At 33.9% G+C, this 61,341-nt stretch overlaps 11 protein-coding genes and 2 long non-coding RNA genes across 15 annotated transcripts; 5 read left to right on the top strand and 8 right to left on the bottom strand.

Annotated features, from left to right (window-relative positions):
• The first annotated feature begins 870 nt into the window (after positions 1-870).
• LOC105314105 (lens fiber membrane intrinsic protein-like) lies at positions 871-3,227 on the top strand. The gene is made up of 7 exons (XM_011408055.2): positions 871-909; positions 967-1,017; positions 1,149-1,500; positions 1,653-1,823; positions 1,893-1,965; positions 2,345-2,482; positions 2,753-3,227. The coding sequence occupies exons 4-7, from the start codon at positions 1,683-1,685 to the stop codon at positions 3,001-3,003; spliced, it is 603 nt and encodes a 200-aa protein (XP_011406357.1). The 5' UTR covers positions 871-909; positions 967-1,017; positions 1,149-1,500; positions 1,653-1,682; the 3' UTR covers positions 3,004-3,227.
• LOC100636547 (protein SCO1 homolog, mitochondrial-like) lies at positions 3,151-8,538 on the bottom strand. The gene is made up of 7 exons (XM_003389274.3): positions 8,443-8,538; positions 8,310-8,393; positions 8,160-8,250; positions 7,778-7,975; positions 7,369-7,461; positions 4,307-4,422; positions 3,151-3,383 (listed from the first exon to the last, which is right to left on the bottom strand). The coding sequence occupies exons 1-7, from the start codon at positions 8,497-8,499 to the stop codon at positions 3,249-3,251; spliced, it is 774 nt and encodes a 257-aa protein (XP_003389322.1). The 5' UTR covers positions 8,500-8,538; the 3' UTR covers positions 3,151-3,248.
• Positions 8,539-8,595: 57 nt separating this feature from the next.
• Positions 8,596-10,371, bottom strand: LOC105314104 (solute carrier family 15 member 4-like). Its single transcript, XM_011408054.1, has one exon. It carries the CDS (start codon positions 10,369-10,371, stop codon positions 8,596-8,598), a length of 1,776 nt encoding a protein of 591 aa, XP_011406356.1.
• A 248-nt stretch (positions 10,372-10,619) lies between these two features.
• On the bottom strand, positions 10,620-13,709 carry LOC109585194 (NACHT, LRR and PYD domains-containing protein 14-like). The gene is made up of 3 exons (XM_020001175.1): positions 13,484-13,709; positions 13,381-13,440; positions 10,620-13,331 (listed from the first exon to the last, which is right to left on the bottom strand). The coding sequence occupies exons 1-3, from the start codon at positions 13,623-13,625 to the stop codon at positions 10,864-10,866; spliced, it is 2,670 nt and encodes an 889-aa protein (XP_019856734.1). The 5' UTR covers positions 13,626-13,709; the 3' UTR covers positions 10,620-10,863.
• A 1,287-nt stretch (positions 13,710-14,996) lies between these two features.
• LOC109585192 (NACHT, LRR and PYD domains-containing protein 3-like) lies at positions 14,997-18,712 on the bottom strand. The gene is made up of 5 exons (XM_020001173.1): positions 18,448-18,712; positions 18,361-18,396; positions 17,940-18,302; positions 17,819-17,890; positions 14,997-17,771 (listed from the first exon to the last, which is right to left on the bottom strand). Exons 1-5 carry the CDS (start codon positions 18,452-18,454, stop codon positions 15,220-15,222), a joined length of 3,030 nt encoding a protein of 1,009 aa, XP_019856732.1. The 5' UTR covers positions 18,455-18,712; the 3' UTR covers positions 14,997-15,219.
• Positions 18,713-19,927: 1,215 nt separating this feature from the next.
• LOC109585193 (NACHT, LRR and PYD domains-containing protein 4C-like) lies at positions 19,928-23,413 on the bottom strand. The gene is made up of 5 exons (XM_020001174.1): positions 23,342-23,413; positions 23,246-23,290; positions 22,839-23,195; positions 22,724-22,789; positions 19,928-22,673 (listed from the first exon to the last, which is right to left on the bottom strand). The coding sequence occupies exons 1-5, from the start codon at positions 23,346-23,348 to the stop codon at positions 20,074-20,076; spliced, it is 3,075 nt and encodes a 1,024-aa protein (XP_019856733.1). The 5' UTR covers positions 23,349-23,413; the 3' UTR covers positions 19,928-20,073.
• A 1,067-nt stretch (positions 23,414-24,480) lies between these two features.
• On the bottom strand, positions 24,481-30,832 carry LOC109585190 (uncharacterized). The gene is made up of 12 exons (XM_020001171.1): positions 30,537-30,832; positions 30,444-30,488; positions 30,350-30,397; positions 29,615-30,279; positions 29,509-29,562; positions 29,402-29,464; positions 28,772-28,831; positions 27,976-28,048; positions 27,889-27,924; positions 27,492-27,839; positions 27,379-27,444; positions 24,481-27,329 (listed from the first exon to the last, which is right to left on the bottom strand). Exons 1-12 carry the CDS (start codon positions 30,829-30,831, stop codon positions 24,862-24,864), a joined length of 4,221 nt encoding a protein of 1,406 aa, XP_019856730.1. The 5' UTR covers position 30,832; the 3' UTR covers positions 24,481-24,861.
• Positions 30,833-34,242: 3,410 nt separating this feature from the next.
• Positions 34,243-34,672, top strand: LOC109585189 (uncharacterized). The gene is made up of 2 exons (XR_002186374.1): positions 34,243-34,425; positions 34,471-34,672. It is a non-coding gene; the product is annotated as an uncharacterized LOC109585189 (long non-coding RNA).
• Positions 34,673-36,241: 1,569 nt separating this feature from the next.
• Positions 36,242-38,045, top strand: LOC109585187 (sushi, nidogen and EGF-like domain-containing protein 1). The gene is made up of 5 exons (XM_020001168.1): positions 36,242-36,866; positions 36,911-37,090; positions 37,239-37,484; positions 37,560-37,800; positions 37,847-38,045. The coding sequence occupies exons 1-5, from the start codon at positions 36,834-36,836 to the stop codon at positions 37,921-37,923; spliced, it is 777 nt and encodes a 258-aa protein (XP_019856727.1). The 5' UTR covers positions 36,242-36,833; the 3' UTR covers positions 37,924-38,045.
• Positions 38,046-38,680: 635 nt separating this feature from the next.
• Positions 38,681-42,288, top strand: LOC109585188 (eukaryotic translation initiation factor 3 subunit E-like). 3 transcript variants are annotated; one of them, XR_002186373.1, is made up of 6 exons: positions 38,681-38,777; positions 38,821-38,893; positions 39,312-39,413; positions 41,168-41,234; positions 41,891-42,034; positions 42,088-42,288. XR_002186373.1 is itself a non-coding variant. In XM_020001169.1 (6 exons), the coding sequence occupies exons 2-5, from the start codon at positions 38,892-38,894 to the stop codon at positions 42,016-42,018; spliced, it is 324 nt and encodes a 107-aa protein (XP_019856728.1). In that variant the 5' UTR covers positions 38,682-38,777; positions 38,821-38,891; the 3' UTR covers positions 42,019-42,034; positions 42,088-42,288. The 3 variants fall into 3 exon arrangements, 1 of the variants encoding a protein (XP_019856728.1); XR_002186372.1 differs by having other exon boundaries at positions 38,821-38,964; XM_020001169.1 differs by having other exon boundaries at positions 38,682-38,777; positions 38,821-38,918.
• Positions 42,289-44,160: 1,872 nt separating this feature from the next.
• Positions 44,161-46,693, top strand: LOC109585191 (uncharacterized). Its single transcript, XM_020001172.1, has 3 exons — positions 44,161-44,339; positions 44,401-46,476; positions 46,528-46,693. The coding sequence occupies exons 1-3, from the start codon at positions 44,219-44,221 to the stop codon at positions 46,629-46,631; spliced, it is 2,301 nt and encodes a 766-aa protein (XP_019856731.1). The 5' UTR covers positions 44,161-44,218; the 3' UTR covers positions 46,632-46,693.
• An 822-nt stretch (positions 46,694-47,515) lies between these two features.
• On the bottom strand, positions 47,516-49,683 carry LOC109585186 (uncharacterized). Its single transcript, XR_002186371.1, has 10 exons — positions 49,577-49,683; positions 49,474-49,532; positions 49,307-49,420; positions 49,012-49,247; positions 48,791-48,873; positions 48,661-48,744; positions 48,434-48,613; positions 48,099-48,264; positions 47,812-48,051; positions 47,516-47,761 (listed from the first exon to the last, which is right to left on the bottom strand). It is a non-coding gene; the product is annotated as an uncharacterized LOC109585186 (long non-coding RNA).
• Positions 49,684-50,552: 869 nt separating this feature from the next.
• LOC105314103 (plexin A3-like) lies at positions 50,553-56,305 on the bottom strand. The gene is made up of 18 exons (XM_020001167.1): positions 55,370-56,305; positions 55,132-55,323; positions 54,967-55,083; positions 54,210-54,446; positions 54,001-54,157; positions 53,853-53,946; positions 53,706-53,805; positions 53,532-53,654; positions 53,355-53,453; positions 53,199-53,307; positions 52,535-53,147; positions 52,313-52,486; positions 52,168-52,267; positions 51,848-52,111; positions 51,180-51,266; positions 51,083-51,136; positions 50,795-51,036; positions 50,553-50,740 (listed from the first exon to the last, which is right to left on the bottom strand). Exons 1-18 carry the CDS (start codon positions 56,288-56,290, stop codon positions 50,680-50,682), a joined length of 3,744 nt encoding a protein of 1,247 aa, XP_019856726.1. The 5' UTR covers positions 56,291-56,305; the 3' UTR covers positions 50,553-50,679.
• Between the last annotated feature and the right edge of the window lie 5,036 nt (positions 56,306-61,341).

The raw sequence follows: 61,341 nt of genomic DNA, 5'->3' as shown, positions 1-61,341 counted from the left end.
GTTTTGAGCTTATCTTATTGTCAAGAGCTTGGCCAACAATTAAAAGTTAATTTGTCACCTGAAGAATCGTTAAGTGCTATTAAGTTTCTCAGTTTTCTCAATAAATTGCTCTTTTATCCTGATTCACCTGCCGGAGATCTCGTTTTTGTTAATATAGAGAGTCTCATTAACATTCTTAGAGATTTACTGGTTTTTGTTTGTGACGCTCATTCTGAAGCAAAACTTCTACTTCCTGATCAAAAAGCACTCGTGTGTAAAGGTCATCTCTCCATTGAAATTCTTAAAAAGGCGTCAAAAAGTTGTAATAAGATATCCGAGGCATTTTCTGATTTTGATGCAAAGTTACTTGGTCTTTTTGAATATCTTCTGATTGCTACAAAGTTACCCGAGAAAGAATCTTTCTTCATGCCAGCTCTTCTACCAATAAAGGATGTATCTGACATCAATCCCTACCCTAACACAACACCTCTTTTGTTTTATTTTGAAAATGCTAGTCCAATGGGTCTCTTTTGTGCAGTCATTGTTCATCTTCTCTCTGAGAAGAAAGCTTCGTGGAAAGTCATTGAAGAATCAAACTTTTCAAACTATTTTACTTTACAATGCCGAGACCTTCTTGAAAGTATCATTGTTCTTGTGGAACAAGTCAACTGTATTGCACTTTATTGTGAATCAGAAGATGATTATATTCCAGCAAGGGAGGCTGTAGAAGAAGCAGTTGATGCAGCAATGTTAGCACATAAACTTAGTGAGAAGCCAAAAAAGCATTTTACTGTCCCTGTGGTAAAGGAAGGCATGCAGCTGTAGTATCATGGTTAAAAAAACAACAGCGCCTTGTTTTTCATTGCACTATTAACCATAAACCTCAAAAAATACCTGAATGCTTGAATTGGCTAGATCAGACAAGTAAAAGTAAGGGTATAGAGTTGAGTATTTAATGCATACTGTAATTTATTTATGATATTGTAGGAAAACGACGGCATGATGAGTTACAACATTTACCTGATGTTCTGGAGTCAAGTGAGTTCAGCATTATAGGCTTATGCACTTTGCTTAGAATATGTGGTGCTATAGCTTTGAATTTATCCTGTTGAATACACATATAGAATTTTATCATGAAAATTAATATACTGCATATACTTTTATTTTAGATATTGCATATCAAGTTCTTGTGGAAAGCACAGAAGAGATTAAGGAATATTTTTCTGATGATTTTTCAGAAATCGCAAGCAAGCTGCTTCAGATGAATCTGATCACTGAAAGAGAGAGAAGTGTTATAACTGATACAAATATTGGGCAAAATAAGTATCAACGGATGGAAAAATTAATGGAACATGTTAAAGTTGCAGTTAAAATTAAGGAGTCTGTTTTCTTCCTCTTCTTAAATATTTTTAATGAAAAAGGCACTCAACCTGCTATGGAATTTGCTCGAACACTCATGGAAAGATATAAAGATAAACTCTCTGATGCTCATCTGGAGTCATTGTCAAAAAGAGCCAAACAGTATGAAAGGGATTAGTTGTTTTGATTTTTTTTTTTTAATTTTGTAAATCCCTCATGTTTCTTATCATTATTTTATACTTCTTGCAAGAAGTTATTGTCTGCAGACAAACCGCCTACGCGTTCACGTCAGTTATTTAGTTAACTTAGTTTAGTTGATAAAGGGTTAAAATTAACAAGTTACAATGGCAGTTTGTCCAGAGCCAGCAGGAAAGTGGTGGCAGGAGCACTCACAGAGTCTGAGACGAATATTGGAGGTTCTCTTATCCTTCGGTTGTGGTGTATTGAATATTATTAGCTTTGGTAGCCCTTATTGGCTAGACCTGGTGAGTTGCTAAGATCTGTTTTCTAGGATTTCAATTTGAAACGACTATACATATTATTTTTGTTATTAGGGGGAGAATGGTCATATGGGTCTGTGGCAGAATTGTAGTAATACGAAGTGTCAGGGTCTATCAAACCCATCAGGTTAGTGTACGTGTGTTGGGGTTGGTCTACTGCTTTAGTAACTCTGATGATCCTTTAATCTAAATCATAGCAATTAATAGAGACCTAAAATGATACTTTGAATGCATTTAATATTTAGCTAATATTATTGCTGATTACTGTGTAGTTTCAAATTTTCATGGTCCAAAAATTTCGTGATTTTTGTGGAATAATCATGACAAACTAACAGCCACCAAAATACAGAACATTAAAAATAAAACGCTGCCGATAATTTGTAACTTTTATTTAGTAAACCAACTCACTCACTACTACATGTAGTCACTACTAGTGTTGATTGTAATGGTCACTTTATGTACATGTATATTCTTTTATTTGTTGTATGTACTTCACTGACTCACAGGTGCTGTTATTGGTGTAAGAGCAATGCTGTGTATGTCATTAATGTCAGGATTGATTGGCTGGGCTGTTGGTATGGTAGCACTGATAGCTCATAAACCTCGTTTCTTATTCACAGTTGCACTGGCCTTTGGAATACAAGGTAGCCATTTATAACACTTATAGTGTCATTGAATGCTTGGTATGTCATCTTGTTATGACGAGATTTTAGCAATAAAATTTCTTCCACTCTCTCTCTCTCTCCTTCTCTCAATCCTTTCTCCTTCATCCATCTCTCTCCGTCTTAATGGACTCCTTTTAGTGTACCAATACCTTCCCTTATTTCCTTGATATAGCTACCCTACATGTAACTTATTCTAGTCAATTGTACTTACTTTCCTTTACCTATACACTACATTATGTATTTTTATAGCTTTCCTGTGGTTCATTGGTCTATTGGTGTACACAAAAGAATTGAAGTCCAACAAAGGAGCCAGTCAAGGATGGTCATACTCTATAGGATGGCTCGGGTTCTTCCTTGTTGTCTTCAGTGTCATTTATTATGTTTTTGCTGGTGTGTATCGACTCAAGAAACCTCAAAGTAGTGTCATCCAACAAATATATGCTCCATTGACACAGTGGGATGATGTGTCCAGCAGTGACTCTGAAGATGATAGACTTTAGAGAGAAAGAGAGCACCCAATGCACACTGTACTGTAACTCACATCAACTGTCATAATATTTCCCTTCTCTTGCTTGTTTTATGTTCTGCTTGGTTCCTTCATTCTTCTGACATTTGTGCTGCTTTTACTGTTATACTACCGCATTCTCTTTATGTGTGTGAAATGAATTCCTCTTACATTAACATTAACTTTTATTATTACATGGTATTATTATATGAAAGTCAATTGATGTTTGTATGCTTCTCATCACTTCCTGTGTTTGTACTTAAGCATTTGATTGCTAATGCCAGCGTGTACTTGATCTGCTGTCTTGTTTTGACCGTAATAGTCTACAAAGTCTCCCTCTGGATTGATGAGGTACATTATAATAGTGTGATCAACCTGTAGCAGGAGAGAATAATTATTATTGATGAGATGTTTTGGTATGCTAATTATAATAACACTTAATTAACTTTCTCAAGATACTACCCCACAATTTTGTTAATACATTGTATGTAGCATTGATTGGCAGTTTTAATAATACGCTACTCCATAGTTTCCTATCACACTTCATAGGCAGGCCTGGTGTGTGGGCGGTGGTTATTCATTGTCATAATAAATTGTGTGTACAATAAATGGAAAAACCACAATAATTGATACTGACGTGACATTATCAAGGTGGAAAAAGAAAAATAAATTGAATGGCCAATTACCAAAAAACTGCTAAAATAATTTATGATAATTTACTAAAACGTATTTTCTTCTTACATGTAATTACATGTATTTGGAATAAAAGGTCATCAAAAAGTCACTAAATTAATTTTGTAAACTACTAGTTTAATCCTCACCTTCTCATACTCTCCTCCCTCTCTCTATCAAATAGCATTTTTTTTTCGAGGATAATAATTTTCACAAATGACCCATATCCGGAAGTTCGCCGGATTAATTTTTGCGAAATTCCACTATTCAGCCATTTTGTACTGTATTAAAGTGATTTTCAAGGAATTTAATTTTGCAAAATTTTTGTATACATGTGGTGTAGGCAGCATTTTGTACAGCATACATGTACATGTACACAAAATTAGAGCACTGCAGAATAACTAATTGTAGCCTTTTTATGGTTTGTACATGTACATATATCTACATGTATGTACTTGTTCTCTGGCGGATGATTCAATTGCTAGTAGTGCTATTGCCTCAAGACTCATCTGCTGTACTCTTGTATCAACATGAGGCATACAAGAGACTAGTCTTACATGTAATGTATGAAATTTGTTATCCTCGAAAAAAACCACTATAAGGTACATGTATCTCTCATTCCTTACTAAATAATCATTATCATCATCAACAGGTGCTGGACTGTAATAGACTCGATAAGCTTTAGCTGCTGTATGTACCTCTTCATTTGTTCCTGTTAGTCCTAACAGCTGAGGATGAAACTCTATAAGAGATAAAATAAATTAATAATAATATTGCTACATGAAGAACTACATATATTACATACTGGCATATTGTTATGGTTACACTGTGACATATACACATGTACATGTACATAAAAAGATTAGATTTGGTGGACTGGGTTCCATGCCATATAGCGGGAAAATTTTGGAGGGAGTTAAATTTGGCAAATTGCTAAATTTTGGTGATTAGCAAATTTTAATTTGGCGAATTAGTGGCCACGTGCCATTGAGCATGTGCATAATGGCTCAAATTGGCGAATTTTATTTTCGTGAATGGCTGTCAAAATCAGGGTTGGGGCGAAGTACTTTGTAAAGTACTTAAGTAAAATCCAAGTACATTTACAAAATACTTAAGTATAAGTACAAGTACATGATCGCTTTTGACAAAAGTACTTAAGTATAAGTACAAATACTTGGATATGTACTTAAGTATAAGTGTAAGTACTTTTTAGAGTCGATTTAATTATATTACTATCAATTACTATTACATGTAATGAACATTAATCTTCAAAACATGAGCTCCTGTTCAGTTACAGTTAGAAATAAGTGAAGAGACTGGCCAACTACCCAGCTAAAGACAAAGTAGTGAACTAGAATTTGCACTTGCTTTCTATGATACACTGATATAGTATTGAAAGTACATGTAATCACACTAGCTGTGGTAATAATATACACATTATACAATCTGTGCTTAAAAAGACTTAAAAGTACTTAAAAGACTTATAAGTACATCAAGTACATCAAGTACATAGACTAATACTTAAGTATAAGTACAAGTACATTGGTAAAATTTAAAAAAGACTTAAGTATAAGTACAAGTACCAAAAAATATGTACTTAAGTGCACTTAAGTACAAGTACCAATGTACTTCGCCCCAACCCTGGTCAAAATGCCAAATTCCCTCCAAAATTTCCCACTATATGGTACTTCAATAAAAAACAAATTATTCGGCAACTAATATATAATTCAAAATTTTAAAAACTCATAAATATTTAATTTGTGAAACAGCTCAAAGTTGAAAATGTAATAAAACTGAACAATTCTCTCTGAACCATTTTTAACAAAATACTCTTTGGTGTCCAATTTTTGAGCAAGTGTAAAATTACACATACATGTAGTTCCAATCTGATAAACAACTTAAGAATGGACAATTTTTATTGTATATAGCCTTAATTTGTTCCAGTTCTTTTTTGTCTAATTTTGTAAAATTTGGCCGATAACCATTTACAACCAATTTTGGGGTAACTTAAAAATTCATAAAAAATTCAGTTTTGATCAGAATCAGCTCAAACTTCATACACAACATACAAACATGGATACATATCAGAGAAAAATATAAAAATGAAGAATTTTCTCCTTTTCATTTTTGGCAAAATTTACCCAAAATCACTGTGCTTGGTCTGATTTGGAGCAACTTTAAAGATTCATAAAAAATTCAGTTTTGATCAAAATCAGCTCAAACTTTCTACACAACATACAAATATGTATACATATCAGAGAAAATTATAAAAATGAACTTTTTATTTTTCGTGAAATTTGCCCTTAGTACAGGGACTTTGGTTTGATTTTGAAGCAAATTAAAAAATTCATTAAAAATTCAGTTTTGATCGGAATCAGCTCAAACTTTATACACAACGTACAAACACGTATACATATCAGAGAAAAATATAAAAATGAAGAATTCTCTTCTTTTCATTTTTGGTGAAATTTGCCCAAAATCCCTGTGCTATAGTACAGTGTAGAAGGGAACTGAGCCCTTAAATAAACAATTTTTTTTACAAAATAGATATAACACAGGGATAAATAGCAAGTTAATAAATGAGATAATAATAACGGAAATAAGCTATAGTACAGGGACTTTGGTCTGATTTTGGAGCAAATTTAAAAATTCATAAAAAATTCAGTTTTGTTCAGAATCAGTTCAAATTTCTACACAACATACAAATATGTATATGTATCGGGAAAAATTATTAAAATGGAAAAATCTTTCCTTTTTATTTTTGAAAAAATTTACAGTACAGAAACATGTACTTTGGCAGAAAAAAATTTTGACCGGCATCAGTTAAACACAACATAAAATGCAACAGAAAGTGCAATACATGTGTAGACCTTTTGTCAATTATAGTCAAATTGTCATTATTGTCATTATTATCATTATTATCATTATTGCTATTATTAGGATCAGCATGCATATTGTCAGTCACATTACATGGTACATATCAAATGGTAGCTTTTACTAGTACATGTACATGTACATTGTACATGTACATTCTACATAATTGTAACACTTAATGGGACTGAAGAGCATTAAATACTAACTTATTATGCATGTACATTCATGTATGTTGGGGTTGCAATCTTATTCGCTTACCAAATATGGAGATCTTATTTTACATAAATATTGAGCCATGTAGCAAATAGTGATTGGAATCAGCTCATGATTCGAATCATACATGTAAATGTAGCAGGTATACAGTACATGTATTTCATAATATTTACCGTATAGCGGGGAAAATCTCATCTGGAAGAATTTTTGTTCTAAGGAGGATTAGAAATTTTTCGTTTGTTTCATTTTCGTTCTGAGCAGCCATTTTACAAACGTGGCATTGAGGAAACGCCTTTTTTGTTTGGAAAATATTTGTTCCACAAGGAATGAGAACAAAAAAACAAAATTAAATACACATGTACGTGTAACTGACGGAATATACCCGCTATACGGTAATAATGTATACAGGATACACACATACACACACACAGAAACTAAGAGACAAAAATATAATAACAAGGCACACAAAACAGAGTAGAGTAGTCATAAAGGAAGGCCAAAACTGGTTTGGCCCCCAGTAAACAAACAAACAAACATACATACATAAAGAAAGATAAACATTGCATAGTATAGTCAAATATTAACTATTAAGATGGCAAACCTTTTAAGTATTTCTTAAGTACTTCTGGTGTGTCACGTTCTGGATCAACAGTAATAAATAATGGTTGAATAGAAGGCAGTCCTTCCATTTTATCTATAAAAACACATAAAAATAGTATCAGCCTATTAGGTCATTAATTCGTTGAGTAATTTTTTTGCTACAGACTACAGTATAAGTACTAGCCAATGTTAGATCAAGAAATAAATTTTGGGAGAAAAATGGGGACACCTACACTTTTGTAGGCTAAATATGAGACTAAACACTAAAAATGGGAGATAACAGAATACCTAGACCAAATATGAGAGATCAAGAGTCTTTGAAACTCCCTCTAGATCTAAGAGTGCATGTAGCATTCTTTATTAGTTGAAAATTACTGACATTTTTAATGATAATCATTACTTTACTTTACCTATAAGATTAACAACTGTCGCCATTTTTTCCAACTCATCAGGACATATGTCAGGACAGAAGGTAAAGCCAAAATAAAGGAGGACCCATCTTCCGTGGAAATCTTTATCAGTCTTACGCTCTCCATTGTGATCAGTGAGGGAAAATGGACCACCCAGAGACGCTTTACCCAACGACTTTGTTCTTTCCCTCTCTGCAGCTATATATAAATATAAATATAAATATAAAACACACAATATCAACTTTGACACAATTCCACCAAATCCCATTCTATTTACAAAAGATACAAATCACAAATTGTGATATAATTATTAGCTTTAATTTATGCTACTAATAATAAATTAATAACGACTAACAATGTCGTAAATAACAACATAATATACCTTCCTCTTTTTGTCTTTTCAAATTGTTCACATAAAGTACAGCTGCCCCTCCTGCTAGCCCCATAACAACCAATGAAGTCCATGAGATTGGCTAGTATACACAACATTTCATAAGGCACTTTATTTATGATAATACAGTAGAGTACTCACAGCTTTACTCCTGTTTGAGGTGCTGGTCTTGCAATACTGCCTCACACACGGAGGGAACTGCCTTTCTATTGATCTGCATGCAAGCTACAATATTATTAAAACAAATAAAGTCAGTGAATCAAACCAACATTACCTTATCATGCCTCAGCACTGCCCTAAAAGAGATGCAACTTAAGAGACGTTTTGACATTGTAGGTGTGGCTTGTGTTTAATTATTTTTACAGCAAGTCAGCAAAAATTATTATTGCTATACAATGTATTCACACAAAAATATAAAAATCTGTGATCAATAAAGTGTGCTTAGATACTCATTAATGTCAAGGGTAGCTACATCTCTTTCTATTATTCCATTCATCCTCCTCCTTCTCTCTTCATATTGGTACTCCTTCCTCCTTTCGAATTCCTTTTCATAAAAATCCTCAACGGTAGCATGCGAGTTATACACCAATTCTCTCTGTCTCGGTCTATACCACTTTGCCAGTGCAATGAAAAGGATAAGAGATAGGGCAACTAATACAGTTTTAGTGAGGTAGTAATAGAACGAGCAGTTTGGCTTCACATGCTCAAGGAGCTTGAAAGGATAGTGCATGTTGAATCCGATCATTTTGAGTGAGCCGGTTGACATGAACCAAACACCAATAACAAGACCTTTCATGGAATGAGGAGCTTGAGCAAATACAAACTCGAGACTGGTTGGTATAGCTATAGCGAAAGCAATACCCATGACTACTTTAGGCAACAATATCCACAACCTACTAACGTCCCAATGGACGTGGACACTGGTACTGTAGAAGTCGAATTGTGGTACGTTAAACAAACAAGTGCTATTAATGTTATCGGACTTGAAGTGACCGGCCATGTCTATTCCCAACCAAATGGATTCCGTGACAAGGATTAGGAATATACCTAGGCCAATTCGTCTCAGCATGGTGGGTAATAAACAGTCAAAGCTCGGCTTGAATATTTGATATAGAAACATCACTAGTAGCGTGACTCCATTATTTATGAAATAAACCGAAGAGAATAGACAATCTTCGAATGTCATGTCGTTGTGTTCAACCTCGGCCATGAAGAAGTACGGATTGAACTGATCCATAACAATGACAAAGAAAGTCATACAAACAACAAGAGGCAACATCTTTAGAAACGTCTTTACATCCTCTACCTCATCCTCTGTGAAAGGGCCGCCGTATTTCTCCTTTCCCAAGTCCAGTCTCGATGGTGAATTCTCTTCCCAGTAAGTGAGAGCACTGCGGTTTTTAGGATACTTGTATTTTTTGGCATAACTGAATACTTTAATCATCTGTTTGACTGGATTAAGATTTGAATGCATTTCCAAGACTCCCAACTTTTTAGAGAAGAAAGACAAAATCAGGACAATCAGTAGAGTTATTATGTGTAAGCTGTACACAACTAAGGCACCGTATTTAATATTGACGGAGCATATCACGGGAACAGTTAGAAACCAGCCAAATATACGGCACCAGTAATACCAGTGTGCATAAGCAGCGAGTTCCTCACTTGATGCGCCTAAAAGCTGCTCAAACCCGTAACTAGCCATGACGATGATAAACGCTGTCTGAGAAAGGTTGCCCACTATAAAACCAATGCTAAATGGTATGATGTCATACAACTCTGTCCCATTTTCGGCTAGTCCTGAGCCAAGTCCAATTAGAAAGGTGGCAGCGAGGCATATGAGGACTAATAGCTGGCCAACACGCAAGTGGCCAAATTTGATATCAGCATAAAGCCCAATGACTGGGAAGAAGAGATAAAAGAGGAAAGAGCAGCAAGTATATATTAGAAAGACTGTATCTAGACTAGAATCCCCGAGGCCAGCTTGAGATATGGCTACCACCGGGTCGAAAGACTGGATCAAGGCGAGCCATACCAACACGAGTAGCGTGCCTTTTGATTTTATGAGCCACTTACAAGTGTAGCAGTGTCTCCTCTTCTTCTTTAGTCTTGGGGATAAGAGAGAGGTCCGCTCGCCTTTGACTTGACTGGAAATAGAAGGAGAATACGTCGAACCCCTAGAAGACTTCACACTCTTTTCTGCCATTTGGCACAATTTAGAAGGAGGAGCTAATTAATTAAAACAATTCTATTATTGTCTGAGACAAAAGTTAGTTATTTTTACTACATCACCATTATTATTTGTCTATAATGTAGATCTAGATCTAATCTGGATAAATTTAATACTCTACGATCCATTTTATGTGAGTTTCATTGTAATAGATCATTATTGTTGTTGTTATGAAAATTAAAATCAAAGCTAAAACACCAGCAAAAAACATGTGAATAGTAAAAAGAATGCAAAAATTAAATAATGATAATATGCACACTAGTATTTTAATAAAGAAAAGGAAAAGACATTATTGGAATGCTATTAGAAAATTGTAATTATACCAAAACTATATAATTAAGAAATAAAACCACAAAAATAAAATAGATCATGCACACTGAAGAGTAAAAAGTAATAAAAGTTAATAAAGTGTACTACATGTATATAATTATCGGGGAGCTATTAAGACTGTTCATTTATGGGAGCTACTTAACATTGAACTGTAGTCCACTCTGTATTGGGTTTTATGTTGTTGTTGCCACGTAGAATTAAATCATTTTCATTATCATCTGATGATTCCTCTACATTTGTTGCTGGACTAGATCTACATTCCGTTTCAATGAAATCCTTCCATTGCAATGAGAGGTGAATAGCAAAATTGTACGGTAACTGTACTAACTCTTCAGTAAGCCTTGTAATGGACTCTTCAGTGAAGCAATTATGCTGCAAAAATAGCTGGGTAATATTTTCTGCTGGATTTTGCAGCAACTTTTGATAAAGTGCACACAATTTGCTGGCAATGTAACAACCCCCTTCATCATCAATGACATTGTCACTTAGATCAATAACTTGAAGTGTTGGACTATGCATAGCTGCATCAATGATTGAGATGGCAGTATGGGAATCAATTTCGCAATTGATCAGTTTCAATTCATTGAGTGTGCAGTCAGGCAAAGAATATCGAAGACTTCTCTCTACAATTCCCTCAGTTATTGGACTTTGATATAGTTCAATACATTCGAGTGTCATGCATCGAGTTAATGAGGCCAACAATGCTTCAACTGATTCAAGAGAAAGTTCATATAGCTCAAGGTGAGTTAAATGAGATTGTGATAAAAGAGTGAAACATTCATGAGGGCTGAGGCTGGAAAAGGAAACTTTCTTAAGATTTTTCAATTTACCATGGCAGAGAACATCAATTAGCTGTTGCTGCTCACCTTCTTTAAACTCATTGTCATGAAACAGAAAAGTTTTTAATGCATCAAAATGCTCAAATTTTGTTATGCAATCTTTAAAACAGTCATTATTTTTCAATGATGCAGCTCGTAAAAAAAATTCAGAGATGGTACGTAAAACTAATGATGGTAAACTAAGGAAGGTAGCTAGTCCTTCAGCACCAATAGGGTTAAGAGATAAAACAATATGCTCAAGACTTGGATGCTGTTGTGATTGAGGCATTACATCATCAAAACCGGATACAAACATCTTAATGTGCTCACATGTTAAACCACGTAATGTAAAACCAAACTTCCAAGAACATGAAGAAAGAGAGAAACATCTCCCTAATACATAGAAATCTTGCAGTGTAAGAGTTCTTGATAGACGTGACACCTCTATTGTTCTATTTTTCAATACTTCAGAAACTAGAGCCTCATCATTTATTTCCATTAATTGATGAAGGAGATTAAGTTGAAAATAATTATTTTCATTTAACTGTATATTTTCATGACTGGTAATAAGCCCAGTCATGAAACACATGGTTGTTGGAAGCTCACAATTAATATTCTCAAGAAATTCCATTTTTTCCTCAATGGGCTTGTTTTGTATATGCACATGATAAGCAGCCAAAAATTCTTGAATTGTAAAGTGAAGTAAAGGAATTTCCACTGCGCTTCTAGATTTTTTCTGCGTCAGCCCAATTATACTTGAATCCCTGGGATCAAAAAATATTTTGTGTTTCTTATTTTTAAATACATTATCATATGCTGATTTGCAGTGATTTCGAAGGCTAATCTTTTCCAAAGGCAGACATTTGAAATTTTGGTGTAATGTCTGATCATTTGAAGATCTGCAAATTAAATTCATCACAAATGACTCATACAATTCTGTTATTGTTTGTGGCAGCAGCTTTTTTGTACCACTAGAAAATATTTCGATCATTATGGCTAAGTGCAGGGGAACATTGAGATAATGTGCAACAATAGGACAGCTCACTATGCTTTTTGTAAACTTTTTAATTTTATCTGTGTTATTTTTAAGAGCAATTTCAATGTATCGATCTTGGTTAGACTTACTAAATCCAAGTATTTCGATTGTTTTTGTGAACAAAATATTTCCTGTGAGTTGGTAGGAAAGTGAAGGCTGAGTTGTTATAATGACAACAGCATTATCAAAATGACTTTTTAACTTTTGAAAGACATTGACTTGAAACTCGAACTTTTCCTTTGGAAGTTCATCATAGCCTTCTAAAATTAGGAGCAAATTGTGGCCCTTGTTATCTAATATGCTTTTTATTTCTGGCGGCTCAATATATTGCTCATTTAAGCACTCTTCAATTAATTGTGCTACATCAGGTGACTGTGACCATTGTTGATGCACATTTTCATTACGAAGACGTAACAATAAAACATATGAATATCTCCGCAATGCAGTGCCATCCTTCCACTGCTTAAGCATTTCATAGGCTAATGTAGATTTTCCAATGCCAGATACACCTTCTATTAGTATCCAGGAAGAAGATGGCACGTTGCAGAGCTCATCAATAGACAATGGTGACGTCTCACCTATTGGACTTTCACCTTTCAGTGAGAATCTATCCAATGGTATGAAATCTGAAACTATAGCTAAAAAAAGTTTTGGGTCAGGAGGTAATCGGAAAGAGCTTCGTAACTTCACATTAGTTTGATCTTTAGTTAGTGTTAGCACTGATGGCAGTGGCTGTATCCTGGCCTCATTATCTACAAAGTATTCACAAAAATGAAATTACTTCATTGTTCATCAACTAACCCTGAACTTCAAGTAATGGTAACTGAACATTGCATATTTTTGTATGAAGTTTAATTTCAGCTACTAGTTTATAAATATTACTTAATTATTACCATTTAAATACCTCTTTCTTTGATTTTGTGCACTAGTGGTTTCAATTTTTTGTAATTTTCAAATATATGCAAAAGATTACTTATTGAGTGATCAGGATGTCTTGCTCTATTAAGATAAGTTAAAACAGCATTTGTAAGCATTTTGCATCCCATGGAATGTGAACTTTGCAGGATTTTTTCTTTGTCAACCAGATGTCTCAGTAAGTTGTAAGTAAGAGAATCAATGAGACAAATTAAAAGATCACGATCTTTGTTTAGAATAGAAACCAGGTCATCATAGATATAAGCAAATAACTGTGTAATATTTTTGGATTGAGATTCTGGGATTTTTGCTAATGACATAAATTAATAAGTAATCATACCATTGTATCACAAACTTACCAGACATTATAGATTGTAGGAAAACTAAGAGTCTAAAGCAAATTGACTTAGATTAGCTGATCACAAAATCTAAAATGTATCATCAGCAGAGTAGATGCACTGTCATGGTGATGCATTGTTAGTGTCACATATTCACATTCTCTCTTGTAATAACTTTCTGCTATTACAGACAATGGTTTAACTTAATATGATATTAATATTAGTCCTAAAATTGTTTTAAACTTTATTTTAATCATTTTTTCCTATAGTGAACACATTATTAACTTGTCACTAAAAGAGAAAGGCACCTTTTCTTTCCATTGACTGGAAATAGGAGAAAAATGATGCTGGACGTTTTATGTAAAACTACAAAATTTATGCCAGATAATAAATAAAAAAAGGTTAGTTGCTATTGATACTATCACAGCATCATTATAACGCTATCATTAAAGATTATACAAGTAAATCAAATTTTACATTGATCATGCATGGCAGAATTGCCGAGCACATCTATATATGAACTAGAAGAATCAGAGACAGCCACATTAACTACGCCTAAAATTTATGCACCCTGATGTACATGTACTTGTATGTTAGCGCCAGTAAAGATTTTGTCTAACTACCCACTAATGTGTCTGCATGAGTCTTTTATTTATTATAAAAACCCAATATGTACACATACATGTACAAAGAACACTATACTTTAAAAATACTATTAAGAAAATTATTACTGGTATATATGGGGTTTGAAAAATGGTGGGAGAAAATAGTGCATATTATAATATCAAGTAGGTCCTTGATAATAGATGAGTCTAGGACTTAAAAAGCAATGGGACATACTTTCTCAGCACAACATCTCTATGACAGCTGGAACAACCATACCCTAGCACTGTATAATAAATCATAACTGCTAATAATGCACAAAATAATAAGCTATATGTCCGCATACACATAAAGTGGATTAAACCCAAAGACAAAAACAAGAGAAACAGAAAGGTATAACAAAGTGAAGGAAGGAGAGATAAACAAGAGAGAAATTGAAAAGTGCAAGAGGAACCTTCTACAAAAGAGGTAGTATAGCAAAGAGGCACGTATAGTGAGACTAAGGAGGATGTGAGAGAGAGAGGTTGTCCTATAGTGATCAGGGAGTGTGGAAGCATTGGATTGCCAGAGAAAAACAGAGATTTTTGATGAGGTGGTTAAGCAAACTAGACCCAATATGTTATTACTTACGAAATTTTTATAGTGTTAAAAGTTTTTTTATAACAGTCATAACTAAAACTACTAAACACAAATAACAATCACATAAACAAAATTGTCAAAATGAAGCACTTCATAAAAGGAAACAAACAAAGGAAGGCAGTGTTATTAAACCAGTAATTATTGTTCATTTATGGGGACGACCTCTTCTAGGATTTTTGACTTCAATCCAACCAGACCCTGTATCATCCTTATCAGTACCATTGGTGGCACTAGGTGCTTGGGTGCTATATGTATGCTGTGGCTGCTGTCTAGTTTGTAGAACTAAATTATCATTTTGAACATTTATTAGTAGCAATTCTTCAACATGTCTCAATTTGGTTTCAACGTAATCCTTCCATTGCAGTGAGAGGTGTATGGTAAAGGCATAAGGTAACTGGGTTAGCTTGCCTGTGAACTCTTCAATAGACTTCTTGGCAAAGAAGTTATGCTGCAAGAATAGCTGTAAAATATTTTCTGCTGAATTATGAAGCTCTCTAGTTTCGCCAGCTAATTGTAGCCTGGGGGATGGTCTTGGTCTTGAGACTAGAAGCTCTTCCAATTTGCTGGCAATGTAACAACCTCCTTTATCATCAATGACATTGTCACTTAGATCAATAACTTGGAGAGTTGGACTATGCGTAGCTGCATCAATAATTAAGTTGGCGGTTTTAGAATCAATTTCACAATTGATCAGTTTCAATTCCTTGAGTGTACAGTGAGGCAAAGAATGTTGAAGACTTCTCTCTACAGTTTCTTTTGTTATTGGGCTTTGATATAACTCAATGCATTCAAGTGTCATGCATTGAGTTAATGAGATTAACAACTCTTCGACTGATTCGAGAGAAAGTTCATATAGCTCCAGTTCAGTTAAATGAGATTGTGATAAAAGCGTGAAGCATTCTTGAGGACTGAGGTTGGAAAAAGAAACTTTTTCGAGGTGTTTCAATGTACAGAGAACATCAATTAGCTGTTGCTGCTCACCTTTATTAAACTCATTGTCATGAAACAGAAAAATTTTTAATGCATCTAATTGCTCAAATTTTTTTAAGCAATTACTTTTGAAGCAACCATTTTTCATTAATGCAGCTCGTAAAAAAAATTCAGAGATTGTACATAAAATTGATGGTGGTAAACTAAGGAAGGTAGCTAGTCCTTCATTACCAATTGGATTAAGAGAAAAAACAACATGCTCAAGACTTGGATGCTGTTGCTGTTGTGATTGTGGCATTACATCATTAAAACCAGATACAAACATCTTTATATGCTCACTTGATAAGCCACGTATTGTAAAACCAAGCTTCCAGGAACATGAAGAAAGACCAAAGCATCTTCCCAATACATAGAAATCCTGCAGTGTAATAGCTCTTGAAATACGTGACACTTCAATCATTTTATTTTTATTCAACACTTTAGAAACTGAAGCATCATTCTTCAACTCCATTAAATGATGAAATTGATCAAGGTGAAATATATGTTCACCCAAGAACTTGATAGTGTCAAAGCTTTCTTGAAGCTCTGTCAGCCCAGCCAAGAAGTGCATGGTGGTTGAAAATTGTCGATTATTTCGGTAACTTTTAAAAACCTTCTTCTCTTCCGTTTGCATTTGATAAGCAGCTAAAAATTTTTTTATGGTTGAATGAAGAAAAGAGGAACTTTTCATACAGACATCCTTGCCTTCAATTTTGAATTCTCTCTTCATTAAGCCAAGAGTGTTTGAATCATCGCAGTCGAAAACTATTTGATCCTCAAGTGCTAATTCACAGATTTTTTGAAAGATACTTTTCTCACTTAGAGGTAGGCTATCTAAATCATCCAGTATATCAATTTTTGATTGTCGGCAAATTAAAATCATCACAAATGACTTGTATAATTCTGTTATTGTTTGTGGCAGTGGTTTTTGTGAACTGCTAGAAGCTATTTCGATCATTATGGCTAAGTGTAGGGGAACATTGAGGTATTGTTTAATAATAGGACAGCTTTTTATGCTTTCTGTAAACTCTTCAATTTTATTTTTGTCATTTTTAAAAGCTATTTCAATATATCGATTCTGGCTAGACTTATTGAAACCCAGTATTTCAATTTCTTTTGTAAATAATATGTTTTCGGAGAGCTGGTACAAAAATGAAGGATGAATCGTAATAGCAACTACAGCATTATGAAAATCACTTTTTAACTGACGAAATACTTCCATTTGAAACTTAAACTTTCCTTTTGGAAGTTCGTCATAGCCTTCCAAAATTAAGAGCAAATTGTGGCCCTTGTTATCTAATATGCTTTTTATTTCTGGTGGCTCAATATATTGCTCATTTAAGCAATCTTCAATTAATTGTGGCACATCAGGTGATGGTGACCATTGTTGATGCACATTTTCATTACGAAGACGTAACAATAAAACATACGAATATTGCTGCAAAGCAGTGCCATCCTTCCACTGCTTAAGCATTTCATAGGCTAATGTAGATTTTCCAATGCCAGATACACCTTCTATTAGTATCCAGGAGGAAGGTGGCACATTGCAGAGCTCATTGATATACAGTCGTGACGTCTGACCTATTGGACTTTCACCTTTAAGTGAGGCTTTATCTAATGGTATGAACTCTTGCACACCCTGAGATACCATTAAAGAGCATTTTGGGTCAGGAGGCAACTGGAAACTGCTTTGAAACTTTTGAATACATTTGGCAGCTGGCTGGCTTTCTGAAATCAGATGGATTATTATTTTTATTTCAAAATTATCAACTGACCACGAGCTTCTGATAACAATAGATCTAACTGAACATCACATATTTCTTTAAGCTCAATATCAAATTGTGTAGCTATTATCATTTTGCAAATTTTATCACTCATTCAACGTAAATTGCTTACCTTTTTTTCTCATGTTGCCCACTAAAGGCATCAATTTTTCATTGCTTTCAAATATAAACAAAAGATTACATAAGACATGATCAGGGTATCTTGATTTGTGAAGATACATCAAAACTGCACTTGCAAGCATTTTGCATCCAATAATGGAACGTGAATGTCGCCTTATCTTTTCTTTGTCAACTGGGTGCCTCAGTATGTTGTCAGTAACAGAATCAGTAAGAGAAACTAAAAGATCACAATCTTTGATGAGAGTAGAAACCAGTTCACTGTAGAAATAAGCAAATAACTGTGATGGATATTTCAGTTTCAAATGTCCATGTAGATCATTATGTTGTCCTTTCTCTGTGACCCCACCAGGCTTTTCTAATTGTAAGAATCCATAAATGTGACCATTAAATTTTTAGTATTACATTAAGTTTACTTTGAATTTGTTTTTCTCTTCCGACTTGAGAATTTTCTAAATGAATGAAATGAATATCATCTACATTAGGCATTATGCAATACTTACTGGACATATTGATTCAAGTGAAGTCTACAGAAGCAAGTAACCAGAATAGATTAGCCAATGCAGGGAACACTGAAAGTGTATTGTCAGCACATGCACTGTCATTGTGATTCATTGTTACTATAGTGTCACATAAATAGCTATCACTCCCACTTGTAATAACTGATGTCATTGTTCAAATATTTGCAGATATGAATAGCTAATGTTAATGCTTCTTTACTATATTAATTTTAGTAAATGCATCCTTAATAATTGGTCACTATACTATGTCCCAATTGATTTTGACCCAAGAAAAACTGGAATAACTTTTTATAGGAATGTGGGATAAGGATATGACTTTCACAGGTTTTTAGTTGCCCAATGCCACTTCAGGATCTCAGGTCTTGGGTTTCTCGGCCCTTGGGAACCCTGAGAACCGGGTTCTCCCTATAAACCCAATGGCATACCAAAGCTAATTTAACTGCAATGACATATACATGTGTATGGTGTGTTGTTACCATTCAAATAAATGGTAAAGTGCTCTTCTGTGATCTCACTATCTGCTGATACCCATTAATAGCTGTTATACAACAATGAACTATAGGACCAGTAGATAATATTTACCCAAGTCAAAGCACATTATGCCATGGGGTGCACAGCTCAAGTTTTAATTGCTGAATTTGCCTTTCATCTCACTAATTGTTCCCTGTACCATATAATTGACCAATAATAAGTATCATAGCATTGTATCACAAAGTTACCTGACATTATGGAAAGTCCAAAGCAAATTGACTTAAAATTTATTGATCACAAAATCTAAAATGCATCATTAGTAGAGTAGATGCACTATCATGGTGGAGCATTGTTAGGCTCATTCTCTCTTATAATAACTTTATACTATTACAGACAATAGTTTAACCAATAACATAATATTAAATAATGCTCAAGGAATAATAATGTACATTGTAATAATCATACTGTTAATTATGTATAATATAATTAAGCTACTCCCACACACATGTTCTAATTTTGGTTGATGGTCTTTTGTTGAACCTTGAAGTAACTGATTTTTGTCCATCACTATGATACTCAAAGTAGCCGTTACTACACTAGCCATATAAAAATTGTTTATAGGAGTGTTCAAATGTTATTTTAATTATTTTCTATATTGTGAATAATTTGTCGCTAAAAGGAGAGGTCACTTTCTCTTTGCATTCACTGGAAATAGGAGAAAAATGATGCTGGACAGAAGTAATGCAACAATTCAGAGCTATAAAAAATTCATGCTTGTGAATAATTTTAAAAAGGTTGGTTACTATTGATACTATCACAGCATTATTATATATGTACTATTGTTAAAATTATATGAGTAGATCAAAATTTACATTGATCCTGGCCCAATATCTATTAAGACCCAATACTTTATCTCTGACAGGCTCTTATAGAATAATGTTATTATAATAAATTATTATCATAAATAATTACTATAATAATTGTTAACTAATAATAATGTGTATTGTTATACAGTTTTATAACAGTTATATCTAAAACTACTAAACACAAATAACAATCACATAAACAAAATAATCAATATGAAGCACTCCATAAAAGGAGACAAGAAAAGGAAGGCAATGTCAAAAAACCAATTGTTCATTTATGGCGACGGCCTCTTCTTTTCTTTTTGACTTTATTCCAGCCAGACTCTGTATCATCCTCATCAGTGTCATCGGTGGCACTGGGAACTAGGTCTGGCCTTTCGTCATGCCGTGCTGGTATATCATTGCACGTTAGAGAAGCAATACTAGGTTGGGTGCTATGATGTTGCTGTTTTCTTTTTAGAGCTAAATTATCATTTTGAACATCGATTACTAGCAATTTCTCAACTTGTGGACTAAGACTCAATTTGGTTTCAACATAATCTTTCCATTGCAGTGAGAGGTGTATGGTAAAGGAATAAGGTAACTGGGTTAGCTTGTCTGTAAACTCTTCAATAGACTTCTTGGTGAAGAAGTTATGCTGCAAGAATAGCTGTAAAATATTTTCTGCTGAATTATGAAGCTCTCTAGTTTCGCCAGCTAATTGTAGCCTGGGGGATGGTCTGGGTCTTGAGACTAGAAGCTCTTCCAATTTGCTGGCAATGTAATGACCTCCTTCATTATCAATGATATTGTCACTTAGATCAATAACTTGGAGAGTCGGACTATGCGTAGCTGCATTAATAATTAAATTGGCAGTTTTAGAATCAATCTCACAATTGATCAGTTTCAATTCCTTGAGTATACAGTCAGGCAAAGAATCTTGAAGACTTCTCTCTACAATTGCTTTTGTTATTGGAGATTGATATAACTCAATGGATATGAGTTTAGAACATTTGGTTTTTAATGACGTGAACAACTCTTTAACAGATTCATGAGAAAGCTCATATAGCTCCAGTTGAGTTAAATGAGATTTTGATAAAAGTGTAGAGCATTCTCGAGGGCTGAGGCTGGAAAAGGAAACTTTTTTAAGATTTTTCAATTTACCGTGGCAGAGGACATCAATTAGCTGTTGCTGCTCACCTTCTTTGAACTCATTGTCATGAAACAGAAAAGTTTTCAATGCATGGAAATGCTCAAATTTTGTTACGCAATCTTTAAAACAGTCATTACTCTTCAATGATGCAGCTCGTAAAAAAAATTCAGTGATTGTACCTAAAACTGATGGTGGTAAACTAAGGAAGATAGCAAGTCCTTCATTACCAATTGGGTTAAGGGATAAAACAATACGCTCGAGATTCGGAGACTGTTGTGATTGCATATGTGGTAATACATCAGTAAAGCCAGATACAAACATCTTAATGTGCTCACTTGTTAAGCCACGAATTGTAAAACCAAACTTCCAAGAACATGATGAAAGGCCAAAGCATCTCCCCAATATGTAGAAATCTTGCACTGTAATAGCTCTTGATACACATGACACATCAATCATTTCATTTTCATTCAGCATTTCAGAAACCAGAGCATTATTTTTTATCTCCATTAGATGATAAAACTGATCAAGGGGAAATGTATATGCACCTGTCAGTTCGATAATTTTGCAAAGGCCTTTTTGAAGCTTTGTGAGCCCTGAAAAAAAGTGCATTGTAGGAAAAAGTTGTTGATGACTATTGTACTTTTCAAAAAGTTTCTTTTGTTCCTTTAACAAAAATTCAGCTTGCATGTGATAAGCAGCCAGGAATTCTTGCATTTTGAAATGAAGAAAAGAAACTGCTCTTATTCCCCCTTCCTTGCCTGGTATTTTGGATTCTCTCTGCATTAAGCCAAGAGTGTTTAACTCATCACAATCAAAAACTATTTGTTGCTCAAGTAAACCTTCATATGCTATTTCACAACATTTTTGAAAGATACTTTCCTCATTTTGGGGTGAATTTTTGCAAATTAAGATCATTGCAAACGACTCATACAATTCTGTTATTGTTTGAGGCAGTGGCTTTTGTGTACTACTTGAAAATATCTTGATCATTATGGCTAAGTGTAGGGGGACGCTAAGGTGTTGTGCAATTATAGGACAGCTTTTTATGCTTTCTTTGAACTCATCATGTTTAGCTTTATCGTTTTTAAAAGCTACTTTGATGTATTGATCTTGGTTAGATTTATTAAATCCAATTATTTCAATTTTTTTCGTGAACAAAATTTTATTGGAGAGCTGGTATGAAAATGAAGGACGAGTTGTAATAATGACCACAGCATTGTGAAAATTTCTGTTCAATTGATAAAAAACTTGTGCGTTACATTTTAACTTTTTCTTTGGAAGTTCATCATAGCCTTCCAAAATCAAAAGCAAATTTTGGCCACTGTTGCTCAATATATCTGGCGGCTCATTATATTGCTCATTTAAGCAATCTTCAATTAATCGTACTACATTAGGTGACGAGGACCAATATTGATGCACATTTTCATTACGAAGACGTAACAATAGAACATACGAATATTTCTGCAATGCAGTGCCATCCTTCCATTGCTTAAGCATTTCATAGGCTAATGTAGATTTTCCAATGCCAGATATGCCTTCTATTAGTATCCAGGAGGAAGGTGGCACGTCGCAGAGCTCATTAATAGAAAGTGGTGACGTTTGACCTATTGGACTCACGCCTTTCAGTGAGACTTTATCTAAAGGTATGAACTCTAAAGCTACCATTAGAGAACATTTTGGATCAAGAGGCAACTGGAAACTGCTTCGAAAATTTTCAATGCACTTGGATGATTGGCTTACTAATAAAAAGAAATATTCAAACAAATAAAACTTAGCATAGGTAACTAACCATGAACTAGTGATAAAAATATCTGGACATTGCACTTAGGCTGAATATTATATGAGTTTTTTTCAGCTACATATAAATTTGGGAATTTAGGTTACATCTGATAAAATTGACATACCTTGTTCTCTGATTTTGTTCACTAAGGAAGTTAATTCTACATTGCCTTCACCTTCGAGTATGAGCAAAAGATCACATATGGCATAATCAGGACGTCTTGCTTTACTAAGGTACTCCAAGATAGCATTTGCAAGCATTTTGCATCCAATAATGGAAATTGAATTTCGCTGTATTTTTTCCATGTCAACAGGATGCTTCAGTAGATTGATGGTAACAGAATTGGTGAGATGAAGTAAAAGATCACAATCTTTAATAAGAATAGAGACCAGTTCATCATAGAAATGAGCAAATAACCATGATGGATAATGTGGTTTATGTGGCCCTTTCGCTGTGGGTAGCTCTGCCACATCAGACTTTTCTAATTGTTAAAATGCATATAATGTGACAATTTTATTAGAATAAACCTACTTTGACTTTGTTGTTTTTTCCTAACTTGAGATTTTGAGGATTTTGCTAAATGAATGAAAAGAATGTCATCCATAGTAGGGATTATACAATACTTACAGGACATAATGAAGCCTACAGAAGCAAGTAGCCAGAATAGATTAGCCAATGCTGGGAACACTGTCTATAAAGTATTGTCAGCACATGCACTATCATTGTGATGCATTAACAATGCATCACAATGACAGTGCATGTGCTGACAGTGTCATATAATATCACTCCCACTTGTAATAACTAACCGTCATTGTTCAAATAATAGCAGATATGAGTTATAATGTTACTGCTTCTTTACTACTATAATTTTAGTGAATGCATTTGCAATTGGTCGCTAAAAGAGGTTTTTCATCAGTGTCTGTTCATACTCATCAATAGTTTATTAGTTGTTAATTAATAATGCACTAGAGGACCACGATAAACTGAGATATGATTTACTCAAATCTAAGCACATTATGCTATGGGGTACACAGCACAAGTTTAGATTGCTGAATTTGCCTCTCATCTCACCTAATATTATGTACTCTTGATCTCACTAATAATATATTTTAATTTTGTTCCCTGTACTATATAATTGACCAATAATAAGTATCATAGAATGGTATCACAAAGTTACCTGAAATTATAAATTGTATAAAAGTTCAAAGCAAATTGACTTAAGATTAGTTGATCACAAAATCTGAAATGTATTATCAGCAAAGTAGGTGCACTGTCATGGTGGAGCATTGTTAGGCTCATTCTCTCTTATAATAACTTTATACTATTACAGACAATTGTTTAACTTAACATGATATTAATATTAGTCATGAAAAAATTGTTTGTAGGAGTGTTCAGACTTTATTTTAATCATTTTTCTATAGAAAGAGAGAGGTCACTTTCTTTTTGTATTGACTGGAAATAGGAGAAAAATGATGCTGGACATTTATTTAGAACTAAAATGCATGCAGCAATTCAGACCTAAAAATTTATGCCTGAGAATAATTAAGAAAAAGTTAGTTGCTATTGATCACAGCATTATACTATTGTTAAAAATTATATGAGTAGATCAAATTTTACATTGATCTTGACCCCATATTTATGGACAGGACAGCTCCATTAAGGGGCTTTGTAATGTTATTATAATAATAAATAAGTATTACAAATAATTACTATAATAATTGTTGTATACTAATGTGTTAACAAACCACGATAGTGACTGATAGCAATTCTCAGTTTTAAAAAGAATTATCTTTGTAGCAATAAAAACAGTACACAACCAGAACTAAAATAGCATGTGCAAGGATAGACAATGGATACACACACAGACGAATAAAGAACAAAACAACCGGCTGCTCAGGCCCAGGTAATAACTACAATAGTCAGTTACTACTACAAAACAGTAATTAATTACACAAATTAATAAAATATAAGACATTATTATTATTGTTAATAACAATAATAATAATGTGTATTGTTACAGTTTTATAACAGCTAGCCATAACTAAAGCTACTAAAAACAGATATCAATCACATAAACAAAATAATCAAAATGAAGCACTCCATAAAAGGAGACAAACAAAGGAAAGGCAATGTTTAAAACCAATTGTTTATTTAGAGGGACGACCTCTTCTTTTCTTTTTGACTTTATTCCAGCCAGACTCTGTATCATCCTCATTAGTACTATCGGTAGCACTGGGAGCTTGGGTGCCATGTTGTGGCTCGTGTCTAGCTTGTAGAACTAAATTATCATTTTGAACATTTATTAGTAGCAATTCTTCAACATGTCTCAATTTGGTTTCAATGTAATCCTTCCATTGCAGTGAGAGGTGTATGGTAAAGGTATAAGGTAGCTGAATTAACTTGCATGTAAACTCTTTAATGGATGTCTCAGTGAAGCAATTATGCTGTAAAAATAGCTGTGTAATTTTTTTTGCTGGACTTGGCAGCAACTTTTGATAAAGTGCACACAATTTGCTGGCAATGTAACAACCCCCTTCATCATCAATGACATTGTCACTTAGATCAATAACTTGAAGTGTTGGACTATACATAGCTGCATCAATAATTAAATTGGCCATTTTAGAATCAATTTTGCAATTGATCAGTTTCAATTCCTTGAATGTACAGTGAGGCAAAGAATGTCGAAGACTTCTCTCTACAATTTCTTTTGTTATTGGAGACTGATATAACTCAATGCATTTAAGTGTCATGCATTGAGTTAATGAGATCAACAACTCTTCAACTGATTCAAAAGAAAGTTCATAAAGCTCCAGCTCAGTTAAATGAGATTGTGATAAAAGAGTGAAGCATTCCTGAGGGCTGAGGCTGGAAAAGGAAACTTTCTCAAGGTGTTTCAATGTACAGAGGACATCAATTAGCTGTTGCTGCTCACCTTCTTTAAACTCATTGTCATGAAACAGAAAAGTTTCTAATGCATGAAAATGCTCAAATTTTGTTATGCAATCTTTAAAACAGTCATTATTCATCAACGATGCAGCTCGTAAAAAAAATTCGGTGATTGTACGTAAAACTGATCGTGGTAAACTAAGGAAGGTAGCTAGTCCTTCATTACCAATTGGGTTAAGGGATAAAACAATACGCTCGAGATTCGGAGACTGTCGTGATTGCACATAAGGTAATACATCAGTAAAGCCAGATACAAACATCTTCATATGCTCACTTGTTAAGCCACGAATTGTAAAACCAAACTTCCAAGAACATGAAGAAAGGCCAAAGCATCTCCCCAATATGTAGAAATCTTGCACTGTAATAGCTCTTGATACACGTGACACATCAATCATTCCATTTTCATTCAGCATTTCAGAAACCAGAGCATCATTTTTTATCTCCATTAGATGATAAAACTGATCAAGGGGAAATGTATATGCACCTGTCAGTTTGACAATTTTGTGAAGGTCTTTTTGAAGCTTTGTGAGCCCTGAAAAGAAGTGCATTGTAGGAAAAAGTTGTTGATGACTATTGTACTTTTCAAAAAGTTTCTTTTGTTCCTTTAACAAAAATTCAGCTTGCATGTGATAAGCAGCCAGGAATTCTTGCATTTTGAAATGAAGAAAAGAAACTGCTTTTATTCCCCCATCCTTGCCTGGTATTTTGGATTCTCTCTGCATTAAGCCAAGAGTGTTTGTCTCATCACAATCAAATACTATTTGTTGCTTGAGTAAACCTTCATATGCTATTTCACAACATTTTTTAAAGATACTTTCTTCGTTTTGGGGTGAATTTTTGCAAATTAAGATCATTGCAAAAGACTCGTACAATTCTGTTATTGTTTGAGGTAGTAGCTTTTGTGTACTACTTGAAAATACCTTGATCATTATGGCTAAGTGTAGGGGGACGCTAAGGTGTTGTGCAATAATAGGACAGCTTTTTATGCTTTCTTTAAACTGATCCTGTTTAGCTTTATCATTTTTAAAAGCTACTTTAATGTATTGATCTTGGTTAGGTTTATCAAATCCAATAATTTCAATTTTCTTTGCAAACAAAATTTTATCAGAGAGTTGGTATGAAAATGAAGGATGAGTTGTAATAACGACCACAGCATTGTGAAAATTTCTGTTCAATTGATAAAAAACTTGTGCGTGACATTCTAACTCTTTCTTTGGAAGTTCATCATAGCCTTCCAAAATTAAAAGCAAATCTTGGCCACTGTTGCTCAATATATCTGGTTGCTCATGATATTGCTCATTTAAGCACTCTTGAATTAATTGTGTTACTTTTGATGGGGACCAATATTGATGCACATTTTCATTACGAAAACGTAACAATAAAACATAAGAATAATTCTGCAAAGCAGTGCCATCCTTCCACTGCTTAAGCATTTCATAGGCTAATGTAGATTTTCCAATGCCAGATACACCTTCTATTAGTATCCAGGAGGAAGGTGGCACATTGCAGAGTTCATCAATAGACAATTGTGACATCTGACCTATTGTATTCTCGCCTTTCAGTGTGACTTTATTTAATGGTATGAACTCTGAAACTACCATTAGAGAGCATTTTGGATCAAGAGGCAACTGGAAACTGGTTCGAAAATTTTGAATACATTTGGGGCTTGCTAATAAAAGAAATTATTCAAACAAACAAAAACTTAATGGTCAACTAACCATGAGCTACTGATAAAAAAACCTGGATATTGGTCTTAGGCTTAATATTATATGAGTGCTTTTCAGCTATGTAGAAAATAAATTTAGGAGTTTAGTTGATAAAATTTACATACCTTGTTTTCTGATTTCATTTACTAAGGATGTTAGTTCTACATTACCTTCACTTTCGAGTATAAGCAAAAGATCACATATGGCATAATCAGGACATTTTGCTTTACTAAGGTACTCCAAGACAGCATTTGCAAGCATTTTGCATCCAATAATGGAATGTGAATTTCGCTGTATTTTTTTCATGTCAACTGGGTGCTTCAGTAGATTGATCGTAACAGAATCAGTGAGATGAAGTAAAAGATCACGATCTTTAATGAGAATTGAGACCAGTTCATCACAAAAATGAGCAAATAACCATGATGGATAATGTGGCCCTTTCTTTTTGGGTAGTTTTACAACATCAGACTTTTCTAATTGTAAAAATGCATATACATGACAATTTTATTAAAATATGTCTACTTTGACTTTGTTGCTTCGTTCCCACTTGAGATTTTGCTAAATGAATGAAATGAATGTCATCTTTATTAGGCATTATGCAATACTTACTGGACATAGCAATTTGAGAGAAGTCTACAGAAGCTAGTAACCAGAATAGATTAGCCGATGCAGGGAACACTGTCTATAAAGTGTTGTCAGCATATGCACTGTCATTGTGATGCATTAACAATGCATCACCATGACAGTGCATATGCTGACAGTGTCATATATAATATCACTCCCACTTGTAATAACTAACGTCCTAATAGACTTATTGTTCAAATATTTGCAGATATAAATAGCTAATGTTAATGCTTCTTTACTATATTAATTTTAGTGAATGCTTATGACTGTTTGTTGATACCAATTGATAGTTTATTAGTTATTATACAACAATACAGCATATGTTTTGATTGCTGATTTTGCTTTTTATCTCACTAATTATATATTTTAGTTTTGTTCTTTAACCAATAATAAGTATCATAGCATTGTATCACAAAGTTACGAAAAGTTAAAAGCAAATTGACTTAAAATTAGCTGATCACAAAATCTAAAAATGTATCATCAGCAGAGTAGATGCACTGTCATGGTGAAGCATTGTTAGGCTCATTCTCTCTTGTAATAACTTTATACTACTGCAGACAATGGTTTAACCAATAACATAATATTAATATTAGTAAGAGTAGATAATTAATTATCTACTCTTAGTATTACACTATATACTAATAACTAATTTAGATCAACAGTATTTTATATTGTCTACAACAGGTAATTTTGGAGGGATAAATTATGGTAAATAGATAAATAAATTTGGTTTATTTGAGTTGCTCAACATGCAGCTATTTGATATTGATTTATCACTAACCTTAGTTTTCTTTATTAATGACAGTTCTTCATGTATTTCTTCCTTAATTTTATTCAATTCCTTCATGTAAATATTTTATCGTGAAATAAGCAGTGATTCATAATCCATCAATAAGTTACACTAATATAACAACACGCTCCAACAATATGCTCTTATAGACCACTGGAAGTGAGAATTGGAAAAGATATGAATTTCATTAATTTTATATACGGTATCTGCCCAGTGGCACCCACACATCATAACTGGCTGCCATTTTGGTTGGCAAGTTTGTTATAGAAGTCAATGGAGGCACAAAAAAATGCCTCACTTACCTGCTTTAGCTCTATCAATAGCTAAAAAGTGCTTGTTAATTTGTTATAGGAAAAAACAGCTGCATTTAAGCTTCTCCTGTAAAGGATTTGGTCAAATTTGCTCCAGAATTCTTAATACAGGTTTGTTTTTATGTCGGCCCATTTGTTCTCCATTGAAAGTGCCAACCAAAATGGTGGCTGGAATTTATTTTATCCTAAATCACGCCTTACAGCCGTAAAGATTTCTATTAATCTTCCTACGCAAACAATTTTCACTTCCAGTGGTCTATACATTGAAGAATTGATTCCTCCTGTATATGTAATACCAACAAACAAGTACCTTTTCTTTTTCACTAAGTATGTTTGTTAGTTGCTGTGCAGTTTCTTTCAGTTCTTTATGTCTCTATTGATTATAATAATAAAATAATCAAACACAAAATATTATACCTTTGTATCATGAGGTTGTTCCTTTATCTCCTCTTCCAGTGGTTCCTGTATTTCCTTTATAATACAGGATTATAATGATAATTACAGACAGTATACATACACATACTTGCATCTTTTGTTTCTTCCATATTGTGCAGTACCCAACAGTAAGCATCATTAGACCATTCTTTATTAATAACTCAAGATTCTCACTCAATTTTATAATGAGAGCTCCAGTGAGAGAGTGAGGGAAGGAGCATGTGATGGTGATGGAATGAGTGCTTTTGATGTCAACCAGCTTCACAAATTTACCAGAAGATTTTGATACGATATCTGTAACATCCTTTAGCTTATGCTCAGTAGCTTCCCATCCAAGTACATAAGTAGCTGTTTCACATTTAAGAGGAGGACTAGCCCTAACTACATCAAATGGCTCATTCAAGCACAAATCAACTGATAAATTACGACACGACTCATCAATTTCCCTCTTGTAATCATCAATGTATTTCTGAGCATCATCAATCTCGAAGTGCTCAACAACAGCTTCAAGAATTACAATATTGATGAGACTGCAATTTTTTCTAATTAGACGCATGACACCTTGAAGATTTTTTATTGCACTTAATTCTGCTTCCAGGTCAGAGTTAAAATCTTCAATGAATGTCTTAAGATCTTCTAAAGGAGGAGGACATTTAGAAATAACTTTGCGAATGCTAGAAAACATTTTAGCAAATTTTGCAGAAAGGACATCAAAATCTTGACTTTTATATTGTGGAATGTAAAGTGGAGCAACTGCAGAAAAGACATAATGTGACTAATAATTATACAAATTAATAATTATTTGTTGATAACTACCACTCACCATTTGTAGGTGTTAATTTCTTGGAATCAGAATCAGAAGATTCCTGAGCTAAAAATCATCATTAAAATAAATTATTAATATTCTATTGATATACCTTCATCGTCAGATATCACTTGATTTTTGTTATTAAATGCTTTGTCTAAAAAGATAAAAAATATAATTGTGCAAATCCTAGCTGCTAACTCACCATAGTCTCTTTGTATAACTGTTCCTAATTTTACATTACCAGTGAATTTGCACAACACACTAGCAAAGGTTTGTAGTATGCTATATTTACCATGAATAGCTACTATAATAGCATCTAACAGGACTTCACGTTGACTAGCAACAGAGGGACTAGCTGATTCCACACTAGCCAATACTTGTCCTGTTATGACACCCTCTCTTTGAAGCATAATAGCTACACTGACAGGATCAGAGAGAGACTGAGAAAGGAGTGGACGACGAGTGTTGAATATATCAATAGCCAGTGACAAACACATACTATGATCTAGATAATGAATACACACACACACACAGTCAATACTAATATATACAATCAGTGATTAACTTACTCTCTTGATCTAACTTGTCAGCTGCAACATTCTCATTCATAGATTTAAGAGCATCTGACAGTGAGTCAATAGTAGCTCCTCCTTTACTGTCAACATTATCAGCTTTGGACAACCACTGGGAGAGACACTCTGTCAAACAATCATCTGTTGTGTATTTGTCCATTTTAATGGCATCCAGTGTGTTCTTGTGTAGTCCTATTGTCAGTCCCAGCTCCTTCCATCTCCTCTGAGGGAAACCACATCTCTTTAACAGGTGAAGTATATCAATAAGTTGCTCTAAAAATATTATTATTATAAATCTGAGTACTTATAATGAATATTACCTACCAATAGTCAAAGGTGAAGAAAAGAGAGAAGGAGGAGAGGAATAGTTGCTGCCCTTAGTCGCCATTGTTTACTTTTAGCTTGCAGAAAGGTTAGGGTAGTAGGGGGTGGGGCTGAATAAGGGCTGGTTGAGCCTGGCTCATTCACTAATTGCATTCCTCAAAGATGGCGGCAGAAAGTAAGCACAAAAGTGACACAAAGTGACCTTTCTCTTCTTCTTTTGAAGGTCCTTCACAAGCAGGAGACACTCCAGTGAGAACAAGCAACAAAGAAAAGAAGAGAAGAAGTACCAGAGAGTTTAATCTAGGAAGTGACCAAAGAAGATTACGCTGACATAATTCACACGAGTCGAGGAGATTTATTTTGTTTTCTCCTCGATTTTCTCTCTCTCTCTTCTCAGCTTTTGGTAAGACAATGTTTATGTGGTCATTGTGGTGGGTGTGGCTTATAATTATGAGAACCAGATCAAAGTGCTCAGTGGGGACATTGTTGAGTTTTGATTCAAACTTTTACTGGGAATACTCTAGCCTCAATAATCATTCTGTTAAAGGGAATCAGACTAGTATTGAAGGAATGATGAATGAATTGAAGAGGTGCGTGTACTGTAAAGAGAGAGAGGGAGAAGTTATTACTACTTAGATATTGATTATTATAGAGAGAACCTCCATTTAAAACAAGAGACTGCTATTAAAAGCACCAGCACAAACTACTAACCAAGGTGTGGCTTTAACCACACCTATTTTATAAACTGACTCCCCCTTTTATTTAATAGATCATTCATTTTATGGTACATTTATTGTATAAAAGAACAATACCATTAACAACTAAAAAAAGGTTAGATATGATGGATTACATAAATTATCACTAGACTTTTTTCATTCATAGTACATGGTATACACATATGTACATGTATATACCCTGTATTATAATCTATAGATTTTTAGGAAAAATGGCTGTGAAATCACCTCAAATTTTTATCATACATATAAATGTCTTTATGCTGTGTAGAAAGTTTGAGCTGATTCCGACTTTAATTTTTTGAATTACTGCCATTTTACACCAAGATTCTGAAAATACTCAAGGCTATAATAGCCCATGGTTTTTTTCAAAAAATGTCTCCAGAATCACCCCAAATTTTTATTACATTTTCTGATGCATTTGATGTCCTTATGCTGTGTAGAAAGTTTGAACTGATTCCGACTTTAATTTTTTTTTAGTTACAGCCATTTTAAGGAAACGCCAAGATTCTGAAAAGTACCCTATAGCCAATGGTTTTTTTTCAAAAACTGGCTTTAAAATCACTTTAAATTTTTATTACATTTTCTGATGCATATTAATGTCCCCTTATGCAGTGTAGAAAGTTTGAGCTAATTCCGACTTTAATTTTTTGAGTTACAGCCGTTTTAAGAAAACGTCAAGATTCTGAAAAATACCAAACCCATGGTTTTTTCAAAAAATGGCTCCAAAATCACTTTAAATTTTTATTACATTTTCTGATGCATATTAATGTCCCCTTATGCAGTGTAGAAAGTTTGAGCTAATTCCGACTTTAATTTTTTGAGCTACAGCCGTTTTAAGAAAATGCCAAGATTCTGAAAAATACCAAAGGCTATAGCCCATAGTTTTTTTTTTTAATGGTATTGAAATCACCCCAAATTTTTATTATATTTTCTAATGCATATTGATGTCCTTATGCTGTGTAGAAAGTTTGAGCTGATTCCAACTTTAATATTTTGAGTTACAGCCATTTTAAGTAAACGCCAAAATTCTGAAAAATACCCAAGGCTATAGCTCATTGTTTTTTTTTTCAAAAAAATGGTTTAGAAATCACCCTAAATTGTTATTACATTTTCTGATTCATATCTTTAGAAAGTTTGAGCTGATTCCAACTTCTATTTTTTGAAATTTGGATTATGGCAATTTTAAAAAACCAAAAAATTAATATCCTAGGCTATAGCCTTTGGTTTTTTTTTACAAAAACAGACTCTAAAATTACTCCAAATTTTTATTACATCTACATTTTCTAATACAAACTTATGTACATGTACTTATGTTATGTACATGTAGAAACATTCCGACAAAAATTTTTTGAGTTACAGCCATTTTAAAAGTAAGGAAAAAGCAAAGACTACAGTCCATTTTTTTAATGGCCCCATAATTTTTTCATTTTTTTGATATCATTTTCATTTTTTCATTTTTTTGTATATCACATACATGTATGTTTAGTTTTCTTATGTTAAGTGATTGTGAAGGACCTTTATTATTCCCGCCCACTAAAAGAATTTTATGCATGCTCAGTTCAATCAGTTTATTAATTTTAATATTTATTTTTCATAGCTGTTGGCCTTTCTCCTTCCAATTAATTCTTTTCCATCATCATCATTCAGTACCTCCTGGTAAATTTTAAATTTATACTTGTACATGTGTATCACTCACTTACATGTAGCCTTCATAGGGCACACCATTTACATGACGTGTAAACATGTTTAATGTGTTTTGGCATTTTTATTTGTTTGTACTTTGTACTGTACATGTATGTCCTAATACCGTATAAGAGGGTTTGTTGACGGTAGTTTTTTGACAGTTTTGTGATGGCTAGCTTATTGGTGGATTTAATATTGGTGATTTCTTAACAATTAATTGTATCCCCACCCTTAGGTGGGGTTTTGCTTAAGCCGGTATGGTGTGGTTCATGTACAACATATTATTAGAGAAAGACGGTGCCTTTCTGGAAGATTGTGTTCTTTATCACCTGGTTTAGAGACTGGCTTAAGGAAACATAGTAAAGCCATGTTAGCTAGCGGCTTTTAACCGTGCTTTTAACTAAAATTAATGTGGGTGTGGTCACACACATAAATGGAATTATTGCTTGCGGTTTTTATTTTGTCATTTTTATATAAATCTGTCAATCCGCCAATATACTGTAAAATCCCCGTCAACATTTTATCTTATACTGTACATTGTAATAAATATGCTCTAATAATAAGTACATAAGAAATAATTTTTTTAGTATTATCTTATGTTGATGATCCTCTTCCTCCCTCTGATGATGTTGGTATGACAGTTGGTGATGGAGACTTTCTAGAAGAACCCTTGACATCTTCGCCGTCTCAGTTCCTATTCCAATACTTTGGTACCAGTAACTCAGTCTCAGCCCATTGATGTGCATGAACCATGACTGAAAACAAACCCAGAAAAGTATTTCTAAATTATGCTAGATTACCCATTATGACTTTCTTCCAGTGTTCTATTTGAAATAACATGAACAGATTGAGACTTCGAAGTCACAAGTTTCTAATCAAATAAGCTTTGATCCACTCCTACTAATTGAAGTACATGAACAACTTTTATTGCACTCTACATGGTCCAATTGCATTAACTACACATGTGCATGTATTTCTTTTCTTTGATTTGTGATTATGAAACAATGTTTGTGATTTAACTACTGGAGTGAGACTGTGTGTGTGTGTGTGTAAAGTTATTATTACGTGACTGTGTACTTGTATAAACTTACATCTAAACTTGATGAAGTCAGTGTGTGACATTCCTATTTTGTAAGAACAATAATTATTTAAAAAGCTGGGTAAGGCCAACGATGACTAAGTATGATCATGGATAGATACTATGATGAAACTGCTACAGTATAATGGTAAGATACTGGCATCAAATCAAAGCAGTATGTGCATATGGTTTGATTAAGGATACATCATTCTTACCATCACTGCCACATGGTTTACTATGGATACAACAGTGACAGGTGTAGTGACCTACAATTTTGAGCATGTGCTTCTAAAAAGTGATATACCATAAATTGGGTTATTTTCAATGGGTACAAAATACAGAATGGAAATTTTAGGTGATGGAAATTTTCATATGCTGCCTATCTTACATGTATGTCTATATTTATTGTAAATGTTTATCAAATCTGCTTTACTTGATAATATCACGTAAATTATGTATCATACCAGCTGCCTCCACTAATTTAACTTCCTTACTAATGTATAATTGTGGAAATAATGCAAACATCAATGGATTGGAGTGTATAGCACACATACCTGTGTAGCTTAATGAAATTAATATATTTGCTCTAGTTCTAATTTTAAAAAATATTCTGTCTCGCTGAACCTCCTACCTCAAATGTTATATGACTTTGGCCAAATTTTATCAAAATTGATAGGGAGTGAATTCTAAATTTTAATAAATTTTTTATGCATATACATGTACTTATGTTGTGTAGAAAGTTTGAGATAATTTTGATCAAATTTAGATTTTTTGTGAATTTTTGAAATTGCTCTGAAATTAAGCAAAAGTGACTTTAGCTCATAAAGCAGCCATATTTTTTAAAAAAGGCTCCAAAGTCACCTCCAATTTTTGTTACATTTTAAGATTTATATTGATGTCCTTAGTACACTAAATACATGATATGTCATCAGCATTTCCCTAAATTAATGACAAGTACAATGCATTAATGCAGCGACTGTATTCACACACATATTAGACTGTGGTAACCACGTATAAAATAGTTTAGCAAAATATTATGTTATTTGTGTATTTGTGTGCATCACAAGAATGCACACCACCTCGTGTACTGTAATGAGTATATAATAATTGTTGAGTGTTAATTGGCTTCTTGTAGCTATAATTATAGAACGACTAATGAGTAAGAATCTGCAGTTAAATGATTAGCTGCTCTCATACTGTCAATATTTTAATGCAGTATAATAATAAAATTTGTGTGAGAAAATTTAAGATTTCTCTCTGAGACATCTTATTTCATAGCACGGAAAAGTTTTGGATTTATCAATACTAACTGCACTGCTAGACACTGTAATTAAAAAAAGATTTATCTCCTAGTCCTTTAACAGAACTATAGCTAGTTGATAGTACAGGGTAGTTGGCCAGATTTTTGTAACAACCTTGAAATTTGTAAAAATGCACTTTTTGATTAGAATCAGCTCAAACTTTCTAGAACATGTCTCAGAAAATGTACAAATAAATAGTTCCTTCCCAGCTAGCAATTTTCACAAAATTTGAACCAAGACCATGTATTGTAGACACTATAGACAGGGTATAATGTACCTTGAGCTATAATGAGTCTACTTATCCAGTCCTAAAAAGGTCCTTAGATGGTCCTATTCTGCTTTGGACCAAAATTTTTCTCCCCCTGCCATCCTGGAGGTGTGGGTTGGGCTGAAAAACTTTATTTTTGAAACATTTTTTTGGACAGCAATCATTCAAAAAGAGGTATATTTACAAGTATATTGGATATTTGAGTCAATTGTTGTCATTGCATAATAAAGGGTGGTGAAGAATGACAATATACTACACAATTTGATTGGTCAAGTACAAACGAGCATCAGGTGTGGTAGAAACATCAGTAAATAAACCTTACTTAGGAATGATAAGGAGTGGTAAGGAGTGGTGGCTGCAATTAGTGAACATGCATACAGTATTGTAACTGGAGCTATGGCAAGTCTACACATCAAAGGCCCTTCACTGGTTTCTGCATATTACATACCTTGTGGCTTCTATGATGATATAAAAGTGTGACGGTAGATAATAAGAGCTGAATTCATCGTATTAGAGAAATAACTAAAACCAGTAAAATGGGATCAGGATTGTTGACAGTAATTATACTAGTAAGATACAATATATATGATAGTGTATGGTACTATCTTTACAGGTTATACTGAGTACATGTTATACTCCAAATGGACTATCACTCACTGATTTCTATCTTTATGGCACAGAACATGGGGACAACATGATGACTGTAGACAGCCTCCCCGCAGCACCATTACTGGCTCCAATTGATAATTTGGTTATACTTGGTCCAGCTGGAATTACAGCAACAATATATCAAGTTAGTAGCTGCACACACACACACACATGCACACACCATTAGTGCTTTAGTTTGTAATGTAGTGCGATTATACACTATTAAATCATTATCTCTTTATTTTATTAGTAACATTTTTCAGTTTATTATATTCACTATATACTGTCTATAGGCTAGAAGCAATGGGTACCTGCAAATTCAGAATAATGCAGATAGCATCTTTTTATTTTTACTCTTCGCTTCAGGTAATTTTGGCGAAACTAAAGTATTTGGTAGGACTACTAATGACCCAGCATTGATCAAGAGAGCAATGGGTCAGATTAATGAAGCATTCCCTAATACTTTCTGCAGTACATCACCTCCTACACAATTAATAATAGCAACTTGGATAGATTATCTAAAATATCACTCAAACCCAGTTAGTATAATTATTTAATACATGATATACTGTTAATCATAGCTAGCTACACTCTAATCACTTTATTTATTTTAGGGCAGTAATTTTCAGACAGTAATTGTCACTAATGGACATCTTACATTTGGCATTTTTCTATATGTTGATGTACACATTACAGCAGCTGATACTGGAATAGCTTCACTGATTAATGGCAATTATGTAGAATCTGATCCTTCTATCTTTCCATTTAATACTACTGTCACAAATGCTCCTAGCATGATGCTCAATAGTAACATACCAGGGACATATATACTTTCACTCACTGATCCACCACCAGGTATGATTATATGTATCAACTGTTGCATAGCTTGTGCATCTTTTAGATCCACCTAACTGCCTTGCTATGTGTAAAGCCAAACTCCCTGAAAAGACATGCAAGGCTATAAGGAATATGGTCTAGATGTACCAACTTCTTGTAACAATTGCAATTGATAACATTCAGTTTATTTTATTTTGTTTTGTTTTTGTACATCATCAGGCATTTCTTAGTAGAGACAATTGTTATTTTATCGTGACCATTAATTTTATAATTTATTTTGTCACGTAAAGAACATAAATATACTTGTTGTAAAATGATAAAATCAACTAAGAGACAGTTTACAGCACGAGCTGGCAACTCTTTAAAAAGAAAAATCATGTTAAGATGTATTACTATAGTGCTGCTGGCATGAATACACTTTAGATGGAAGTAGTGTTGAAGAATGCAAACATTTTGACCATACAGTAATTAGTGCCAATCAAGAAACATACCATTATTATATTATCAATGTGTTAGAAGCAGTGTAATGGTAATACAGTGTATATTAACGCATATAACATTTTACTGTTGTAAACTGTTCTATTTTTTAGTAACACATTGCTTTGTTCAGTGTTATCATAAAACTGCTGTCAAAGAATATCTCAACAATTTTTTGTTTCATCATTAAAGCTCTTTTTATGCAATAAGGATTATTACAGTAGATGTATCCAACTCCATACATTGAGATTTGAGAATAGTACTATAAACCATCATGTAATCATTATGGTACTACACACAGTAACTGTTATCTATGTATGATGAGCAAGCAGTCAAGCACTGCAAATTTTTTCAATAAAAGTAGGCGTGGTATTAAAACACTAATTACCACGCCTACATTTAAAATGAGTACTGATTGCGAGCGAGCCTGATTCAGTGATTGTCTCCCTTCTCTTGCTTCTCTTCTCAAAATGGAAGGCTCTGATGGCAGCACTGGGAGTAGTGGGTCATCCTCAAAAGTAGCTCCTTTGATTTTAATTATAACCATCATATATTTTTTAGTGTTCATTGTCACCTCCTTTAGAGTCGAAAGACCTTCCTTGTACTAGACGAGCCATGTTTCTCAAAATACAATGTATATAGATCTAAATTTTTCCAAAGTATTTCAAACACAACAACTTTGCAAGTTTTGTACATCAGCTTAATGTAAGTACATGTACATGCATGCCATTTTAATTTTGTGTGGTATTTTAGAGCATAGTTATTAAGATAACAATGACAGCAAATAAAAATCAGAAATAAAAAATGATAGAGTTAAAGTGGACTTAGAAGACTGATTGGAGTAGAGACAAGGGATGCCTTGTTCCCACGCAGCATTAGTCAAAGGGGATTCATAGCTTCCCTATATTTTAATGACAATAAAAGAATATAGTCATTCAATTGCACAGTGATCACCTCGAACAAATACATGTACATGTATACACGCTATTATATACATTATTTATTTATTACGTTGTCATGTGATTATCATGTGATTGTTCCATTATTATTAGGAGACATATTCTTACAATGATCCAATCACTGAACTGATTGACTGTCTCTTTGTTAAGTATGACTTCAACGCAGCACAAGACAGACTAAACGAGTGTGAAAAGGTATGTACATGTACTTGTAATTGTACTACATGAATCACCATAATATACACATATGTATTTACATACACGTATGTTGTATATATGCTGTGTAGAAAGTTTGAGGTGATTCCGCTTCAATGTTTTGAGTTACGGCCATTTTAAGAAAATGCCAAAAATCTGAAGAATACCCAAGGCTATAGCCAATGGTTTTTCCAAAAAATGGCTCCGAAATTGCCCCAAATTTTTATTACATTTTCTGATACATATTGATGTCCTTATGCTGTGTAGAAAGTTTGAGGTGATTCCGACTTCAATTTTTTGAGTTACGGCCATTTTAAGAAAATGCTAAAAATCTGAAGAATACCCAAGGCTATAGCCCATGGTTTTTTTCTGAAAAATGGCTCCAAAATCACCCCAAATTTTTATTACATTTTCTGATACATATTGATGTGCTTATGCTGTGTAGAAAGATTGAGCTGATTCTGACTTCAATTTTTCCAGTTACGGCCATTTTAAGAAAACGCCAACATTCTAAAAAGCACCCAAGGCTATAGCCCATACTTTCGTCCAAAAAATGGCTCCGAAATCACCCCAAATTTTTATTACATTTTCTAATACATATTGATGTCCTTATGCTGTGTAGAAAGTTTGAGCTGATTCCAACTTCAATTCTTTGAGTTACGGCCATTTTAATAAAACACCAAAATCTAAAAAATACACAAGGCTATATATAGCTCATGGTTTTTTCCAAAAAATGGCTCCGAAATCACCCCAAATTTTTATTACATTTTCTGATACATATTGATATCCTTATGCTGTGTAGAAAGTTTGAAGTGATTCCGACTTCAATTTTTTGAGTTACGGCCATTTTAATAAAATACCAAAATCTAAAAAATACCCAAGGCAATAGCCCATGGTTTTTTCCAAAAAATGGCTCCGAAATTGCCCTAAATTTTTATTACATTTTCTGATACATATTGATGTCCTTATGCTGTGTAGAAAGTTTGAGGTGATTCTGACTTCAATTCTTTAAGTTACGGCCATTTTAATAAAACACCAAAATCTGAAAAATACACAAGGCTATATATACATGTAGCCCATGGTTTTTTCTGAAAAATGGCTCTGAAATCACCCCAAATTTTTATTACATTTTCTGATACATATTGATGTCCTTATGCTGTGTAGAAAGTTTGAGCTGATTTTGACTTTATTTTTTTGGGTTACGGCCATATTAAGAAAATGCCAAAATTCTGAAAAATACCCAAGGCTATAGCCCATGGGTTTTTTAAAATGGTTTCGAAATCACCCCAAATTGTCATTACATTTTTTGATAAATGTCTTTATGCTGTTTAGAAAGTTTGAGCTGATTCCAACTTCTATTTTATGGATTTGGATTATGGCAATTTTAAGAAACCAAAAAATTAATATCCTAGGCTATCCTTGGTTTTTTTACAAAAACAGGCTCCAAAATTACCCCAGATTTTCATTGCATCTACATTTTCTAATACAAACTTATGTACATGTAGAAACATTCCGACAAAAATTTTTTGAGTTACAGCCATTTTAAAAGTAAGGAAAAAGCAAAGACTACAGTCCATTTTTTTAATGGCCCCACAATTTTTTTCACTTTTTGATACTCATTGATGTATATCACATATGTTTAGTTTTCTTGTGTTAAGTGATTGTGAAGGACCTTTATTATTCCCGCCCACTAAAAGAATTTTATGCATGCTCAATTCAATCAGTTTATTAATTTTAATATTTATTTTTCATAGCTGTTGGCCTCTCCAGATCTCCTTCCAATTAATTCTTTTCCATCATCATCATCATCAGTACCTCCTGGTAAATTTTAAATTTATACTTGTACATGTGTATCACTCACTTAGCCTTCATAGGGCACACATTTACATGACGTGTAAATATTTTTAATGTGTTTTGGCATTTTTATTTGTTTGTACTTTGTACTGTACATGTATGTCCTAATATCGTATTAGAGGATTTGTTGATGGGAGTTTTTTGACAGTTTTGTGATGGCTAGTTTATTGGTGGATTTAATATTGGTGATTTCTTAACAATTAATTATATCCCCACCCTTAGGTGGGGTTTTGCTTAAGCCGGTATGGTGTGGTTCATGTACAACATACATGTATTATTAGAGAAAGACGGTGCCTTTCTGGAAGATTGTGTTCTTTATCACCTGGTTTAGAGACTGGCTTAAGGAAATATAGTAAAGCCATGTTAGCTAGCGGCTTTTAACCATGCTTCTAACTAAAATTAATGTGGGTGTGGTCTAACACATAAATGGAATTATTGCTTGCGGTTTTTATTTTGGCATTTTTATATAAATCTGTCAATCCGCCAATATAAAATCCCCGTCAACATTTACTCTTATACTGTACATTGTAATAAATATGTTCCAATTATAAGTACATAAGAATTAATTTTTTTAGTATTATCTCATTATGTTGATGATCCTCTTCCTCCCTCTGATGATGTAGGTGGGGCAGTTGGTGACGGAGACTTTCTAGAAGAACCCTTAACATCCTCGCTGCCTCCAGTTTCTATTCCAATACTTAGGTACCAGTATCTCAGTCTCAGCCCACTGATGTGCATGAACCACGACTGAAAACAAACCCAGAAAAGTATTTCAAAATTATGCTGGATTGCCCATTATAATTTTGATTTTTTCTTCTAGTGTTCTATCTGAAATAACAAGCAGATTGAGACTTTGAAGTCACAAGTTCTAATAAAATAAGCTTTGATCCACTTCTACTAACTGAAGTACATGAACAACTTTTATTGCACTGTACATGGTCCAATTGCATTAACTACACATGTGCATGTATTTCTTTTCTTTGATTTGTGATTATGAAACAATGTTCATGATTTAACAACTGGAGTGAGACTCTGTGTGTGTGTGTGTGTGTGTGTAAAGCATTGGTATTACGTGACTGTGTTGTTGAAGTACATGTATATTAGAATATTCACTGAAAGAACTTGTACTGTGTCATTAATTAATTATACCTGTAACCACATTGTTTACATTATTGTTTATACTTGCACAGTGTATTCTAGATTTATCCCTACATGCAGTGTTAATTCTAAACTCTTCTGCATCGCTCCATTCTTCCCTCTTCCTACACTTATCTTTATGATTCTAGAACACTCTATAGCTAGACTATAAATTGAACACTCATCTTGTCTCTTTCTATCCTTCTCTGTTTTTTTCCATTTTACTTTCTCTGTTTGCTCTCTCTGTCTTCATTTATTGGTTCTGATTAAAGATAGACTATTTAGTAAGCTATTAAGTCATCAACTGTGTCTACATAAACTCATCGTGTGTACTTGTATAAATTTAATTTACATCTAAACTTGATCAAGTCAGTGTGTGACATTCCTATAAATTTGTAAGAACAATAATTATTTTAAAAAGCTGGGCAAGGCCAACAATGGCTAAGTACATGTATGATCATGGATAGATACTATGATGAAACTGCTACAGTATAATGGTAAGATACTGGCATCAAATCAAAGCAGTGTGTGCATATGGTTTGATTAAGAATACATTATTCTTACCATCACTGCCACATGGTTTACTATGGATACAATAGGGACAGGTGTAGTATGACTTGCAACCTTGAGCATATGTGCTTCTAAAAAGTGATATACCATAAATTGGGTTATTTTTAATGGTTACAAAATACAGAATGGAAATTTTAGATGATGGAAATTTTCATATGCTGCCTATCTTATGTCTATATTTATTGTAATTGTTTATCGAATCTGCTTTATTTGATAATGTCACGTAAATTATGTATCATACCAGCTGCTTCCACTAATTTAACTTCCTTACTAATGTATAATTGTGGAAATAATGCAAACATCAATGGATTGGAGTGTATAGCACACATACCTGTGTAGCTTAATGAAATTAATATATTTGTTCTAGTTCTAATTTTAAAAAATATTCTGTCTTGCTGAACCTCCTACCTCAAATGTTGTATTTGAGTGATGCTCTATATGTATTAACTATCAAATGTATTACAATGTTCATAATTTAACTACTGGTGGTGAGACTATGTGTTTAAAGCACTAGTATTACGTGACTGTGTACTTGTATAAACTTACTTCCCAACTTGATGAAGTGTATGACATTCTTATGTAATAAGAACAATAGTTATTTGGAAATGATGACTTAAGTATGATCATGGATAGATACTATGAAGCTGGTTCAGTATAATGGTAAGGTATTAAAACTAGCAAATCAAAGCAGTAATGCATATGGTTTGATCAAAGATATATTATTCTTATATACCATTATGTTTACTACAGTGACCTGTCACCTTGAGCATGTGCATCTAAAAATATAATTATTGTAAATTGAGAAAATAATACAGAATGGATGATAGAAATTTTCATATGCTGCACATCTATCCAAAAAATGTTATAATTGTTAATCAAATCTGATTTATTTGATAATGTCACAGAAGTTATGTATCATCAAGCTGCCTTCACTAATTTGACTTCCTAACATATAATTGTGGAAACAATGCAAACATCAACAAATTTGGAGTGTATAACACACATACCTGTCTAGCTTAATGAAATTAATAATGTTCACCCTGCTCTACCCTTAAAAGCTATTCTGTCTTGCTGAACCTCCTACATCAAATGTTATGTTTGAATGCATGCACTATATGCAATAGCTGTCAATAGTATTGTATTATCTATGTTGTCCTTGATTTAATTATAGTGGCCTTCTTCTATAAAATGAGGCTCATTTGATTTGTCAATCAAGGCCACGGGAGCTCCTGATAAACTTCAAAATGATGAATTTCTTTGCAAATGTGTCTATCATTCTTGCTTTGTGCATTATTAGTGCCTCAACAGTGTTTGCCCAGTTTGAGGAGACTGATGATGATGCCTCACTAGACAGTTGGTTTCAAGGTATACATATACGCTGACAATCATTGCTAAAATTTTGATAATATTTTATTTTGTCTTGTAGATGTGGACACTGTAGCTGATATTTCTGCACTAATACCAGAAACAGGCAACGCTGCATTTCTTGGTCAAGTCGTAAAAGCAGGATTCGAAAAAGCTCTGAGTGATGCAAAGGGCAATTGTTTCACATGCAAGATTCCATCAATCAAGTATTATGATACTGAGTCAAATCCTCAAAAAGCTCTAGATCATTTCAAGGCATTGTATGCTAAGGGAGCAAGGATTTTTACTGGATTGGTTACTAGCGATGAGGCTCTTATGGTTGCAGAATATGCATCAAAGGAAGCAAGTGATGCCGTTCTATTTAGTCCCACCAGCACTGCATCAAGACTATGCAAATACAAGAAACAACTGTATCGACTGTCTATGGATAATCGTGGGTACGTTGAAGTTCTATTTGACATGGCAGTGGACATGAAAAACACCAAGAAGTTAAAATCTACTCACATACAACTGATATTGGATGGTGATCCTGATGGTACTGGCCTCGTTGGTGACGTATCGAAAAGATTTTCCAAAGAAGATGGGAATGGATTTATAGTTCATGATGCTGTTTCATATGAAGGAAAAAGTCATTCCGGTCTCAGAGAAATGGTGCACAACCTTAACAAAAGTATATCAGGTAGTAAGTCTACTATCATTGTTCTTCATGGGCTGTCAAAAATAGAATACATACTTCGTATTGTTGAGAAGTATCCTGGCCTAACAAAGCATCCATGGATAGTGTCAGATGCCTTTGTCTTTTCAAATATCAGAATACCAGCTGAGATGGAAGTTTATGGACTTACTTTTTTTGGAACAAGAATCGAAAATCAAAGTCCCATACGAAAATTAAATAGCTATCTTGCAAAGAAAGGTCTACCTCCCATGATCCAGGCACGTCTAGCTTATGATACGATCTTAGCCATAAGAGAATATAAAGCAAAGGGAAGCTTAAGTAGCTCTCAGTTTTTGAATGGTATGTCTGGCTCTCTATCTTTAAGTCAATGTGGTGAGAGGGTATCAGGATCGTATGTTTTTGCTGCTAAACCAAAACAGAGTGCAACTCACAATGCATTGTATGAAGTTCCACTGGTCAATGGCTGGTTTGCATTATATGAATATCATGTTCTAACAAACGAACGCCTGAATACTCACTTGCAAGAGCTTGAGGGCCTGAGTGTTGAGGCAATGATGGAAGTGAACCTTCAAAGTACATCAAAAGGAGGTGTAACATCAGTTAGTCCAGCAGTAACCGAAATAAAGAAAGTGGACTTCTTAAAGTATGTAATATCCATTGATGAGCAAGAGAGTTCTGAAGGAATGGATAAAGGCAAAATGAAGTGTAGTGATAATGCTCACATTAATATTAAGTATGGGAAAGAATTTCATAATTACACTGTTGCTAAAATGCCAGAATCAGTTATCATTCCATTGGAGAATGGTTTTATACTAGAAGCAACGTGTAGAACATCAAAAAATGAATACAGCGTGACTCGCATTTGCCCTGCTGCACAAACTGGAGGGACCGAACTTGTCTGTCGAGAAAAAGACTCGGCTGTGTCTATAGATCTAGTAGAGAAAGAAGGAAGAGGCTGTACTGGTACACGCATTGCTACTGGTGCCTGCATTGTTGGCACTGCTGGTTGCTTTGTTGGTGCAATATTTACTGCTTTTGTAGCAGCACCAGTATGTGGATTAGCTGGGACAACTTGTGCTGCTTTGGGATTTTCGTCAACAATAGTCTGTGAGGAGGAGAAAAAGAATGGAAAATATGTATGCACAGAGTTGTTTCGTCAAGGGTACCTCTCTCCTGAAATAATGCTAGCAGACATGAGCTTTGCTAAACACTATAGCAAAGATTATCCAGTCACACGTACAGGATACAATATAATTGGACCTACCCTTGCAACAATAATGAGCACTTCTAAGGGGATGACTGATGCTGTGAGATCTTTCGCTGTACCATGGGCTGAACAAATGGCTTATGAGGAAGGATACAGTGAGACTGGTAACCAGCGTGGAGTATGGGTAATGACTATTGGAGCTGTCATATGTGCCACTGTTGGAGGAATATACACTTATTTCACCTATATACTTGGTTTGTGTCATTATTATAAATGATTGTCTATAGTAGTACTTTCTGTAACAGCTTTAGGTATGACTGCTGTGATTGCTGTTGTGCTCGCTAGTATGGGTAGAAAAGTGCGACTGAAGGCATTTAAAGACACTGCTGCCACAAAGAAACATAACTGAACAAGTTGCATTGAAACTAATTATTGTGTGCTTTTTTCTTTAATAGTAATTTTGCTGCTAAATTTTTGTGTGTGCTGATTTAAAGACACTAATGCTGCAAAGAAAAATAAGTGAATGATTTGCATTAAAACTAATAATTGTGTGCTTTTTTAAATAATAATTTTGCTGCTAAATTTTTGTGGTGGTTTTAACAACAACAATGATGTATTAACACTAATCCTAACAATGATATACATGTACTACCAGCTTCACTGTCTAGCAATATGGGACTTCTTTCCAAAATTTTTACGAAAGCAGTATTGATATTTATTATCATCTATTGCAAAAAGCTGCCTTTTTCAGTACTTTGTTATTACAAATATGATTAATGTACTATCAAGAAAGAAATGTATCTGTTATTTAAACCAGCTGTTAGATGAAGCTGGTAGATCTATATCATTAATAGTGACCATTGAGAAACCATACTATACAAGTAGTACAGATGTACCAGCACAGATTTGATACTGATGGTGGATGGTGAACAATCCAAACATATTTTAATACAGTTAATTTTGTACTTCAAATTTATATTTTTGAAATCATCTAGGCTATTGACAATTCAGTGCCTTGATTGACCACATTCAATTGACATCCATGTTTGGAATATCGCGAATACAAAAAGAGAGCTAATTATTGTAAAAGCAATCAGAAATATCAAAGCAGGTTTAGTAAAGGCTGTAGTCTAGAATCTAGATAAGAATCCCATGATTGGCAAGGAATGAAGAAGAGAGTGAGTCTGAGCCTGCAGAGCAAGCACTAAAACAATAATTAATAGAAGCCACAGAGCATGTAATACGGAAACCAGTGAAGGACCTTTGATGTGTACTCAATATACAGTTCACTAATTGCAGCCACCACATCAGAGTGTTACCATTTCTTTTCATTCCTAAGTATAAGGTTTACTTAGGTATAATACAACATTATTATACTGGCATTATTAAGATCAACTGTGTTTGGGTATCTAACATAATGTGTGTTAGTATTATGACCAAATAAAATCATTATTGTTCATGTAAAAAGTATCTTCTCTTTCACAACCAATTAACACAGTATTGCCTCACATAAGGATTAGCAAACAGAGCAGGAAAATTCTGAAGATATACAAGGAATGTAAATTGATACACTATTTAATCAAAGTTACCTTGTTGTTGTTGATTGTTGAGTGAAAACATATATGTCCCTGGTATATGTTACTACTGAGTATCATACTATGAGCATTGGTAGTATTAGTACCAAATTCAAAAAAGAGAGGGATCTTCCACAACATTATTGCTGATGTGTGAAGCTATTCCAGTGCTAATTGCTGTTGTAAGGTGTGCATTAACATAAAAAGCAATACCAAATGTCCATTAGTAGCAATTATTAACTGAAAATTACTACCCTAAAAATAATAAAGTAGCTAGCTAATAACAGTTTTGTCATACTAACTTGTTGTATGTCGGTTTTTTGATAATCCATCCAGGAGGAGATGTACTGCAGAAAGTATCAGCCTCATTAATCTAATCCATTGCTTTCTTTATCAAAGCTGAATCAGCATTCAGCAGTGGTCCTACCACGTACCTTAGTATCGGAAAAATCAATCCTTGCAGCTAATCTATTTAGATAGTATAAATAAATGTTTTAAACTAAGAAATGATCAATAAATTGTGTTACTAATAAAGTGAACAGATATTGGTTAGTGTACAATTGCACTACATTGCAAACTAAAGCACTAATAGTGTGTGTGTGTGTGTGTGTGTGCTTGTGTGTGGAACTATACTAACCTCATGTTCTGTTGGTATAAGTCCAGCTGGACCAAATGCGACCATGCTATTGATTGGAGCCAGTAATGGTGTATAAAAGAGACTATTTTCTCCGTCCTCATTGTGTCCCCATTTTCTATACTATATAGGTACAGGTCATTAAGGGAAAGACCATTTGTATAACATGTACTCAGGTATAACCTGAAAGATAATTATAGTACCATACACTATCATATATTGTATCTTACTAGCATGGTTCTTGTTAGGAGAACTAATCCTATTATTACTGATTTTATTTCTTTCTCTATTTCAGTGAATTGAGCTCCTATAATCTATCACTTTATATAAAGGCAATCTCTCTCAAATCACTTGACTTACCAAAATTCATTTTATCCCTCTGCAATTAACCAATGGCCACAATCATCTCTCCTCATCTCTAAAGCTCACTTTTTCTCTTGTATCTTAAATTTTAAAAAGACCATCACTTATGACCACTTCATTATTGTTATTACTTATTTGTCATCTTATAATTAGCTATTATGCTATGACTTATTATTTGATAAGTGTGTGTGTCTGTATTTATTTGAGAAGCTACTAACTGTATATCTTGCTCCAATAGTCCAGCTTGACCAAATCTGTGTAAATTATTAATTGGAGGCTGTGATAGTACTTCAGGGAGACTAGATCCAGTCCTCATGGTGCCCCCATTTTGTGTACCATATGGGTACAAATCAAGGAGTGACAGAGCATTTGTATAACATGTAGATACATGTGTGCGGGGCGGCTGCAGGTGGTAGGGGGGAGGGTTTATTGTCTGAAAGAAGGTGTAAGTTACCTGAAAAAGTATGAAATGAACAATAATTATGGTTGAGCTAGTGGTTTACATGTGCTTACCATTGGGCTGTGCTTCTTTTATTTTTGAGATCCATTTGTTTCTTTCTATTGGTAAATGCTCTTGGCCTTATTTTTTCTTTCTTTGTGATTAATTTAAGTTGATGGTGTCTTTACCTTAAAAACAACAACTGCATGTTTGTTTCATAAGAAACATAATTATACTTTACCTTCTCAATGAGCATACATTTGTACACATCCTGTCTTAGGCTTTCTAGTTTGGTATAACCTGTAAAGATAGTACCATACACTATCACATATATTGTATCTTACTAGTATGATTCCTGTCAGCAATCCTGATCCCATTATACTGGTTTTAGTTGTTTCTCTAATACAATGAATTCAGCTCCTACTGTCTACCATTTTTATATCATCATAGAAGCCACAAGTATGTAATGTACAGAAACCAATGAAGGGCCTTTGATGTGTAGATTCTCTCCACAGTCTCCAGTTAGCTACACTAGATCTACCGGGACAAAGTATATAATGTACAGAAACCAGTGAAGAGCCTTTGATGTGCATACTCTATATAGCTCCAGTTAGCTACACTACCACAAAGTATGTAATGTACAGAAACCAGTGAAGGGCCTTTGATGTATAGACTCAATATAGCTCCAGTTACACTACCACAAAGTATCTAATGTACAGAAACCAGTGAAGGGCCTTTGATGTTAATATAGCTCCAGTTACATGTACTATTGCAGCAACCACAGTGTACCACTCCTTATCATTCCTAAGTAAGGTATCTCGCAATATAGACACCTACTTACATACTGTGTTCACTGTTCAGATACAAGTTATGTTTGTTTGTACATACTGTATTATGATATAAAGCTTGTAATTCAAGTAGTGGCAATGTTTGCATCACTCTGACACACTCCTACATCAAGTACTGTATAGTAGTCTTAGGTGGGTGGCCAGATAGTGTACGCCCTTTGTGCCTGTGGATGGGAGGGCATGGTTTGGCCATATGCATGCAAGACTACTGAGGTTATAAAATTATGAAAAACCTCTGAACTTGAAGAATTAACTATTTGTCCAAATGTAGCCGTTTTGGGGTCCACAGTTTTTTCTAAATATAAAAAGTATATTAATATGAAATAAACTTTTTGAAGAAAAAAATGCATAATTGCTCTCAATTATTTTACAATGGCAATCAGTTTAAACTTTTTTCATCAAGATTTTGAGAGTTACTGTTACTTATTGAATGATCATTTTGTGCTAAGTAGAAATAGTTATTTATCAAAACTTTTTTACTGCATTAATTCTTAGTACAAAAATTTGTATACAGCAACAATAACAATACAGTACACAATGACTTTATCAGCTGTTACTTTTGAGCAAGGTAATGCACTGATGGCTTGAGTTCTTTGATTTTATTCATTCAACTGATCCTTTTGATCAATTTCTTTATCATCTTTATCACCATTTTCATGTCTAAAATTGAATGAGTAAGACTATTATTGTACTAATAATGATAATTTAGTTTACCTTTCTTTCATGCTATTTATGTATAGTCTTGTTTTTAAAATACGAATGGCAAGTATCAATAATATTGCCACAATCAGCAATATAACAATGGCAAAAGCTCCTCCAGCAATAGCGTTGACTGAGATAGGTTTAGATTCAGACACGAGAGTTTCAACAGTAGCACCAGATGTAATGTAGTGGAGAGTCCATTCAGAGCCATTGCTACCAGTTATTGGAAACTCTAGATTCCTTCCAACTCTAATCTATGTAATAGTTGATGCATGTAGTGACAGTAATAAAAACTCTTACTCTTAGTGTTAATGTGGTGCCTGATTGCTTGTCTGGTGGAGTGCAATTAATTTCCTATTATAAGGTAGAGTTAGCTAGGCTATTTGAAATCACTCACAGTATCAGAAGTTGATCTAACAATGCACATATCATCTCCTAATGTAATAGCAATCTCTGAATGACTGACAGACCTTATATTCATTCCCTAAAGTGATAAATTTGCCAAATTAGCATTATAATAAGGTTTTTCCACAAAGCACGCTAAGTAAACTAAAAAGCATGCTTTATGAGCTGAAAGCATTACAGTTATATGACATGGCTTTGTCAGCAACTTAACTATTTTTTTTTAATTTAATTAATCAATCAGCAAACTTACTACACAATATAATTACATGCATATGCATAAAAAAAGTTATAAAAATGAAGAATTCTTCATAGTCATTTTTTGCAAATTGTAGCCAAAAACCCTGGTACAGAGACTTTGGCCCAATTTTAGAGTAACTTTTAAAATTTGTAAAAATTAAGCTTTGATTAGAATTAGGTCAAACTTTTTACGCAGCATAAATACATTGGTTTCACTAGCCAGACCATTCCCCAGCCTACAGCCATTTGGGCAACCATCCACACCATGCAATGACTGTAGGTGGGAAGGGTCTAAAATACATGTATAGGCATTGGAAAAAGTTACAAAAATTAAGAGCTTTCTGTTAACCATTTTGATAAAATTTGGCCACAACTATGTACTATAGTACTATACTAGACAACTCTGATTATTTATTAACTAACTTTAATAGTGATGTCAGCAATCTCATTGTCAAGTGTACTTTTCCTGTCGTCAACTGGTACAGATCTTGAATTGACATCAATTCCAGTAAATATTGGATCAGGTTGAAGTGTTAGTCTCAAACCAGCACCCAAAGAATTAAGTGTATCTGCTCCATCTAACATCAGCTTATACTCAATGTGGGTCCCATAGTAACCACTGTCTGTCACATTAGTAATTTTAGGAGCATTACATATCAGTGTGTTGGTATCATTAGTGACACAAGGCTAAATAAAAATAACACATTAAGAGTACACAATTAATCATCATTACTTGAACTGACCTCAACACTACTGGGAGTCAATCTACTATCATTAATGGTAATGGATGGGGACTGAACTGAATCAAAGTTTGAGCCAGTGAATATGAGTTGAATGCCACCACTATAAGAAAAACAACATAAAGCACTTTATACAGACCATACTTACGCAGGGATTGTATTCACTGGGGTGACACTATTGATTATAGGATCTGGTTTGTATTGATATTTTATTGTATTATTAGAAAAGGAAGCTCCATTGATTGATACTATTACGTTCCTCATACAGTCATATACACTAGTACCAGCAGTAATACAAGTAATTTCTGTATGAGCAATATTCCTATTGTACACAATACTAAATGATAACAGCAATATAAATTGTACTTACAATACAGTACATTGAACATCAGGACATGTTTTTTTTGTTTTTTGATCTTTCGTCATGATCACTCGAGTCATTTCTTTATTGCCAATATCAAGGTTAGTGCCTTTAACAATCACTTTAGTACCACCACTGACAGGGCCAAATGTAGGACTGACTGATTGAATGACTGGTGTTATGAACTGGTACTGTAGTGAGCTACTGGTAATTGCTATGCCATTAGACCATCTCAGACTAACTGCAACAGTTTCATTGCTGTCTCTAGTCTCATTACTAGCAGGAATAATGCATGCTATCCTTTTATCAGCTGGCCTATACTCACTAATCCTACAGTTCTTATGACCGATTCTAACAGTTTCGATGTCAGAAAACTTAGCTCCAAGATTATTGCCACTAACAGTGACAACTGTTCCTCCACTAGGGGGACCAGCCTTTGGATCAAAGTCAGTAATGACAGGTAAAGGACAGTTTCTAGTACTCATAATAGGACTGATATCATTACAATCACTAGCGTCTCTGCATTCATTACTACTAGTACACCAACTGCAATTGAATCCTGCACTTTGTGATAAACATGATGAACAGTCAGCAGCGAGCAATGGACAATCATATAATGTTACTATATAAGGACAATTGATTAAATTAAATGTTTATTTAAAAGCAAGCTTACCACTTAGCTTGGAATTATAATTAGTCTCTATTGTGTACTTGTTTCGATTATAAACTTGTCTGATACTCAATGGAACATTCTGAGTCCCAACTCCTCCTTCAATTGTTAACTATAAAATATTAAGTCATTAGTAGTAACCATCTTATTATTACTCACCACAGGATCGTTAATACATGTCACCATATTGTCATTGTTAACAGTAGCAGTTCGAGTAACAGTACCATATACACACTCATAACTGAGACCAGTTTTGAACTAAAAGATATAAGTAAAATAATGCATGGCTATAGTGGCTATAGTGGAATATCATAGAATTACATTAACAAAGTAAACCTGTGTATTGGCAGTAGAAAGTGCCAAATTCTTAACCACATTTGCCGGTTGAGTGTATCTACCATCAGACGTAAGCGGATTTGGTTGTAAGAAAGGACAAATATCATTTTCAGCATTTGATAACTATAAAAACATCAATAATAATCATCAATATAATAATTGAGTAATACTCACTCTTAACCAGCTACCAGCAGTGCATAAAGAATTGTTCCCAGAACAAGTAAAATCTAACTGACACCATCCACATACTTTAGATTGGACACATTCACCACACCTAAAAATGAGTTTATTACATTCAGACAAAGCTCCAACTAATTGTACCTTGTAGCAGTAGGGCAATTATAGAAGGTAATTTTAGCAGGACTTGTATAGAAGTGAACGCCAGTTCTATTACTGTATATACTAAAGGTAGTATCTAGAATGTACATTATCACATTATAGTTTAATGTATTATTTATCAGTTGTATACCTAATTGTATATCTGTAACTTGGGATACTATAGTTTGCACTGAACAGGAACTAATGTTGCTATTAACAGATACTGCTATTGGACTCATAATACCATTGAAAACACAAAAGTACTGTTTGCCTGGTAGCATAGGAGGAAGTGAGAAGTACAAGTTGATCTAAAAGAACAAACAAAAAACAATAGTGCTGGTGCACATACAGGTAGCTTACCTGATATGGTTGTTGATATGTGTCTATTACGTAAGTAGTTTGAATGTGCATTGCATTAATACAACTATTACTGTCTCCTTGTGTTAGGTATCGTCTTGTTTCATTATTATCCTGACAGAATGGTCTACGTGAACACTTGTTCTCTATCATACACCAACCACAAGATGGATCACCTAAACTAACACACTCAGAGCAACTAGTAGCACTGGAACAATCCTCTATCTTTAATGCAATCACCTAATACATGTATATAAGTGATGTGTGTAACAGAAAATACCCTGTACTAAGCTTTTTTCCAAAAAATGGCTCCAAAATCACCCCCAAATTTTATTACATTTTTTGATACATATTGAGGTTCTGATGCTAAGTAAAAAGCTTAAGCTACACATGTAAATTTTTCAAATAATGACCATTTCTTTAAATCTCCAAATTTCTGAAAAATATCCTGTAGCCCAAGCTAATTTCGACTTAAACTTTTAAAGTTAACGTAATTCAATAAAAAAGTAAAATTTCTGAAAATTAACAACACTACAAGGGGAGGGTATCAAAGGAATGTAAATTGGTTGTTATTGAGTCACGTAATTTGTAACTACAACAACAGTAGCAATACTAATTAAATTTGTCTAATAATGCATTATCTCAGCTAATATACTACTAGTATGCAGTATAATATTTTGTATGCTAGGTATGATGACATTATAGTCATACACATACTAAGTTTTTTACTTAGACTAGTACAGATGTATGACAGCCTTACATTAGATCCACTGATGCCATACACATACTCTGAGCCTTCAGACCAAGACAATGAAGTTATTGATGATGTTACGATAACTTCTTTTAAAAACTTTAGATCCATATTGCTCCATTGATACTATTATTAAATGTAATGTACAAGCATGCAAAATTTTATTACACTGACTTTGCTAATGTAGTGAATGCCATCGGCAACAAATGCCAAGTAGATAAAATTAATATCCTCAATTCTCATTCCAGTGATCGCACTTAATCCATGGAGTATTGTATTGTTAGTGATTAGTCTTTTGGGAGAAAGGATACTTGAAACACCAACTGCTGGAGCTGGATTTCGAGATCTTGAATCTGATATACCACACTGTTAAAGAAAAAGCATACTTAAAGATAAAATAAATATATCTTACAATACTTCCTGAGAGCTTCTCTGAGCAAGATGCAAACTGCTGCCAGAAAATATTCTTGTTGCCTGTACCACTGACTATACAAGATTCATAAGTAGCATCCATTAAAGAATTAATCTCAGATAAGGCATATGAACACACATCTGCCGATGAGCCAGTCTTTATTGCAATCAGTAATAATTCTTCACCAATGACTGATACATCAAGCAAAGTAGGATTGAAGAATGAATCCTGACCATCACAACCTAAAGTCAGTTCATATTGATTGCTGAAGTCATTGGCTGCACTGTCATTACATACTCTTATTATACGAATTTGTTTGGTGGTACCTCGTTTTGGAGGATCAAGAGTAACATAATAGGCATATCCCAAAGCAAAGAAACCTTTCACAAATGTACGATGAAAGTTAGAACCAGATAATTGATGCAGTCGATTTGTAGCTCTTGACAGGGTATTACCGGGAAACCCATACTGATAATATAGAATGTGATGATTGATATAACTTCCCATATAAAAACTGCTACCACCACCTCCAGTAGCAGTAAAAACAGCAAGACTAGATCTAGATTTGGAAGCAGTTCCTTCAACCGCAGAAGTAGAAAGATTGGATCCTTTGAGAACTGAGCATGTTAGATATAGATTCAAGCCGCATTCTTCAGTACATACTACACACCATTCACCATCTGTTGTACTGGCTATTCCTTTAACAACACCACCATGAAACCCAAGAGCTCCTAGTTGTTGTAGGGTAGATGAGAAGTTGTAGATGTGAGTGTCTGTACTGACAAACACTCCATTGGCACTAACAGCAATATGAGTCACTGGATCAGGTACAGATGAAGAGATGAGAGATTGAGTATTAACCAAAGAAAGCAATGAAGCAATGACTGCTAGTGTGAGAAAGGAAAGAGTTGAAGCTTTCATGGCTGCTCAGAGAAGCAAAAATGCAATGTCAAATGGGTGTACCCAGAAATTATAAATGAATGCAAGGAATGACTGCAAAATTAATTGTGGTTATTATTGTGATACATAATCATTATTTCACACAAGTTATTCCATAAAAGGTTGGTAAATAAGATCTTATAAACATTAATTAGTGTGACAGGCTGCATGCTTCAGTAGCGCTTCCCACCCAGAAACAACATGTCAAAACATATCTATTGAAAAAATTCATTAAACTCTAACACCTTTTTTAAATAAATGTGTGTGCGTACAAAAATTGTGTGTCAATACACTATTTAAAAAATTCTAAAATACTGTAGCATACAAGAATAACTAATAATAGCAATGCTGTAATTATCATTCAATGATAGTAATAATAATACTGTACCCGTACATGTATAGTTGTATGCATTAGAACACCATATCATTAATTATAGTATTTGTCAAATTCTCTTCTTGTGATGAGAAGGGAGCACTGAATCGATACCTATAACTAAACTGCCCATTTCTTTCTTGAGAGCTATAGAATATTGTAATGGGGAATGTTGATGGATTGTTTATTTCACTGATTGATACTGAAAATGTTACATTAGTGACTATAAACACATTATTACCATTCTTCCTTGTTATATCATACAGGTGTAGATCAGTCCTTATTTCTTCTAGTATCATACTGTGACTAGCATTCACTGAGTCTTTATAAGCAACTGATAAATCATACAATACTTGAGCTGATGCTAAATTATCTACAGCTGATACAATGTTCCTCTCAGCTTGGCTGACTCTTATTTCAAGGAGAGCCACTGCTTCTCTTGCTTTGTTTCTCTCTCTTAGTGGTTCAACAAGCTCTTGGATCCTTATAATTTCAAGTGTTCTTAGTGCTGTTTCTCTATCTCTATTACAAGCAACGTTCATAGCAACACAGGCTGCATTGGGTGCCCTCCTACCACAAGGATCAAAATATTTATCAGTATTCTTATTAGTTGTAGCGTTATATTGACAGACAAGGCATGATGCAACACAAGGTGTTGTGTGATATGCATCATCATAAACTCTTGTAGCATTTTGACACTCCATTTGACATGTCCTTTGTTGGCATACATTAGCAACTGCTGCTTCTGCTTCCTTAAGTTCATTTGCAGCGTTAGTCACATTTCTTTTAGCTTCATTCAACTTATTCATTGCTCTTACAAGATCAGCTTTTGCTTGATTGAGACTATATGAAGAATTGGTTACTGCTTCGTGTGCTTGTGCCAGTTGTTGTGCTGCTCTATTCACTCCAGTTATAGCATCAGCTAATCGATCATCAGCTCCCTCCTTCCTCATGTTAGCTGCTTCCCCTAACTTCCTCATATTCTCTCTCACACTCTTCTGTATTGACTCTGCAAATGAACCACTACTCTTAGGAAACCAACCTTCAACATTAAATATTATATTCTTCCATTGCCTGCTGGTACTTGCTAGTCCTTGAAGGTGTGCAGTGTAAAACTCTTCATTAAATAGACCAGTCACTGTATCAAAGGTGAGAGTATTGCCACGTAATCTAGCTGGTGTTTCAAAAGTTACACCAAACATTGTTATATCAGCAGAATGAATTAGACCCACTCTCTCATTGGTGTGTTTGTAGAAACCAAAAGATACTGCTGTACCATCATAACCTGGTAATAACTGAATGAAGTTATTCAGTCTTACCTGATTAGTATCCAATGAAGAATTAATAAGGAGGCCAAAGTTGACATTTGGAAAGAGAGAAGTGAAGTTATGAGGTTTAACACATAATGTATCATTATCCATTGGAATATACATGCTGTGAGATAGACTGGTGAATAACAATGCATCAAATGATACAATGAGACATTCTGAATAGAAACTCAGCCCATTCATATCTTGACTACTGTTCAAGCTAAGGAATACATCAACTGGACACTGACTAGTATCAAAAGGTAGTTCCAGTACACTGAGATAAAATGGCTGATCTTTTTGTGGAGTGTATGCTAGTTTGAATGATACTCCATTTGATGGACCTTGTGTTGCACACCAAGTTGTTGTTGATGACACTGTAAAAATAGATAACTAACTTATTAAATCAATAATAATAGTTATAATACTTTGATAATATATGGAGATATCAGCAGTTCTAAGCTTTAGTTCTAGTTTCTCCATTGATCCACCTATTTGAGATATAACCCTCAATGTACAGTCTCCTTCAAGTAATGCTATATTAGCCTATGGGAAATAATGATAATAATGGAGCATTGATAAGCAGTTCTTTACCTTTGTGTCATTTGTTACATAATTGTACCAAACAAATCCACTGAAATTCAAGTTAACATTTGTCATTTCATAGGAATATTGTCCTTTAGTCTCCATGTTAACTAAAGTGTCATACTGAATATTAGTGGTTGAAGAAGTCCTATTGTATGTAATACTATTCCATAGTTTTGTTCTCAATTGTTTTATTTGAGGGATTTTAGTCAAAGTAGCACTCTTAAAGTTAAAGGTCTATCCTTTATTGACATAATTGAAGATAAAGCTAATCCTTTTAATACTGTCCTGAGCTGAAGGAGGCAGTCCAATGTGAACTGGTGAACTCTGACCTGAGCACACATGAACAGCAATACAGTAATAGTTAGACAATGCTGGAGACTGTAGTATAAAAGGTGAGGCTGATTCATTTATGATTGAAAGATTAAGTGGTCCATTGTGTTGTAATAGAATGAACTGTCCTTGAGTGTTTTCAATGACTAATGATTCACAGCCTCTTTCAGTCAATAGTGAATCCGATGATACTAGTTTAGCAAGATAGTCAGTGTTACTCAGTTTATTAAGAGCATTCATGTCTTCAGCTTTATCAAGGGAAAACCAACTTGGGAAAAGACTTGATCTGATTGATGACAGAAATGTGACTGTAAGTGACTGGTTACTAACAAACTGGCTTACATCTCCAGGGGTTGGCATGTGTTGATAACAACTTCCGGTAGATATAGTTAATTGATTAAGAGGAGTCAGGCTGCATGAACTATTGCTACTGCTACAAGTAACAGAGCTATCACTAGGTGGTAGAGTAGTAGTATTTGCTGCTATCTCTAGGCCAGCCAATGAAAGAGGCACTTTTAAGGTATCGTATTCAATAAATACTATTCCTCTTGTTATATGGGTTTTACTCATCGTGTTCCATGAACAAGATGATTTTAACACAGTGGGTTGAGCTGTGCAGATTTGAAGAGTGTTTCCACAGCAACTTGGTTGAACTCCTTCAAGAACTGGATTATCAAAATATGGAGAAGAGTCAGATCCAGATATAATAAATGGGACAGGTGGAGCATCAACACCATTAATGACAATCCTAAGATAATACAAGCCAGGAGTTAGACCAGCCAAAGTCAGATTCTGATTAGTTTTTGTTTTACTTAATATGAAACTACAAGGAAATATAAAATAACTGGAACTTCCACCAAAACTGCAATCTTTCAAACGATACGCAGTTTCCTGATCAGGTTTTGCTCTAATAACAATCATCTTAAAAGTACGTGTTCTCAAGGAACCAATTGGATCAATAACTACAAGACCTTTTTCACAGGTTGTTCCTTCATATAAAGTACCAGTACAGTCACATACAAACCCATTATGATTATCAGCATGTAAACACTTTCCACCATGAAGACAGGGATTAGTAGAACATGCAACTGTCCCTACAATAAAAATAATAGTACATCATCAATACTTGAATACTAGTAAAATTTAATGATAAAACAGCTAATTAATGTTATTAAGCTGTTTATTTAAAAATGAACTAGATGCAATAACTAAATTTATAGTGCTAGTTTAATTGAAAATAATAGAAAGCATAAAGCCTGGTTTTTATACAGCCAATGTAAATGTATAATAGTGGCTAAGACAGGGTGGGTGGTTTTGACCTTGACAAAGCTTTGAAGTTAGTGCAAAATTGGCAAAATTTCAATTTTGTGTTGAGTTTTGTGGTAGCTGGAAATCTAGCTTAAGACATTACTTTTTATGCAACTTTGAACATCACTCCATTTGGTTTCATTATTTGCTGTAAGACCACAAGTTACATGACTAGCAAACGCAGCAGTATTATTAGCATTAGTGAGTAAATATCCATCAAAACACCTTATAGTACACTGTGACTGATACACACCAGCACAAGGTAACTGTAGATAACCATTTTCTGGTGCTGGTAACATTTGGCAAGGAAGAGGTGAGCACGAAGGAGACCTTCCAGACCAATGACCATTTGACTGACATGTACGCTGTGAAGAACCACCCATTAATCGATACCCAGTGTTGCAGGAGTATGAACAAGTATCATTAGTGCTACCAGTAGGACAGGATACATTACCATTGAATGGTGGCAGTAGTATCTCATGACATGGTTGTACTAAATAAAAACAATGAAGACATTTTTAATAGCATAATATTTCAGAAAATACAATGACACAAAAATCATAAAATATAATGGCCCATAACAAAACTTATATGTTTTTCAGATGTCCATAACTTATTGAAATTGCATCAAACTTTCTACACAGGATGTACATGTAATCCCAATCCCTTAATCCTTACATTTACAAGTCACTCTATCACTTCCAAAAACAAATCCTTCTCTACATGAACAACTGAAGCCTCCAACTGTATTATGACACACTTGATCACTGGAGCAATTGTGAAGATCATTAGAGCATTCATTAATGTCTATTGGAATAAACATGTCAATTTTAAATAATTATAGATTACAATAACGTACCAAAACAAAATAATTCAAATCTCTTCATAAAGCCATCATAACAAGAACAGTTATAGGATCCTTCAGTATTGATACATCTCTGCTGACAACTGAGTGTACCAGAAACACATTCATCAATATCTATAATACAATGGAAATACAATACAATATATAGGAATTACATCATACCTATGCACATTCCAGTGTTATTCATTTGATATCCATCAATACAGTTACACTGATAGCTCCCTAATGTATTAATACAGTTACTTCTTAGAGGACATACTCC

Source organism: Amphimedon queenslandica, unplaced genomic scaffold (genome assembly GCF_000090795.2).
Source record: "Amphimedon queenslandica unplaced genomic scaffold, v1.1 AMPQUscaffold_13105, whole genome shotgun sequence".
Lineage (NCBI taxonomy): Eukaryota > Metazoa > Porifera > Demospongiae > Haplosclerida > Niphatidae > Amphimedon > Amphimedon queenslandica.
This window is presented reverse-complemented; position numbering and strand designations above follow the sequence as displayed.

Bases quoted from the DNA above. Each gene is read 5' to 3' on its own strand.
- LOC105314105 (XM_011408055.2), top strand. From the start codon at position 1,683: ATGGCAGTTTGTCCAGAGCCAGCAGGAAAGTGGTGGCAGGAGCACTCA. The intron at 1,966-2,344 runs GTTAGTGTACGT...ACTGACTCACAG, and splicing joins GGGTCTATCAAACCCATCAG to GTGCTGTTATTGGTGTAAGA. The intron at 2,483-2,752 runs GTAGCCATTTAT...GTATTTTTATAG, and splicing joins ACTGGCCTTTGGAATACAAG to CTTTCCTGTGGTTCATTGGT.
- LOC100636547 (XM_003389274.3), bottom strand. From the start codon at position 8,499: ATGTCAAAACGTCTCTTAAGTTGCATCTCTTTTAGGGCAGTGCTGAGG. The intron at 8,251-8,309 runs GTGAGTACTCTA...TGTGTATACTAG, and splicing joins CCTCAAACAGGAGTAAAGCT to CCAATCTCATGGACTTCATT. The intron at 7,976-8,159 runs GTATATTATGTT...ATTTATATATAG, and splicing joins GAAAAGACAAAAAGAGGAAG to CTGCAGAGAGGGAAAGAACA.
- LOC105314104 (XM_011408054.1), bottom strand. From the start codon at position 10,371: ATGGCAGAAAAGAGTGTGAAGTCTTCTAGGGGTTCGACGTATTCTCCT.
- LOC109585194 (XM_020001175.1), bottom strand. From the start codon at position 13,625: ATGGGATGCAAAATGCTTACAAATGCTGTTTTAACTTATCTTAATAGA. The intron at 13,441-13,483 runs GTATTTAAATGG...ATAAACTAGTAG, and splicing joins GCACAAAATCAAAGAAAGAG to CTGAAATTAAACTTCATACA. The intron at 13,332-13,380 runs GTTAGTTGATGA...AATACTTTGTAG, and splicing joins ACCATTACTTGAAGTTCAGG to ATAATGAGGCCAGGATACAG.
- LOC109585192 (XM_020001173.1), bottom strand. The intron at 17,891-17,939 runs GTAAGCAATTTA...AAATGATAATAG, and splicing joins GGGCAACATGAGAAAAAAAG to CTACACAATTTGATATTGAG. The intron at 17,772-17,818 runs GTCAGTTGATAA...ATCTGATTTCAG, and splicing joins ATTGTTATCAGAAGCTCGTG to AAAGCCAGCCAGCTGCCAAA.
- LOC109585193 (XM_020001174.1), bottom strand. The intron at 23,196-23,245 runs GTAGGTTTATTC...TTTAACAATTAG, and splicing joins GAAAAAACAACAAAGTCAAA to AAAAGTCTGATGTGGCAGAG. The intron at 22,790-22,838 runs GTATGTCAATTT...ATTTATATGTAG, and splicing joins GAACAAAATCAGAGAACAAG to CTGAAAAAAACTCATATAAT.
- LOC109585190 (XM_020001171.1), bottom strand. From the start codon at position 30,831: ATGTGTTTGTCACTGGCTATTGATATATTCAACACTCGTCGTCCACTC. The intron at 30,280-30,349 runs GTGAGTGGTAGT...TCTTTTCTGCAG, and splicing joins GAAATTAACACCTACAAATG to TTGCTCCACTTTACATTCCA. The intron at 27,925-27,975 runs GTAAGTATTGCA...TCATTCATTTAG, and splicing joins CTCTCAAATTGCTATGTCCA to CAAAATCTCAAGTGGGAACG.
- LOC109585187 (XM_020001168.1), top strand. From the start codon at position 36,834: ATGGGATCAGGATTGTTGACAGTAATTATACTA. The intron at 37,091-37,238 runs GTTAGTAGCTGC...TACTGTCTATAG, and splicing joins TTACAGCAACAATATATCAA to GCTAGAAGCAATGGGTACCT. The intron at 37,801-37,846 runs GTATGATTATAT...TGCATCTTTTAG, and splicing joins ACTCACTGATCCACCACCAG to ATCCACCTAACTGCCTTGCT.
- LOC109585188 (XM_020001169.1), top strand. From the start codon at position 38,892: ATGTATATAGATCTAAATTTTTCCAAA. The intron at 39,414-41,167 runs GTATGTACATGT...TATTTTTCATAG, and splicing joins GACTAAACGAGTGTGAAAAG to CTGTTGGCCTCTCCAGATCT. The intron at 41,235-41,890 runs GTAAATTTTAAA...CTGATGATGTAG, and splicing joins ATCATCATCAGTACCTCCTG to GTGGGGCAGTTGGTGACGGA.
- LOC109585191 (XM_020001172.1), top strand. From the start codon at position 44,219: ATGATGAATTTCTTTGCAAATGTGTCTATCATTCTTGCTTTGTGCATT. The intron at 44,340-44,400 runs GTATACATATAC...TTTGTCTTGTAG, and splicing joins ACTAGACAGTTGGTTTCAAG to ATGTGGACACTGTAGCTGAT. The intron at 46,477-46,527 runs GTTTGTGTCATT...TTTCTGTAACAG, and splicing joins TTATTTCACCTATATACTTG to CTTTAGGTATGACTGCTGTG.
- LOC105314103 (XM_020001167.1), bottom strand. From the start codon at position 56,290: ATGAAAGCTTCAACTCTTTCCTTTCTCACACTAGCAGTCATTGCTTCA. The intron at 53,655-53,705 runs GTGAGTATTACT...ATGTTTTTATAG, and splicing joins CTGCTGGTAGCTGGTTAAGA to TTATCAAATGCTGAAAATGA. The intron at 51,137-51,179 runs GTGAGTGATTTC...ACCTTATAATAG, and splicing joins TTAGATCAACTTCTGATACT to GAAATTAATTGCACTCCACC.